Consider the following 72,089-nt stretch of genomic DNA (forward strand, 5'->3'; position numbering starts at 1 on the left):
CTAGTACTGCTTCTATTTATAACTGTCTTATACATCACAGGAACAGAAGAAAAATAAGTGGTGTAATGGTTGGAACAGGTGAACCAAGTCCATTATTATTTGCAGATGATATGGTCTTATATATAGAAAATCTAAAAGAATCCAAAGACAGAAAATTAGACATAACAAGAGAGTTTAACAAAGTGACCAGACATAAGATTGATATTAAAAATCAATTGCTTTTCTCTACTGTAACAAATGTTAGAGCTGCATGCTCAGTATAGTAGCCCCTAGCCAATATGCTATTAGACACTTAAATTGTGACTAATCCAAATTAAGATGAGCTGTAAGTGTAAAATATATATCAGATTGCAAAGACAGTATTTTAAAAAATGTAATGTATTTTATTAATAATATTTATAGAACCAAGTCAACATACAAAACTCAGTTGCATTTCTATACACTAGCAATAAACTAGCTAAAAATAATCAAATAAAACACTCCCATTTACAATAGCATCAAAAACAATAAAATATTGGGAATTCCCTGGTGGTCCAGTGGTTAGTACTCTGTGCTTTCACTGCCGAGGGTGCGAGTTCAATCCCTGGTTTGGGAGCTAAGATCCCACAAGCCACGAGGCCCAGCCAAAATAAATAAATAAATAAGTACTTAGAAATAAGTTTAACCAAGGAGGTGAAAGATCTCTACACTGAAAACTATAAGACAGTGATGAAAGAAATTGAAGAGAACACAAATAAATGTAAGAATATCCCATGCTCATGGATCAGAAGAATTAATATTGTTAAAATGTCCATACTACCTAAAGCCATATAGATTTGATGCAATTTCTATCAAAATTTCAATAGCATTTTTCACAGAAATAGATAAAAACAATCCTAAAATTCATAGGGAACCACAAAAGACCCCAAATAGCGAAAGAAATCCTGAGAAAGAAGAACAAAGCTGGAGACATCACACTTCCTGATATCAAACTATACTAATAAAGCTATAGTAATTATGACAGTATGGTACTGGCATAAAAACAGACACAGAGACTCATGGGAACAGAAACAAGAGCCCAGAAATAAACCCACATGTATATGATCAACTAATATTTGACAAGAGAGCCAAGAACACTCATGGGGCAAGGATAGTCTCATCAATATAGGGTGTTGTGAAAACTGGATATTCACATGTAAAAGAATAAAATCGGACCCCCCTCTTACACTTCTCACAAAAGTTAACACAGAATGAAATAAGACTTAAGTGTAAGATCTGAAATCATAGGACTTCTAAACGAAATTATAGGAAAAAGCTTCCTGGCATGGCTTGGCAATGAGTTTTTGTATTGGACACCAAAGCACCAAGCAACAGAAGCAAAAATAAACCCATAAGACTATATCAAGCTAAAAAGCTTCTTCACCAGACACACAAAAATTAACAAAATAAAAAGACAACCTACTGAATGGTAGAAAATGTTTGAAGCCATATATCTGATGAGGGGTTAATGTCCAAAATGCATAAGAAGTCATACAATGCAACAGCAAAAAAAACAAAAACAAATAATCGACTTTAAAAATGGGAAAAGGGCCTGAAAAGATATTTTTTTCCAAAGAAGATATACATGGTCAACAGGTACACGAAAAGGTACTCAACATCACTAATCATGGAAGTGCAAATCAAAACTACAATGAGATATCACCTTACACTTGTTAGAATGATTGTTATCAAAAAAAGAGAGAGTGAGAGAGATAAGTGTTGGCAAGGATATAGAGAAAAGGGAATCCTTGTGCCCTGTTGGTGGGAATGTAAGTTGGTGCAGCCACTATGGAAAACACTATGGATGTTCCTCAAAAAATTAAAAACAGAATTACCAAATAATGCAGAAATCCAACTTCTCTGTATACATCTGGAGAAAATGAATTCACTGTCTCAAAGAGATATCTGCACCTCCATGTTCATTGCAGCATTATTCAAAATAGCCAAGACATAGAAGCAACCTAAGTGTCCTTCAAAATTTAAATGAATAAGGAAAATTTGATATAAGTACAGTGGAATATTATTCGGCTGTAATAAAGGAGAAAATCCTGCCATTTGCAACATGGATGAATCTTGAGGGCATTAACTAAGTAAAATAAGTCAGACAGAGAAAAACAAACACTATATGATCTCACTTATATGGACTGTACAAAAGCCAAATTCACAGAAAAGAAAAGGTAGCTTGGTGGTTGCCAGGGGCTGGGAAGTAGGGGAAATGGGGAGATGTTTGTCAAATGGTACAAGCTTCTAGTTATAAGGTACATAAGTTCTATGGACCTAATGTACAGCATGGTGACTGTAGTTAACAATACCATATTCTATACATGAAAGTTGCAAAGAGAGGAGATCTTAGATGTTCTCACTGCACAAAAAATAATGGTAACTATATGAGGTGATGAATGTGTTAACTAACCTTATTGTGGCAATCATTTCACAATATATACTTGTAGCAATCATCACATTGTACAACGTAAACTTACATGATGTTATAGGTCAAGAGTGGTGAGAGTGGGCAACCTTGTCTTGTTCCTGATCTTAGTGGAAATGGTTTCAGTTTTTCACCATTGAGGACGATGCTGGCTGTGGGTTTGTCATATATGGCCTTTATTATGTTGAGGAAAGTTCCCTCTATGCCTACTTTCTGCAGGGTTTTTATCATAAATGGGTGTTGAATTTTGTCGAAAGCTTTCTCTGCATCTATTGAGATGATCATATGGTTTTTCTCCTTCAATTTGTTAATATGGTGTATCACGTTGATTGATTTGCATATATTGAAGAATCCTTGCATTCCTGGAATAAACCCCAATTGATCATGGTGTATGATCCTTTTAATGTGCTGTTGGATTCTGTTTGCTAGTATTTTGTTGAGGATTTTTGCATCTATGTTCATCAGTGATATTGGCCTGTACTTTTCTTTCTTTTTGACATCCTTGCCTGGTTTTGGTATCAAGGTGATGGTGGCCTCGTAGAATGAGTTTGGGAGTGTTCCTCCCTCTGCTATATTTTGGAAGAGTTTCAGAAGGATAGGTGTTAGCTCTTCTCTAAATGCTTGATAGAATTCGCCTGTGAAGCCATCTGGTCCTGGGCTTTTGTTTGTTGGAAGACATTTTATCACAGTTTCAATTTCAGTGCTTGTGATTGGTCTGTTCATATTTTCTATTTCTTCCTGATTCAGTCTTGGCAGGTTGTGCATTTCTAAGAATTTGTCCATTTCTTCCAGGTTGTCCATTTTATTGGCATAGAGTTGCTTATAGTAATCTCTCATGATCTTTTGTATTTCTGCAGTGTCAGTTGTTACTTCTCCTTTTTCATTTCTAATTCTATTGATTTGAGTCTTCTCCCTTTTTTTCTTGATGAGTCTGGCTAATGGTTTATCAATTTTGTTTATCTTCTCAAAGAACCAGCTTTTAGTTTTATTGATCTTTGCTATCGTTTCCTTCATTTCTTTTTCATTTATTTCTTATCTGATTTTTATGATTTCTTTCCTTCTGCTAACTTTGGGATGTTTTTGTTCTTCTTTCTCTAATTGCTTTAGGTGCAAGGTTAGGTTGTTTATTCGAGATGTTTCCTGTTTCTTAAGGTGGGATTGTATTGCTATAAACTTCCCTCTTAGAACTGCTTTTGCTGCATCCCATAGGTTTTGGGTCATCGTGTCTCCATTGTCATTTGTTTCTAGGTATTTTTTAATTTCCTCTTTGATTTCTTCAGTGATCACTTCGTTATTAAGTAGTGTATTGTTTAGCCTCCATGTGTTTGTATTTTTTACAGCTCTTTTCCTGTAATTGATATCTAGTCTCATAGCATTGTGGTCGGAAAAGATACTTGATACAATTTCAATTTTCTTCAATTTACCAAGGCTTGATTTGTGACCCAAGATATGATCTATCCTGGAGAATGTTCCATGAGCACTTGAGAAAAATGTGTATTCTGTTGTTTTTGGATGGAATGTCCTATAAATATCCATTAAGTCCATCTTGTTTAATGTATCATTTAAAGCTTGTGTTTCCTTATTTATTTTCATTTTGGACGATCTGTCCATTGGTGAAAGTGGGGTGTTAAAGTCCCCTACTATGATTGTGTTACTGTCGATTTCTCCTTTTATGGCTGTTAGTATTTGCCTTATGTATTGAGGTGCTCCTATGTTGGGTGCTTAAATATTTACAATTGTTATATCTTCTTCTTGGATGGATCCCTTAATCATTATGTAGTGTCCTTCTTGGTCTCTTCTAGTAGTCTTTATTTTAAAGTCTATTTTGTCTGATATGAGAATTGCTACTCCAGCTTTCTTTTGGTTTCCATTTGCATGGAATATCTTTTTCCATCCCCTTACTTTCAGTCTGTATGTGTCTCTAGGTCTGAAGCGGGTCTCTTGTAGACAGCATATATATGGGTCTTGTTTTTGTATCCATTCAGCCAATCTGTATCTTTTGGTGGGAGCATTTAGTCCATTTACATTTAAGGTAATTATCGATATGTATGTTCCTGTTCCCATTTTCTTAATTGTTTTGGGTTCGTTATTGTAGGTCTTTTACTTCTGTTGTGTTTCTTGCCTAGAGAAGTTCCTTTAGCATTTGTTGTAAAGCTGGTTTGGTGGTGCTAAACTCTCTCAGCTTTTGCTTGTCTGTAAACATTTTAATTTCTCCATCAAATCTGAATGAGATCCTTGCTGGGTAGAGTAATCTTGGTTGCAGGTTTTTCTCCTTCTTCACTTGAATTATGTCCTGCCACTCCCTTCTGGCATGTAGAGTTTCTGCTGAGAGATCAGCTGTTATCCTGATGGGGATTCCCTTGTGTGTTATTTGTTGTTTTTGCCTTGCTGCTTTTAATATGATTTCTTTGTGTTTAATTTTTGACAGTTAATCAATGAATTTGGTAAAGTTGCAGGATACAAAATTAATGCACAGAAATCTCTGGCATTCCTATATACTAATGATGAATAATCTGAAAGTAAAGTCAAGGAAACACTCCCATTTACCATTGCAACAAAAAGAATAAAATATCTAGGAATAAGCCTACCTAAGGAGACAAAAGACCTGTATGCAGAAAATTATAAGACACTGATGAAAGAAATTAAAGATGATACAAATAGATGGAGAGATATACCATGTTCTTGGATTGGAAGAATCAACATTGTGAAAATGACTCTACTACCCAAAGCAATCTACAGATTCAATGCAATGCCTATCAAACTACCACTGGCATTTTTCACAGAACTAGAACAAAAAAATTCACAATTTGTATGGAAACACCAAAGACCCCGAATAGCCAAAGCAATCTTGAGAACGAAAAATGGAGCTGGAGGAATCAGGCTCCCTGACTTCAGACTATACTACAAACCTACAGTAATCAAGACAGTGTGGTACTGGCACAAAAACAGAAAGATAGATCAATGGAACAAGATAGAATGCCCAGAGTTAAACCCACGGACATATGGACACCTTATCTTTGATAAAGGAGGCAGGAATGTACAGTGGAGAAAGGACAGTCTCTTCAATAAGTGGTGCTGGGAAAACTGGATAGGGACATGTAAAAGTATGAGATTAGATCACTCCCAAACACCATACACAAAAATAAGCTCAAAATGGATTAAAGACCTAAATATAAGGGCAGACACTATCAAACTCTTAGAGGAAAACATAGGCAGAACACTCTATGACATAAATCACAGCAAGATCCTTTTTGACCCACCTCCTAGAGAAATGGAAATAAAGACAAAAATAAACACATGGGACCTAATGAAACTTAAAAGCTTTTGCACAGCAAAGGAAACCATAAACAAGACCAAAAGACAACCCTCAGAATGGGAGAAAATATTTGCAAATGAAGCAACTGACAAAGGATTAATCTCCAAAATTTATAAGCAGCTCATGCAGCTCAATAACAAAAAAACAAACAACCCCATCCAAAAATGGGCAGAAGACCTAAATAGACATTTCTCCACAGAAGATATACAGACTGCCAACAAACACATGAAAGGATGCTCAACATCTTTACTCATTAGAGAAATGCAAATCAAAACTACAATGAGATATCATCTCACACCAGTCAGAATGGCCATCATCAAAAAATCTAGAAACAATAAATGCTGGAGAGGGTGTGGAAAAAAGGGAACACTCTTGCACTGCTGGTGGGAATGTGAATTGGTACAGCCGCTATGGAGAACGGTATGGAGGTTCCTTAAAAAACTAAAAATAGAACTACCATATGACCGAGCAATCCCACTACTGGGCATATACCCTGAGAAGACCATAATTCAAAAAGAGACATGTACCAAAATGTTCATAGCAGCCCTATTTACAATAGCCCGGAGATGGAAACAACCTAAGTGTCCATCATCGGATGAATGGATAAAGAAGATGTGGCACATATATACAATGGAATATTACTCAGCCATATAAAGAAATGAAATTGAGCTATTTGTAATGAGGTGGATAGACCTAGAGTCTGTCATACAGAGTGAAGTAAGTCAGAAAGAGAAAGACAAATACTGTATGCTAACACATATATATGGAATTTAAGAAAAAATAATGTCATGAAGAACTTAGGGGTAAGACAGGAATAAAGACACAGACCTACTAGAGAATGGACTTGAGGATATGGGGAGGGGGAAGGGTAAGCTGTGACAAAGTGAAAGCGCGGCATGGACATATATACACTACCAAACGTAAGGTAGATAGCTAGTGGGAAGCAGCCGCATAGCACAGGGAGATCAGCTCGGTGCTTTGTGACTGCCTGGATGGGTGGGATAGGGAGGGTGGGAGGGAGACGCAAAAGGGAGGGGATATGGAAACATATGTATATGTATAACATTAAATTTGTTATTAAAAAAAAACTGATGAATTACTAGAAACAACCATTTCAGAACTCTGGAAATTAAGTAAAGGTATACAAGTTGAGAAACATTTATTCAAGAAAAACTACTGAGCCTCGGTAAGAACAATAGGTTCTGTGACATTTTAACTTGGAACTTGTTCCATCCTCACTTTCCCCGACTCAGCAACATGGTATTATAGGCCTTGCTGGTGCCAGAAGGGATTGATATGATTTGGAGTTCCAAGGAAAATCTCCATGTCCACAGCTCTGTTCAAAACAATAGTGCTTGGTAGCAAACAGTCAAAGGCCAACATGGAAGCTGCCTAAGGCTGTAATAACAATTGAGGCAAGCAAGAGACCAGCCAAACGTTTAAAATGGAGGGAATAAGACAGTTGAAATAAGGATATGAAAACTCTGACTTTTTCCTGCTGATTTGGAACGCTGTGCACATTGGTAGGCCCTACATTTACACACAGGAAACACCAGAGAGGACCCCAGTCTACTGTTCATATCTGAGTGACATTTAGACCCTGTGCAAGCAAGAAGTGAAAGCCCAGGCAGACTTGTTAACTCCCTGAATTTTGAATGCATTTCCTAACCCATACATAGATCACCTTTGCACTGAATGGAAGCCTAACCAACTCAAAGTGATAGAGTAGGGTAATTAAATGGTTAATTTGAATATCCCACTGGAGGATTGAAGACAGAGAGAGAATTTTAAGGGAGTCTGCAAGACTGTTGTAAGCTAATGACCATGCAAGAAAAGAATCCAGTAACCTAGCAACAATCTACACTCCTTGAAGGAAGACCAGGCACATTCAAGAACCAGGCACATTCAAGCCACAAGTCCTGATAATTAAAATGCAAGACAGTAGATATGGGTTCTGAGTCTTGTTACATGAATTCAGGGAGTTAATGGTTCTTGAAGAGTAGCATTTCTGCATGTGGCCAAGGCAGGAATATAGGTGAAAGGGGAAAAAAAACTAGGTGAAAGGGGACATTATACTGAAACCTGATATGAAGTACCATATTTTAGTATATGTCACCACCCCTCTGCTAATATACATATGTTTAACTAGTACCATGACAGTCCCATTTAGACCATATAGGGCCAAAGGAGGAACTAATGATGTAAGCCTTGATAGCTACCACAAAATGAGGAAGAAGGTGGTCTTCTCCCCTCCCCACTTTTTCTTTGATTATAAAAACATAGCCTGCTTTGTTCTTGGGGCTGCTGTGCTCCCTTGCCTGCCCATTTGTCAAGCATCCTATGCTAATAAGCTCACTCTTTGCCAAACATTTTGCCTCACACTGAATTCTTTCTGCATTGAGAAAAAAGAACCTGAGCTTCAATAAGTCCTGACACCAGGTGAGCAGTTTCAATTAAAAGACAGTGGGTTTGAGTCCTCTCCTCATGGGTTCAAGTCCCTATCTGAGTTTTGCTTGAGTTCAAGTCACATTCAAGAAGGAGTGTGGTTTCAGCAGCATTCAATCTGACTGACTTCTAAGCTATGCTGACCCAAGGTAATCCCTAGGAAGCCAGAAATGACAACAACCCCAGGAGGTGGTATCAGAACAATATATTATCTAAAATGTCCAGTTTTCAACAACAAAAATAAGACGTGCAGATAAACTGGAAAGTGTGGCTATACACAGGATAAAAAGGCAGTCAATAGAAACTGTCCCTAAGGAAGCCCAGATATTGGGTACAATTCATAGAGACGTCAAATAAGTATTAGAAATATGTTTAAGTGAAACCATATTTAAAGAGTTAAATGAAAGCTTGACAAAAAATTCACACACACACACACGACCAAATAGAAATTCTGGAGTTGAGAAGTAAAATAACTGAAATGAAAATTTTACTAGAGGGGCTCAACAGCACAATTGAGGCTGCAGAAGAAAGGATCAGCTGAATTTGGTGTAGATCAATGTAGATTATTCAGTCTAAAGAACAGAAAGTTAAGGGATGAAAAAAAATAATGAATGGAGTCTCAGAGACTTGTAGGATACCATTCAGCATATCAACCAACGTGTAATGAAAGTCCCAGAGGAGAAGCAAGAGAAAAAAGGGCAGAAAAAATATTTGAAGAAATAATGGTTGAAATTTCTCAATCTGATGAAAAACATTAATCTACACACCCAAGAGTCAATGAAATTCAAATAGGATATAATCAATGTTACAACACTTTGACACATCACTGTCAGACTGCCAAAGGACAAAGAGAGAATCTTGAAAGTGTGTGGAGTATCTTTTGATGTGCTTCTCAGTCATTTGTATATCTTCCTTGGAAAAAATGTCTATTCAGATCCTTCACCCATTTTTTAATTGGGTTATTTGCCTTTTTATTATTCAGTTGTAAGAGTTCTTTACATATTCTATATACAATGCCCTTATCAGATATATGATCTACCAATATCTTCTTCCATTCTGAGATTGCCTTTTCACTTTCTTGATAGTGTCCTTTGAAGCACAAATGCTTTTAGGTTTGATGAAGCCCAATTTATTTTCTTTTATTGCTTATTCTTTTGATATCATGTCTAAGGATATATTGCCAAATCTGAGATCCTGAAGATATACCCCCATGTTTTCTTTTAAGAGTGTTATAGATTTAGCTCTTAGCATTTAGGTCTTTGATACATTTTGTGTTAATTTTTGTATAAGTTATGAGGTAAAGGTCCAATTTTATTCTTTTACATGTGGTAATCTAGTTGTTCCAACATCACTTATTGAAAAAATTACTCTTTCTCTATTGAATGGCCTTGATGCCCTTGTCAAAAATCAGTTGAGTATGGACCTATGAGTTTCTGAATGCTCTATTCTACTGTTTTAGATATCTACCTGTATGCCTTTACCCTTCCCCCATCTTCATTACCATTGCTTTGTAGTAAGTTTTATATGGAGAAATATGGATCCTCCAACTTTTTTTTCAGGCTTGTTTTGGCTATTCAAGGTCCCTTGCAATTCTACATGAATTATAGGATCAGCCTGTCAGTTTCTACAAAGAAGCCAGCTGGGATTTTGATGCGGATTCCATTGCTTCATTAGATTAATTTGGGGAGTACTGTCATCTTAACAATACTGTTCATCTTCTGATGAACATGGGATATTTTTCCATTTATTTAGACCCTCTAATTTCTTTCAATGATATTTTGTTATTTTCAGTATACAAGTCTTCCACAAAAACTGTGCAATTTGCACCTAAGAATTTGATTCCTTTCAATGTTATCATAAATTGAATTGTTTTCTTATTTTCATTGTTAGATTATTCATTTAACGTGCATAGAAATACAATTGATTTTTATTTATTGATCTTGTATCCTATGACCTTGCTGGACTCATTTATTAGTTTTAATAATGCTTTATTGGATTCCTTGAGATTTTCTGTACATAATTTCATGTCATCTGTGAATGGATATAGTTCTACTTCTTCTTATTCAATACAGATGCCTTTTATAACTTTTCCCTGTCTAAATTGCCCTGACTAGAACATTCAGTACAATGTTGAAGGAAAATGATGTGCACAGACATCCTTGTCTTGTTCCTGACATTAGGTAGAAATCATCCAGTCATTTACCATTCAGGATCATGTTAACCATGAATTTTCATAGGTGCTCTTTATCAGGCTGAGGATGTTTCCCTGTATTCATAGTTTCCTTCTATTTATTTATTTATTTATTTATTTATTTATTTATTTATTTATGGCTGCATTTGTTCTTCATTGCTGCTCATGGGCTTTCTCTAGTTGTGGCGAGTAGGGGCTACACTTCGCTGTGGTGTGCAGGCTTCTCATTGCGGTGTCTTCTCTTGTTGTGGAGCATGGGCTCTAGGCACATGACCTTCAGTAGTTGTGGCTCACGGGCTCTAGTACGCAGGCTCAATAGTTATGGTGCATGAGCTTAGTTGCTCCACAGCATGTGGGATCTTCCTGGACCAGGACTGGAACCCATATCTCCTGCATTGGCAGGCAGATTTTTAACCACTGCACCACAATGGAAGCTGTATTCATAGATTCTTGAGTGCTTTTATCACTTTGAATTTTGTCAAATGCCTGTGTCTACTGAAATGATTAAGTGGTTTTTATCCTTTATTCTATTGATATGATGCATACCCTTTTCTCCTCAAATAATTTTAAAAACAACTGCATAAAACAATAATTATAGTGCTCACTTCAGCAGCACGTATCCTGAAACGATTATAAAACATTGTTGGGCTCATAATGTTAAAGATATACTTTACATGAAAATAGCACAAAGGGGGGAGTAGGAAGAGAAACATATTTGAACAGTTTCTGTGTAATATTGGAATTAAGTTAACATTAATCTGAAATTGTTTTTTAACTTAAAATGCATATTTTATTCCTCACTTGAAAATATCTGTTTAACACAAAAGAAGAAAGTAAAAGAGGACAGAGGCACAAAAAAAGATATGAGATATATCCAAAACAAATAACAGGAACACCCCACCCCCACCTCAGTCAAAGCCTCCGCCAGGCAGCACAGGTCCTGGTGACCTGCGTGCTGCCCCCGACAAAGCCTCCTTTGGCCATGCAGGCCCCAGTGGGCTGTGAGCCATCCCCCTCCAAAGCCTCCTTTGGCCATGCAGGTCCCAGTGGGTTGTGCCGCCCCTGTGGCCATGCCCATGGGAGCCTGCACCCCAGATGGCTTACACTAGCACACATGCTCCAGGCCAGCTTCAGGAGCAGAAGCTGGTGAGAGGAACACACGCAGAGGTGGGTCCGACAAAGCAGGTCCAGAGACCTACCTAGAGGTCTTTCAGGGCCTCCTGGGGAGTCAGGGGTTGACTGTAGCTCTCTGTGGGGTCAAAGACAATAATAGCGGAGGCACCAGGGAAATTTTTACATTTTAATTTTTTTTATCTTTTAATTTTATTTTTTAATTTTATTTTTAAAATATATTTATTTCTAATTTTTTGAACATAATCATATAACGCTTTTAATAAAGGCAAATAATATAAGACAACAGGAGCAAGATAATTCAAAGAAACAACTAGGAACAAGCTTCCCAATGTCCTTATTTGCCTGAAGACATGATTCATCATCTCTGAATGAAACTGCTGTTATTTGTGCTGATGTACATGTGCTTGTAGAAACTTGGTTTCAGGAGAGGTCAGGCAGAAGTTTCCTACAGAGTCTAGTCACCTAGTGAAGATAGGATATCTAACTGATTACCTCAAGTGAAAATTATCAATAAACAAATTAGGCATACGTTCCAATCAGGAATTCTTTTTTTTTTTTACAAATTTATTACAACTTTATTGGAGTATAATTGCTTCACAATGGTGCATTAGATTCTGCTTTATAACAAAGTGAATCAGTTATACATATACATATGTTCCCATATCCCTTCCCTCTTGCATCTCCCTCCCTCCCAACCTCCCTATCCCACCCCTCCAGGTGGTCACAAGGCACGGAGCTGATCTCCCTGTGCTATGTGGCTGCTTCCCACTAGCTATCTACCTTACGTTTGGTAGTGTATATATGTCCATGCCACTCTCTTGCTTTGTCCCAGCTTACCCTTCCCCCTCCCCATATCCTCAAGTCAGTTCTCAAGTAGGTCTGTGTCTTTATTCCTGTCTTACCCCTAGGTTCTTCATGACATTTTTTTCTTAAATTCCATATATATGTGTTAGCATACGGTATTTGTCTTTCTCTTTATGACTTACTTCACTCTGTATGACAGACTCTAGGTCTATCCACCTCATTACAAATAGCTCAATTTCATTTCTTTTTATGGCTGAGTAATATCCCATTGTATATATGTACCACATCTTCTTTATCCATTCATTGGATGATGGACCCTTAGGTTGTTTCCATCTCTGGGCTACTGTAAATAGAGCTGCAATGAACATTTTGGTGCATGACTCTTTTTGAATTATGGTTTTCTCAGGGTATATGCCCAGTAGTGGGATTGCTGGGTCATATGGTAGTTCTACTTGTAGTTTTTTAAGGAACCTCCTTACTGTTCTCCATAGTGGCTTTACCAATTCACATTCCCACCAGCAGTGCAAGAGTGTTCCCTCTTCTCCACACCCTCTCCAGCATTTATTGTTTCTAGATGTTTTGATGATGGCCATTCTGACTGGTGTGAGATGATATCTCATTGTACTTTTGACTTGCATTTCTCTAATGATTAATGATGTAGAGCATTCTTTCATCTGTTTGTTGGCAGTCTGTATATCTTCTTTGGATAAATGTCTATTTAGGTCTTCTGCCCATTTTTGGATGTGGTTGTTTGTTTTTTTGTTATTGAGCTGCATGAGCTGCTTATAAATTTTGGAGATTAATCCTTTGTCAGTTGCTTCATTTGCAAATATTTTCTCCCATTCTGAGGGTTGTCTTTTGGTCTTGTTTACGGTTTCCTTTGCTCTGCAAAAGCTTTGAAGTTCCATTAGGTCCCATTTGTTTATTTTTGTTTTTATTTCCATTTCTCTAGGAGGTGGTTCAAAAAGGATCTTGCTGTGATTTATGTCTTAGAGTGTTCTGCCTATGTTTTCCTCTATGAGTTTGATAGTTTCTGGCCTTACATTTAGAACTTTAATCCATTTTGAGCTTACTTTTGTGTATGGTGTTAGAGAGTTAAGTGTCAAGACACTTTTTAAGAGGGACCTCATAAAAATGGAAAAGGATTTCTCATTTGATGTAGGTATTTTTTATGAAATTGCCATGACTATCTTTTGAAATGGATTTTATTACTTGAAAAACTTTATTTTTTTTACCTAGAGTTTGATGAAGAGATGCTAAGTAATACTGAAGAATTTATAGATAGTATTATGCACTTCAACAAATCAAATTGGAAGGTCAATTCTCAGTTATCAATTTTATGCCAACACATGTTCAGTATAGTGGGTCATAATGCTGATTATGAGAGTCTTTTTTCACTAAAGAATAGTAGTGGACAAAAGAATGAAATAAGGGACTTCCCTGGCCGTCCAGTGGTTAAGACTTCCCCTTGCTATTCAGGGGTTGCAAGTTCAATCCTTGGACGGGGAGCTATGATCCCACATGCCTTGCAGCCAAAAAAAAAAACAAAAACAGAAGCAGTATTGTATCAAATTCAATAAAGACTTTAAAAATAGTCCACATTAAAAAAACTTTAAAAAAATGAAAGTTTATGTACAATTTAAATGGAACACAGATTATAACTGCATTAAATGTCTAAGCAAATTCTACAAAACCAGGAACTGTTGAGATCCAAACCATCAGGGAAACATAATTAAAGAGATGTAATTTAGATATGTAGAGTTTGTTTCAGATAAACAATAAATTATTTTGTAGTAGAAGTATGTCCCATGTAATGTTTCTTTTATTTTAATATATGTATTTGATTCTCGTTATTTGCAGGAATTAGGTTTTATAATGTTGCTGAAAACACTGAATTGGTGACTAGTTACTCATCACTCCTAGGAGAAATAAGGTTGGGTTTCTGTGAGCCTCTGGTTCACAATACTTTCATCAGCCAATCAGCCCATAATTTTTGAAATGTGGTTTTCTGTTTACAAATACCTCATCTAGGGCTTCCCTGGTGGCGTAGTGGTTGAGAGTCCGCCTGCCGATGCTGGGGACACGGGTTCATGCCCCGGTCCAGGAGGATCCCACATGCTGTGGAGCGGCTGGGCCCGTGAGCCGTGGCCGCTGTGTCTGCGCGTCCGGAGCCTGTGCTCTGCAACGGGAGCGGCCACAACAGTGAGAGGCCGGCGTACCGCAAACACAAACAAACAAACAAACAAACCTTATCTAATAAACCTTGTTGATTCATTAACATTCACCTCATGACCAAAAGCACTATTACTCATGTCTGAATGAAGCTTATCTAACATTCATATTTTCTCCATAAGGTGCATGATAACTTTCTTGCTTTTAGAAACACTACATAGCACTTCAGCACCACACTTAGGGGCCATTTTAAACAGGGAAGTCACCAATAAAAAGCACAAAAATGTACTATTAAATAGACTGTGAAAAAGGCACTTCTTTTCAGTATGAGAACTGGAAAAGAAGGCAGAGCATTGCCTTGCTTGACTTCAGCTGGGAATGTACACATTGAGAAATTTTTTGCTGCTCTGCTCATGCCCATGAATAAGCATGAAGGCACTATGAGTATTGATTTGGGGGGTTACAAATAAATTTTAATGAGTAGCTGAATCCATCAATAATGAGGATTGGTTATATATAAGTATTAATTGGTATGACCTATTTCCACAATACATTTAGAAGAAAAGTTACAACATGAAACTTAACTAAAACTTTAGAAGCATTCCCTTTACAAACAGGAATAAGGCAAGGATGTCCCTTATTGTTGCTTCTAAGAGAGAGAAGGTGGTGAAACAGAATAAAGAACATAGCCCTTTGGGTCCAGGAAAAAACCCTCACTGGTTGTGAACTGGGATGAGGTTCAGATGGAGGTGAAACATCAGCTTATGCAATAGCTGGAGGCACTTGAATAGTATGGGGACAATTGCAGTTGTAAGAGTTATTGAGTTGTCTGCCTTTGGTCAGTTGTTTTAAAAGCTCTGAAAACGGAAACTGAGAAGATCAGGTCAGCCAGCTGTCAACTTAAGGCACACTATTGACTCAGCTGTCTCCTGTAGCCACAGGGAAGACTGTGTTGAAAATTAGACCCAGGGCAACAAAGCTACAAAGTAAACTGAGTGCATAGCCTAAATGGTCTCCTAGGCTAAAGTTCAGAACTCTGAGAAGCACGTCTCTAGTGTATTTAATATATTGTCTTTCCAATCCACTCTCTAACATTTATTTAAATATATACGTATCCTCGAAAACATGTGGTGTAGTTGCAGTTTTTAAATATCTGCCTAAATGATATTGTTTTATAAATCACATTTTCTTCTTCATTCAGCATTAACTTTTTAGGTCTATTTATATTGCTATATGTCAATTTAGCATAAATTTAGCAAAATTGTTCATTGCTTTTAACTAATGTGTAGTATATATCCATTTTACTTATATCCATTCCCCTAGTTGAGTCCTAAGGAGATGAAAGCCAGTAAGAAATTATCTGTGATAAGAAATGATTGGGACCTTCAGAATTGTGAATTCTGATACAAAATTTCAGTTCTTTTTGTTTCTGTGCTGTACCCACCCTCTGGTATTCTCAAAATTTTAAGCCTATTCCTCATAAAAGGTACCTAGTCTTTGGAGAATCAAGGAGAAGACTGTGTCAATACTTGGTACAAAATGTTATGAAGCAAGGACAGCAACTGCAGATGAGATGGTATAAGGGAACTGAGGGGTAGAGCCAGGAATGGGAATTTAGAGTGAGAGGTGACAGGAAGCCACCAGAGAAGTTAACACCTCTATAGAAATCATCAGAATACTCTGAAGGATACTGTACTTCCTACAATTACATGAAATAGGAGCTTGATATTTATACATTAAAATAAAAGGTAACCCCAGAAGATTTGGAGACAAATATATATTACATGTTTTCATATGCTTATGTAGGATTCTACAATATTCATAGGAAATTTAGAACTTAGGAATTTACTTAGGCAAATATATTTTCCCTTCAGTGGTTTCACTGGATGGCTGGTAGTTGAGACTATTGGTAGCAGGTGTTGAGAAACTAATTTATTAACCTAGTTCCAAAGCCCTTTCATTAGAGGTAGGGAAAATTGACAAGGAGATTGGAAAGATCAGCTTATCCTATTCCCAAAAGAACCTCTGAATTAAATCACTCCTGGCACCCCTCCATTCCCCACCTTTGATACACTGCAAAGTGCACTGTGTATCAGGGAATGTTTCTGGCACTGTTTGATGATTAGATCCTGCTTCATGGTGTGCTGTGTGACTCTCCTCACAACCAGTCTCAGGAAATATTGGAGAAACCTGGGATGTTATCCATCTTAGGCAGCATGGGATGCATGGGAGACCCTTTGTGACTTGCTGTTGAACAGTGAATAAGGCACCCTGGGACCTTTGATGACCTTGGTGTGCTGGAGATAAACTGAGTCATTGTTTCATCATGAGGAGCCCTTGATGATATATCACCTTGAAAAGTGCTTTTTTTAAGACGAACTCCTTTGATCTTGCTGAAAGATGAACTCAGCCTGGTTTCCCTAATGACTAAGTAAAGTAAGTTGCTTTGTACTTTGCTGTATGAGTTGAAGCAGCCAGTAGAACGGGTTAACCACAAGAGCTTTGGAGCAAGTAAGTCCTGAGATTGAATCTCGGTTCTGGTACTTGATAACTTGACTGCAAGCAAGTAACCAATGATCACTTTACAGTGTTGTTTAGATTATTAAATGAGATCATGTATACAAAGTAGTTAGCACATCATGAGTATTTAATTGATAGCTAAAAACACAAAAAATCTAATTAAATACAGATTGGTAATTATCAGTAATAGCAACTTAGAAATTATAAACCCATAAAGGTTTATACCTTTGTAAAGATTTCTCCATATAGCTGACAGTCTTTTGTTAAACGTAATTTACACAACAATTTAGACTTTTACTCTGGAACTCTGCTTTCAGAGGTGACTGTTTCCTATATCTGAAGTTAAACTTGTAGAATGTCTGTGCTAGAATATATGATAAGAATATTCCTCTGGTTGCTCTTCAAAGCTAAGATTTTCTTTATATATGGTTTAACTTAAGGATTTCTTAGACATACTTGTTCTTGTGTTAAGACAAAGTTACCAGATTAGACAGTTTTTAGGGTGTTAGTAGTAGATTCTGAGAAATTAGACAGACTTTTTATTAAATCCTCTGATACAAGGTATTCATTTTCCAGGTAACTGACTTAATAGAAAGGGTTAAGGTGCCAGGTAAGATTATTAAGCCAACTGGCCCAGGGATTCTGGGAGTAAATTTCAACCTTTGATTTAATCCAACTTAACCCAACTGAGCAAAACAACCAAAAGCAGCTTCCATAAACAACCTACAAATATGTACTGGGTTGTACCACTGAGATACCAAAGAGAGTATAAATCAGGTCCTTGTCTCCAGTCAAAGCACATAAGCCACAGAGAGTAAATAGGAGCACCATACATGTCGACCTCCTCCTGATCATGACACACTTTCAAATATTAGACCTTAATATTTAAGTGGCAGACACACTTGAATATTCAAAATGACACTAAAATAAGATAGCAGCAACTACAAAGCAGACTCCACTACTGGGTAACGTTGTTTTGTGATGTCTATAAATCCCTCTGTAGGGGGCCTTTCCACTTGGCTGTCTTTTAACTTTATATTGTTGTTTGAGCAAAACTGTGCACTGTCCTGACCACATTCTCTTTTAGCCTCACAAGACAAAGATCCTTCATGTGCCAGGAAAAAAGGGGAACTTTTCTTTGCTGCCAGCTTAATTTATGCCTCTATATGCCTCAAGCTGAGTCCCACTTTACCTCGCAAGATGGCCCAGTCTACTCAGATAAACATTCCAACTGATAGATGTCCCTGAAATAGTAGGTGTAATCAATTGTAGAACCAATACATTTCACACTATGGGCAAAATTGGTCATCATATTTTGGTGGTTCCAGGCACACCAGTGTGCCTTGGCCAACTGATTAAGGACCTCATCTCTAACCAGAGTAGTCAAGAGCAGGGAGATGGGTGGGAACTCATGTAGTCAGAGATAGCATCTTAGAGACAGACCTCAAAGGATGGGTAAGATTTACAATTGTAGATGCATAAATGGTGGCTATTCCAGGTGAGGAGAATAACGTCTGTTTCATTTACAGCATAAAGGATTTTCACTTCCAATTTTCCAATTATCTTTTCAACTTCACTTCTTCACTTCTTAACATGGGGTACAATCTCCATAACAATTCAATTTATCCAAAGTAGGTGGCACAAGTTTTCTACAATATTAGATCATGAAATGACAGGGCCCTCCTTTCACCTAACAAGGTACAAGGTACAAACCCACATGCTATTGGATTTATGCCTGCAAGAGTCCAACCGTGCCCTCCCAAATCTGATTTCTGACTTTCTCTTTTATCCATTGAATGTTTGTCAGAACACAAAATCCCCTTGACACTTTTCAGGACCAACCCTACCTGACTCCTTCCCAGCATTTGTCACTGTCAGCCTTTCCCTCATTTAAACCCTTCTCTCGCTTACTCTGACACCAAACTCTTGGTTCTCCTCTCCTTCTGATCATTCCTTCTCAGGCTCTTTTCCTCTGTCCCTTAAGTGCTCCCCAGGGCTCAGATTTTGGCCCTCTTCTCTCTTCTCACTCTACACGCTCACAAAGGGAAACTGTCTGGGGATCCTTAGAACTGTGAAATACCTTATTTGAGGTAAGCAAGCCCCTTAACGGGGCTCACTAGCTCTCAGACATTACTCTGCATTGGTTAAATAAAACTGACTCACAGGAATAAATAATGGGGAAAAGTTTGTTAGGGAAACTTCCAGCTACCGAATCTGCCCAGGAGGCAGGGACCACAACAGGAAAAATTTTGTAAGGAGTCTCAACTGAAACTTATTTTTTTGTTTTTATCAGGAACACAGGCCTTAAAAAGATAAGCACCTCTGAGCTTGTTTCCTAAGACATCTTATTTATCAGAATCCATTTTTAGACAGGACGTTCCAAGCGGGCTGGACTACACAATCGCGTTCACTGAGCTAACCCCAGCACCAGCCTGGGCCTAGCACCGAGCCGGTTAGGGGTTTGTCTATTGCACGGTGGCTCTGCCTGACAGTTCAGCCGTGCTGCGGCCCACTGGGGCGGGAGAGCAGGGAACGGAGCTAAGGTTGGCTCTGCTGAGAGGTGCTGCATTCAGAATAACTCCTCGAGTAGCAGCAGACACCTGCCACAGGCTTAAGTCGTCTCCTCCTGACTTCACCCAGGTTCTCCCGCAACGAAAACAATCTAAGGAGTCGCCTCAGCCACAGCACATCTCGGGGCTGGGACTGCTCTGCCCACGCAGCAGCGCGGTGGAGGGCCGGGTGCAGCCCTGACGTCAAGCTTGACCCCGCCCTTTAGGGGAGGGGCGTGAGCGCGGGAGCTCTGTTACATAGGCGCCTTCGTCCTATATAAGTGGCGCTAGAGGCCGACGGTGGGGTTTTGGGGAGATGGTTTTGCCGCCATTTTGTAGGGTGTTTGTTGCAGCGACAGGGAGAGAAGACGGCGGTTTGGTGACAGTTTACCAAAGGGCCTTTTGCTTTTGAGGAGGTAAGGTTTCGGATAGGGTGTTCTGGGCTGGGCGGTTTCCCAGTCTTTTAGGTCTCGAAAGCTAGGTGTCAGAAAAACGACGGGATTCGGGGCCTCGGCGACCGGGGTTTCTTCGGGGCACAGCTCTGCTCGTGGCATTTGAAACCTAAAGTTGCCCCGGTGTCATGGTAGATTTAAAATCCAAGGGCGGAAAGGCCTCGGCTCTGCCGTTGACTCGTCTCAGAGAGGCCAGGCCACTCATATCACGGCTCCTTAGGCCCGTGACCCGTCCCGCCGATCAGAGTGAGACCCTGCAAGAGCCTCCTGGGGCAAGTGTTGTCCTAGATCAAGCCTTACTCTGGGTCCCTGGCCTCGGCCGTTTGTAGCATTCTGGGATTTTCCGAGGTCATACTTCTGCCTCTGAATGTGCCAAAGGCCCTGGCCAGGTGCCCTGGTGGAGAGGCAGGGGGTGGGGACTGGGCGTCTGAGGAACTGCTAGTTTGCGAGTCCAGGTGGTGGAATTTAGCTCGTGCTTGTGAGAGGTCAATACGGAGAGGCTCATCCTTTGTGCAAACTGTTTTTTTCCTAAAGTGGAGCATAGTATTGTTGCATCAGATGTGCATTTCTGATACTTTTGGATCACCCTGTCCTTGATTACTTAAGTAACCATGAAATGCTTATACTATTCTTAGGAAACAGCGCTCCAAACTGACCACGTCAACCACCTGGTCTTATTTTATAGGTATCTTTGTATGATTGTGCTCCATACATACACCCACAGGCTTCTTGTTATCCATTACATACAGTACTCTTGGAGCCATCTAATCATAACTTTAACCTATATAGATATTTTTATATAGATAACGTCAAATTGTTGGGTAATATAGGGTGTTAAAGGGCAGTAGAGAATCAGGTTTCTAAGATGGATATAAACATCTGATGTTTATTGTATCTGATGTTTTTATTGAAGGACGTCCAATGATTCTAACATGTAGGATTCTTTGTTACTAAGAAATAGTGTGATAATTCTAGATAGTTTTTCTTTTTTTTGTATGCGAAGGAACCTAATCTGTATAACCTGGATCTGGGATTCTTCTCTTGGCCCCCTGAGAAAATATCTCTGAACAGTAGTGGTGGTGGTGGGGGGACAGCTTCCTAACAGCTGAATTAAATTTAAAGTAATGAACTTGGCTAGAGAAATAAAAACCTTTGGCTCTCCCAAGATGCTTATTTTAATACTTGCATATTGATAACTGTGGTTATTTAAGAATTCTGCCTTGGTGAGCTAGTTATGGCCTACTGATAGTAGAAGGAAAAAAACAAAACTGAAGCAGACACACGTGTTTTGCAAGAAATGCATTATAATAATCATAGTAATAAACCTCAGTCATCAGATGTTGTAATTTTGCTTGCTATGATTTAAGAATGCTTAACTAAACATTTTTAAAGAGTTCCTATGTGGTTAAAATATAATTTGGGTAATTGAAGGGTTAGAAGAATTCCACTAGAAATATAATTTTTTGATGGCTTTTCTGATGGTCTTTTGGCTCAGGTTAATTTGTAATGTCATTTATTTCAGTTTCCCATATTCAAATGACTATGTAAATTAGAATGCTCACTTATCAATTTCCAGTGAGAACCCTGACTAGAGTTTTAGGATTTTTGTTGGACCTAAGAATCAACAAGAGAAGTGAGTTAAAAGATCTAAATATTTGGTGGCTTCGGTCCCTGATGGCATGATACCTACATTTTCTTAGGGAATACCTCCCAGGAGATGCCTCATTTTAAAGTCTTTTAATTCATTTGAAATCTTTTAAATTTTTTACTTGAATTTGTTTGCTTGTTACTGAGTCATTTGGGCTAACTGAAGGAGGTTAACTAAGTTGGTTTTGCTCCATTTTACCTGTTTTCAGCTCCTTGCTGAGTTGTGAACCTCACCCTCTTCAACAGTTTGGACATCACTGTTAAAAACTTGACTGCTTTGTGAAAGAATTAAGATTTGAAGAGGCAGAATGGGATGACATTGTTAGAACACAGATCCTGATCCTGAATGGAACCTGTGAGGATGTAGTTGGAGCCAAGGAATTGTCACAATTATCTGATTTCAGTGTGACCATATTCATCCTTATAGGTTCATTTCTTCAGTCACCCCAGATCTACAGCAAATATGTTTAATTTTAAGAATGGTTGCAGGATGATCTGAAAATAAACAGTCATCTCCTATATTATATCCCTAAGTGTTTCTCTGACTTCAGTTATTTGTATCACAGTATTTCAACAAAGCTGCATGACACTTGTGATATTTGTTTTAAATTAGTTCACATTTAAAGTTAACATCAATAACTTAATAATTTGACTATATCAATAACTTAAGAGATTAGTAATAATTTACCATAGAAAGAAGGTAATGATAAAAATAAAACCAAAAAAGTTATTAATTTCTAGCTAGATATTATTGTCTACTGAATGCTGTAAGCCTGAATCCTGACTCTTTTTTTAAAAATGGCAGTTAGCAAGTGTTAGTTGAAGATATGCACCAAGCTGAGAATTTATCCAGAAGAATGAAAAGAAAATGCATTAAGGTCTCACAGTGTTATCATTTAGTACTAGGTGTGTATGCCACTTAGAATCATCTGACATACCAGTGGGATAGTGCCTCCATGCCTTGGGAACCATTACCTATGAAGATTTTAGAACCTGTATGACCCCATGTGCTGGTTTTTTTCTATTTAATTAATATTAATGTGAAATATTTTATTTACTAAATATAACCGTCTGTAAATTCCACAACTCACTTTTCACTTCCATTAACAGATGAGGCATTCCAGAAGAACTCACTGCCCTGACTGGGATAACAGAGAAAGCTGGGGACATGAAAGCTACAGTGGAAGTCACAAACGGAAAAGGAGATCCCACAGTAGTACACAAGAGAACAGACATTGTAAACCACATCACCAGCTTAAAGAATCTTATTGGTAAATTACGCTTGAACTAGTACCATTTTAACACTAATAGTTGTAATGACTTGTCATTAGCTTATATAGCTTTCCTCTGTCAGATTGTTTTATAAATCAGTCAACAAATACTCATTCAGAAAATATTTACTGAGTGCCTCTTATATGCTAGACACTGCTGTGAATAGAACAGAGTTCCTACTCTCACATATCTGTGTACATTTGGGAGCTGTAGGAAACAGTTGCTGGAGTCCCAGCTGCCAGTAATATAGTTGTGGGAAATGAGACACACGAAAGTTAAGTAAGTGATTAAAGGACCAGTGAGTGCCTTTAACTTGTATGTAGTAGGGAGAGCTGTACATTGGGGCACTTATTTAGGGTTCCACAAATGAGAGCTAATGAAGGGTTGGGAGGAGTTCATCCAGATGGAAAAATAGCATGTGGTGTGTGAGAATGTTAAAGTGTGTTGGGGATTAGTTGCTTATACTGTATTCTACAGGTTATATTTGTAGATAAGGCCAGTGGATATGTTTGGGATTTTTAGAAGCTTGGCTGTTGTAAGAAGGACCTCATTAAAAATTTCCAATGGCATGTGTCCTGTTCTGTTGTATTCTTACCAGTGTAAAATTTGGAGGTACTACGTTTATATAGAATTGAAGGAATTTTTCAAGTTCCTAAATGATTAAACAAAGCCTAGGTGAATAGAGTTTCTTTCATTCTGTCCTCCGTTAATTTCCCTTTCTCATTTGTTTTTGGTGGTTCTATGTTTTCTCCTTGTTTTGTGCAGATGTTCCACTGGGACTGTTTCCCAGATTGCTTTCTAAATTAGCCAACTGGCGTTATTTAAAAAACAGTATGCAATTTTTTTCCTTCTCCATGCCAAAACAGACTTGTTCTGTAGAACAGTGAGCTTGTTGTTAATCAGTGAAGACTAATCATTCTTCACACACTATCATATGGAGGGAAGAGGGAGAATCTATGCCAGGATTTCAATGACCTGAGCTAATTAATGTATTATACAAGAATATCTGTACCCTATATTATGATAACTACAAAATACTCTGTAAGGCTTAACATATAGTACTAACCATTCATGGCTTTATTATGCATTGTATGTGTCGCAAGGAAGTGATATGAATGATGAACAGTTATTCATATTCACAATTAACCACATAAAGATGATACTGAGTCAGTGCAATAACCACTAGGCCAATAGTTTCTTCTTTGATATTGGCACCAGAGATGTCTGGTGGTAATTGCTCTCCGTAATCTGGAGTAATCTAATAGTCTTTTTCAAGATTCAAATCTTCATAAGAGTTTTTCTTTTGTAAAATTATTGGAAAAAAAATGAAAAATACAGAAGCATATAAAGAAGGTACTCTTGGTAGGATGCTAGCCCCTCATTTGGATGTAAAGTTATTTCTTCTGAAAAATATCTTTGTATACAAATCTTTGCCTCTGAATATTTCCTGAAAATAGGTTCTAAGAAGGGACAGTTTCAAGTGAAAGGGTGTGACCTCTTATAAGGCTCTTGCTACATATTCACATATTTTTCCACATATTTTTCTAGAAAGTTTGTACCAAGTTACACTCCCTACGACATGCTGTCACTAGTCTTGTGTATTTTGAAATGCCAAGAATAGTGTTTTCTTTTCATTTGAATGTTTAAATTTCTGCTGAATTTGTCCTCTGTCATGTGCTTATTGAACACTTGAATATTTTTTTAATTGAAGTCTAGTTGATTGTGAACATTATTTTTGTATTCTTAGCCTATTTTTTCTATTAAAGCATATTTTTCTTATGATTTATCAGCGCTTTTATTGTATATCAATTATCTTACCGTTTTTCCTATATATTTCAGAGTGTCTTTTCTTTCTGATTTGTAAGTAGCCTGTGAATTGCTCCCTTCCTACAAGCTTAATCAATTAATTCTACACAGGAAGACTGATGTGGCTGTGAACACTGTGAACACATTTTATATCCTTAAATGTCTTGTTGTAACATAGAGTATCAAGCCTTAAACCAGTGATTCTCAAACTTTAGTGTGAATAGAATCACTTTGGAGGTATGTTTAAAATGCATATTACCAGATTATTCAGTGAGTCTGACCTGGGGTCCAGGGATCTTCATTTTTAAAAATTCAGTATTTTGATATTGTTAATAAACAGACCACCCTTTGAGAAACACTGTTTTAAGCCCTTTAGCCTGGCATGCAAGATTTTGGATGATCTGTTCCCAGCTTATTTATTTGCCTATGTTCCCCTATGTGAAAATTGCTCTTGCTGAAATTGTCTACTTACTATTTCCTAAGTAACATGTAGACAAACTCATCTCTAAACCATTCTGGCTAAAAGTACTCTATAAATGTAAGATGGTCATATGCCATTTTTCTTTCCTGGCACTTCTTCTACTTCCTACTTTATTCAAATCCTGATGTCCCTATAAGATGCAACTCTTCCCTTCTTTTTCACGAAATCTCCCCTGACCATTTTAAGCATTATGAGTTTTTTCTCCTAAGCACTCATATCCAGGCTTTCGGCATTTCCTGCATGGTTGAGTTTTGTTTTATTTTTGTGTGAGTAATCTCAAATTGAACAGTTATTTGTTGGCAGGGATTTTGCCTCATATATTTTTTATCTTCCACAGGACCTGTGTGGAAATAGAAACGAATGCCCATAGCCTCATTAGTCTTGGCTGTTTTAAAGAACTACAGTGAAATATTCACTGGACATTCAGTGACTATTTTTAGAAATTCAATCAGTCTGTTCATCCTATTCACTCTGTCCATATAGCCTTTATAATTCTGTAGATTTTGTTTATATAATCTCTAAGGCTCGGTTGTTGTAGGCTGAAGAGGTCCTCATCTTTTTAGTTTATCCTCATAGTATTACTTCACTCCATGTTTGTTATTCTATAGATTATTTATGGATTATCAGCAGCTCTAATTTCATGCACTAGTCCCGCTAAGGATTATTAGTGTTAGAGTTTTCCGATACATTTTAGACTTTTATGGGAAGGATGTCTTACAGAATTAAACAGATGCCCTTTAGAGTATGGTAATTTCTAGTTTGACGTATTGTAGATCTCTCCCTTAACGGTTCCAAGCAACTGATCAGATCCCTGACTTAGACCCAGATTTAGACCCTAATATCCTGAGTTGGTTCTCCAATGGCTAGAACTTAAGGCTGACACTGGGGAAAGGGGGTTTCTGCATCTCCCCAGCCTGGATTTGATGCCAGCCCTGTTGAGTAGCAGTTTTAGAGATGCTTCTCCTTTATTTTTGCATAAACCAGCCTCCTGAGAAAAAAGAATGACAACATATTCTGGGAAAAAGAACGAGGTTAGTGAGGGCAGTCTAGTTAACATCTGTCACTCCATTACTTGTCAGGATTATTTTAGCTGGTGTGTCTGACTGGGCAGGTGTCCCCTCTCTCCCTCAGTGCTCCACGTGCATCCCTGTTGAAGCTTCACACTGTTGGAAAGGATACTCATCCCAGGTAGAGAGGGGTACAGGAAACTGGGTCAGTTGACTCTGTCTTTTTCTTTCCATCAAATCAAGGCTGCTTAACTGGAATCCATTGACTTCCTGAGGTCCATGATCTCTGAAATTCCTTGCCAAGTTTTGTTTACGCATTTGTGTGTTTCTTAGGGAAGAGGGTCCATACCTCTCAATTAGATTTTCAAAGGGATCTGTAGATTCAGCAGTTAAGCACTATGGGGCTTACCTGGTGGTGCAGTGGTTGACAGTCCGCCTGCTGATGCAGGGGACACAGGTTCGTGTCCCGGTCCGGGAGGATCCCACATGCCACGGAGCGGCTAGGCCCATGAGCCATGGATGCTGGGCCTGCGCATCCGGAGCCTGTGCTCCACAACGGGAGAGGCCACAACTGTGAGAGGCCTGCGTACCGCAAAAAAAATAATAAAAATAAAAAAAGAAGGTAAGCACTATGGCACCAGATGATGCTGTTTTCCCTGAATTCTTGTTTATTTCACAAGCAGGAGTGACAGGAAATTCAAAATGCAAAGGGAAGTAGGGGGTTGGGAAATCCTAAGCAAGCAGTGACAAGAACGTTTTCTCATTTGAGGGGCATATATTTTGGATATTTTTGGCACATGAAGCAGCCTTCAAAAACTGTGTTGCCTATTTCTCAGAAAGATACAGGAAGCTCGAAATAGAGGAGAGGAGATGGAATAGGTGGTGTGTATAATAATACTGGCACATACAATAGGATTTAGAATGTGCTCTACAACCATGGCAAATCGTTTTCCTTCTAGGGATCTCAGTGTAGTCATCTGTAAAATGAAAGGCCTGAAATATATTTAAGATTCCTTTTAGCTCTAATACACCTTTTGTGAAAGAACTCTGTGTGCCAGAGATACCTAACTTACATTAAGAAGGAAAGGAATCCTGTTTTGCCTGCCTCATGTTGTGTGTGGCTCTGCAAAAAGGAAGAGAGCTTAGTTACAGAGGCATATATCATAAGATTGATGAATTTCAGAAGAGCAGTTTTGTGAATTTTTGGTCTTAACTTTCACCAGAAGGTAAAGGGACACTTAATCAAGTAAACACTGAATATGTTGAATGATTTGACCCAAGGTTTGTTCCTTCATAGCAGTATATATTAATAGAGATATATGTACCCATTTGCTTGTTGGTTAAAGTAAAATTATTTAAGTTTTGTGAGTTAAGTATAAATTCTAATTCATCAATTTGTATTTTTTTCTTTTATTGAGTTAGCTGTTGAAACCAGGAATTCTTGAGAGAATGTTTTATTTTAACCACGTTAAAATGTGGTTAAACGTTAAAGCATTCTAGAATGAAAAGAGTAATTTTAAATCCTTTAATGTGTTTGCAGTCATTATTTAGAAGCAAGGTTCTTGATTGAGAGATATCATCGGGACCGGAGATACACTGATGAATACAGAAATGACTACTGCAAAAGATATGTTCTTAACATTGATGAATACAGAAGTGACTGCTGCAAAGGATACGTTCCTAACATTGATGAATACAGAAGTGACTGCTGCAAAGGATACGTTCCTAACATTGATGAATACAGAAGTGACTGCTGCAAAGGATACGTTCCTAACATTGATGAATACAGAAGTGACTGCTGCAAAGGATACGTTCCTAACATTGATGAATACAGAAGTGACTGCTGCAAAGGATACGTTCCTAACATTGATGAATACAGAAGTGACTGCTGCAAAGGATACGTTCCTAACATTGATGAATACAGAAGTGACTGCTGCAAAGGATACGTTCCTAACATTGATGAATACAGAAGTGACTGCTGCAAAGGATACGTTCCTAACATTGATGAATACAGAAGTGACTGCTGCAAAGGATACGTTCCTAACATTGATGAATACAGAAGTGACTGCTGCAAAGGATACGTTCCTAACATTGATGAATACAGAAGTGACTGCTGCAAAGGATACGTTCCTAACATTGATGAATACAGAAGTGACTGCTGCAAAGGATACGTTCCTAACATTGATGAATACAGAAGTGACTGCTGCAAAGGATACGTTCCTAACATTGATGAATACAGAAGTGACTGCTGCAAAGGATACTTTCCTAACATTGATGAATACAGAAGTGACTGCTGCAAAGGATACGTTCCTAACATTGATGAATACAGAAGTGACTGCTGCAAAGGATACGTTCCTAACCTTGATGAATACAGAAATGACTGCTGCAAAGGATACGTTCCTAACCTTGATGAATACAGAAGTGACTGCTGCAAAGGATACGTTCCTAACATTGATGAATACAGAAGTGACTGCTGCAAAGGATACGTTCCTAACATTGATGAATACAGAAGTGACTGCTGCAAAGGATACGTTCCTAACATTGATGAATACAGAAGTGACTGCTGCCAAGGATACGTTCCTAACATTGATGAATACAGAAGTGACTGCTGCCAAGGATACGTTCCTAACATTGATGAATACAGAAGTGACTGCTGCAAAGGATACGTTCCTAACATTGATGAATACAGAAGTGACTGCTGCAAAGGATACGTTCCTAACATTGATGAATACAGAAGTGACTGCTGCAAAGGATACGTTCCTAACATTGATGAATACAGAAGTGACTGCTGCAAAGGATACGTTCCTAACATTGATGAATACAGAAATGACTACTGCAAAGGATATGTTCCTAGACGTTATCACACAGATGTTGAAAGCAGTTATCGAATTCACTTCAGTAAATCTTCAGTCCGAAGGTGGAGAAGCAGTCCTAAAAGGAAGTGTAATAGACACTGTTCAAGTAATCAGTCACTTTCGGTATGATTGATTTTGTTTTTATTTTGGGTGGATACTTATTTGTGTGTAAAAGCTCTTACTGAGCCAATAAGTTTGAAAAAGTTTATAATACTATATGAATATAATTGTGTTTATATTACTTGAATCCTTAAAGGAAACTTCCAAATTCTTACAACTTATCTGCATTTATTAGTAAGTCCTCATTTGCCCACATTTACTCATTTTCTGCAGACCAGATCATGAGGTTCTTGATTTTAATGTTAAAAATATTTTTATCTTTTATAACATAATCATATGAAAAGATGAAGCACCCATCTTTTCTTTCATCTTAAACATTTTTTACTTTAAAAGGAACCCCTTTTCCAGTACTTGGAGACAAATGTAGAAAGTTGCACTGGTGGATACTTACCCTGTGTATAGCACAATCTGCAATTAGTTCCATTGGAGTTCTGAAAGTGGGTGCTGAAGGGGAAATTATTGTCCAGAAAGCCTGCCCTTTTTTTTTACACTCATGAATCTTCACTTGTTTGCAGTAAACTATGAATTATTATTTTCCTCCCCAAGTTTTCTTCACTAGAACGATCATTGATTAGATCAAACATTGACATTAGCCTTTATTTTCCCCTTTTATTTTAATAAGTATGTTTAAAAATATTGCTCAGTATCAATTTGTACTAATCTTGACATTTTAAAACATTTTCCTGCCAAACTAGACATTTCAACTCACAGCATAGGCTATTTTATAACGAGATTAATAGATCATGACATTGCATTCTTTAAATTTCAGACTTCAATTAAGTCAGTATTTTAGAGACAATTGTGTTGTTTTTTCTATTGCCACTTTAAGTAACTTATCTGAAAATCTTGCCATGTTTTTCTTCTGTAACATAAACTGTGTCCTGTGAATTTCTGGGGACTGAATTTGAAATTGCTCCTGCCAACTGTTCGTGGCCTGGTTCTTATCTGAATGCCTGAATATCTGCCCGCTGAATGAATTGCGTATTCTGCCCTGAATTCACTCTGCTATATTGATTGGCAGGACGATCTTGGTGCTGCCCACTTGCCGTTCCAGAAGAGCCACCAAAGGAAAAGATCCAGGAGTATAGAAGATGATGAAGAGGGTTACCTTATCTGTCAAAGTGGAGACGTTCTAAAAGCAAGATGTATAGAATATTTTTCAACACTTTTTAAACTTTGCAGACAGAATAATCTTTTAAGAATAGTTTGTCAGCGGGGGGCTAAAGAACTCTTCATTGTTTTTTTGTTTTTTTTTGTGGGTTTGTTTGTTGTTCTTTAGTATTTCTTCTTTTCTATAGAGTTTAAATATTTCTACTCTAAAGTTCCAAAATAATCAGTGGAATTTGAGATTAGAGCAAGAAAGATAGCTCTATCTAAATTATTTTTGTAGCAGCTGAAAATAAAATAATTTGAGTGCTGGAACCTTAATTATGCTTTAATAGAGAGCATTTGAAAAAATTCCACACTTAAGCATTCATTATTTGAATAACTGATAATTTGTACTCATGTACTTACACTTCTTTCTCCCCCCTCACTTTAGATGAAATCGTGAACACTTTGGGAGAAGGGACCTTTGGCAGAGTTGTAGAGTGCATTGATCATGGCATGTAAGTTTGTTGTTTTTCTTTTTTGAACATTCTGATATTTTTGGTGGAGAAGGATCCATAATTTAGATGAAATGGAATTTAAGTGGTAGCTATGTGTTTTCCTGGGAGGTATAAGTATTCAAAAGTTCTTGGACTGTGTATGATTTATTTACCATAAGTATGGATTTTGACCAAGAATGTTGAAAATTTTTATCAGATGGAGTTCATTGAAATTAATGTCTGTGTTCAAGTGAAGACTTTCCCAGAACTTAGGTCCTTAGCTTTCTATAAGAGATTTGGAGTGCTTTACCCTACTTTTGAATTGCAGAGACAATAAATTAGCATGTCTAATCTTCTTGGTTCAAAAACTTTTATTTCCAAAGGATAATATTTGCACGTTAGGGTTAGCTTCTCAAACTATAAATAAATTATATTACTTGAAGCCTACAGAATAAAGTCCAGATTCTTTAACGAGTTATACTAAACTTTTTGTTATTTGACCCTCTCTGCTTCATTTTCACGTTTTCCTCTAGGATCTCTATTCTGCAGTTGCAAATTTTTTTGTAAGTGAACGTCTTACAACAGTTTAGTGGAAACTGCACATTTCTAAATTGACATCTCAACTTTTCATCATAAAATAGTTGAGGATGTAATTTCCAGCTTATTGTAAATGGAGATTTTTTTTAAAAAAAACATATCTCTCTTTCTAAATATGTTTGGGGGACTCTAAATACAGTAGCTTGATACCTCCTGTCATCCATGAACAAACTTTTCTTGAATACTTAGAAATGCTTTATCTTGAACTTAAATTTTACTTCTCTTTTCATAAAGAATATTATCCTAAGTGTCTTTTATTATCACCCTTTCCTCTCTATGACAAAAATGTGACCATAATGTAAAATTTTAAGATATTTTGAAATACTTTGACTTAGGAAAGTTGCTAAGAATTCCCATCTATTCTTCACCCAGATTCCACAAATGTTAACATTTTACAGTGTTTAATCATTCTCTATATTTACATGTTATATGCATTTTCAAGTTTTGCCAGCTTATCTACAACCTGGTTCACATTTCACTAGTTGTCCCATTTAGGTCTTTTAAAAATTTCTTGAAGTTCCAAGACTTGAGTATTTGAGATATTCCAATGAATAGTATTCAATTGATCAATTAAAAATCTGTTACAAATTTTGATACTTATTAGACCTAAAATATACAATGTAATTGAAAATATAACTTTTATTGAGATGGTTGGGGCCTTTGAAAAATGAGTTCCTGTGTCCATAGATAAATCTTACTGTTTTAACATTAAGTTTCCATTTTTCTTTTTTTAATTGACAAGTAATATGAAAGCTTATAAGTTTAAGGTGTATAATGTTGGTTTGAACATTTATATACTGCAATATGATTACTATAGTAGCATTAGCTAACACCATTATCCATTTTTCATTTTTATAGCTATTAGCACTGTTCATTTTTATAGCTTATTAGCAGTTAGAAAACTTGTCCATATGATGAAATAGATGAGACTAGAAGAAGTTTTGTCACAGCAGTTTTATAGTAATTCTTTTAAGTCTTGACATATATGCTATACATCATAGGGAGATAAATCATTAAAAATTTATTTTGATGATTATATATCAGCCCACAACTTCATTGGGACCTTGTCAAAAGAAATGAGTTTGGAATAGGTTTGCTATCCAGCCACTAGAAAAATATTTGCCTCAAAGAATTTTTTCTTTCTTTTTTATAAACAGCCTGGGGCACAAACCTTGCCATATTAATTTCACGTGCATGGGGTTCTCTTTTGTAATGTGGGAAGGCCATAGTGAAAAATGCAGGGTTGACTGCTGGCTTGTATTCAAGAAGATCAGGTTTAGAAAAGAGGACCGAAGGAAGCTGAAGATTTGGAAATCCTTTTCCTCAAAATCATTTACAGCTTTTTTTTTTTGGCCGCGCCACATGGCTTGCGGGATCTCAGCTCCTCGACCAGGGATTGAACCTGGGCCCACGGCAGTGAAAGCTCATGTCTTAAGCCACTGGACCACCAGGGAATTCCCTCTGTACTTTTTAGGAAGTACTACAGATGCCCCGGTCTAAAACACGCTACCCTACATTGTTGCTATTTATACCTATTCGCATCCGTGAATGCACTAAACATTTTTTTGGCTTGATGACTTATTGCTGGTGTCTCCTTTGCCAGAATTATCTAACAAACTGATAGTTGTCTTTCTTCTCTGAAGAAGTCTGAGCTCCCCTAACTCTGATTGTTAGGTTCTTTCTTCTCTCTATTCCTTATACCAGGCACTTCTAACCTAATGATAAGTTGTTCAAGTGTCTGTCTTTTCCATTAGTCTGTGAGGTACATGGAACAAGCTCTTTCTAACAGTGATTCCAATGCAACATCTGGCACATTCGGTCAAGCCTGGCGAATGAGTGAATGTTTTCAGCAGTAGTATGTTCAAGGTTTATATTTTTATCCTTTTTTTTAAAAAAACTACTTATAAAATCTAGGTAAATTTAAACTTTTGGAAACAAACATTAATGTTCATAAGTATTAAGAGAAATCATCACTCTGTATAATGTATATTTTGTCAAAATGTTTTGAAAAAAATGTTTATAGATCTGCTATAATATACCCTGAAAGATTATTTTAGGAAAATAGCATAGAGTGATTGGTACTTAACAAGATGATGCTTTAGAGCAGGGGTCCCCAACCCCTGGGCCGTGGACTGGTAGGAACTGGGCCTAACAGCAGGAGGTGAGCAGTGGGCGAGCGAGTGAAACTTCATCTGCTGCTCCCCATAGCTTGCATTACCACCTGAACCATCACACCCTCCCCCCAACCATGGAAAAATTGTCTTCCTTGAAAACGGTCCCTGGTGCCAAAAAGGTTGGTGACAGCTGCTTTAGAGGATATATGTCTTCAACGCCCTTCTGTACATTTACCATTTTCATTTTGTTTTAAAGGGGTGGCATACATGTCGCAATGAAAATCATAAAAAATATGGGACAATATCATGAAGCAGCTCATTCAGAAATCGAAGTATTAGAGCATTTAAATAGTACTGATCCCAATAATGTCTTGTAAGTAATAAACTTGGAACTGTGATCCATTACGTTACATGAAATAATCAGAATTCTGTGAACTGAATTATTTGTATTCTGATCTGTTTCAGCCGATGTGTCCGGATGCTAGAATGGTTTGATCATCATGGTCATATTTGTATTGTGTTCGAACTCCTGGGACTTAGTACCTATGATTTCATTAAAGAAAATAGCTTTCTGCCATTTCAAATTGACCATATCAGGCAAATGGCATATCAGATCTGTCAGTCAATAAATTGTAAGTATACTTGTTAAATTTTTAAATACCAGTAAATTAAAGGTTTTATTGGACAAGCAACATATCAAACCATTGTCACTAAAAATGCACGTTGCAAGTAAAGATGAAACCACTTTTGATCCCTACCTCTACTACTAATTCTCCTTTCCCCCGGTACAGATTAAATTTGTAAGTGAAACTAATAATGTCTTTTTGTTCTTTTGTAGTTTTGCATCATAATAAATTAACCCATACAGATCTGAAGCCTGAAAATATTTTATTTGTGGAGTCTGACTATGTAGTCAAGTATAATTCAAAAATGGTAAGTTACACTTGTTTTAATTTTGGTAGTTGTCTTTAAAATTAATTTAGCTTGGTGATCCTTGGATGAGGAATTTTACCTTTGAGGCTTATTATATCCTGACGTTTAACCCAAAAAGGGTAATCCTTTGCCTTTCTCATGGGGTTATTTTGAAAATCAAAAAGAGAATTCATGTGCAAGCCTTTTGGATAGTGCTATAAAATATTTCATATCTTTATTGATCTTTGTGTTTACTTAACTGTATCTCTAGAAACGTGATGAACGCACACTGCAAAACACAGATATCAAAATTATTGACTTAGGAAGTGCAACATACGATGATGAACATCATAGCACTTTGGTATCTACACGGCATTACAGAGCTCCAGAGGTCATTTTGGGTTAGTAGATACCAGACTTCCTGATATTTTAATTGAAAAAGAGATTTTTGTTCTCTATAGCTTTTATTGGGGGGCAGGTAGTTGGGAGATAGCTGTAATTTTCTTAGCAGTGTACAGAAAATGTTTTCTGTTTTCATAAAAGCTGTCTGGACATTGCTATAAATATTTTTCCTGAGTGGGAAAAATGTGATGTCATCTGTAAAGATATTCCAGGTGGTGGTTCTTTTTGAACAAGTCAGTCTTACAAGATCATAAGAGAACAAGCTGTATTGGCTAAGTCCATGACAGCAGTGTGATTTTGAAGCGATGTGGGCACCTCTTTTCGTCTCATCACAAAGCATGGTGCTGGTGAAAATGCTAAAGATTTGGCTGGCAGACGTCTAGATGTAGGGTGGATGGAGGTTAAGAGGAGAAGAAAGAGGGGCTAGTCTAAGAGGAGAGCTTCTTTGATCATCTTTGACATGGGAAAGCATGGAAAGGAAAATTAGTTAAGGTGCAGGGTTTTTCAATATTAATAAAAGGGAACTCAGTGAGGGAGAGCACATCTTATGCCTCAAAATTTAAAAGTTCGAGACCGAGTCATGTTGATAGAGCAAGGAAGTCAGGGATGGATTTGGGGGCTTGGAGACAGTGGGAAAAATTCAGATCAGGTGATATTGGGAGATAGTTAAATGGTATAAGCATATTACTTTGCCAAAAGTAAGTTTCAACCGAGGTTGATAGTAAAACATCTTTGTGGAATCAGTCTTTTCCACTTTTTACCTTTTGTCTAAGAGGACTTGGTAGTTGAGAATATGAGTGTGAGAGCAAACTAATGATGTTTACCTAGAGTAAAGAATTAGTAAAAGGGACAGGAAATTAAGAATAGTTTGTAGTGCTGGCTAGTAGAACTTTCCATGATGATAGAAATGTTGTATATCTGCACTATCCAACATGGTAGCCATTAGTAGCCACACGTAGACTACTGTGTACTTTCAGTATAGCCAGTGTGACTGAGGAACTGAATTTTAAATTAATTAAACTTTTCGATTTAAATAACTACATGTGGCTAGTGGCTACCACATAGGATATCACAGGTTTGGAGCTCATCTTTGAGATTGATGTTACTAGGATTTCTGCTTAGTATGGTCTGAAAGAAGCTGCTATGTTGCAGTAGTTTAGAAAGTGTATTCATGGTTGAGGACTGAAGCCTGCAATGAAGGTAAAAGAAAAGAGTGTGGGAGGAGATTGTGGACAGATAGGTATTTTCAGAGCTTAAAAAGAGATAACTTGCTGTGTTTTATCAATTTTAAGAAGAAGATTTTTCTCCACATTTTAACATGTGAGGAAACATAGGACAAAACGGCATTTTTTCTTGGTTATTGGTTCATAAAACAGTGGTGTATCTTACAGTTAGTTAATGGCCTCCTCCTAGATTGTGTAAGATACAGTGATTCCTAGTAATAATACAGTCCCATGTGTGGCCAGGCTGGGGATAGTTGATATAAATCTGAAATTGGGGTTATTGGTGTTTAGGAAAAGAAATGAACAGATGGGAAGATTAGAAGGGTTCTTTGTGTGTTTGTGAAGTGTTACTCCTGAGGATTAAGGCAGAATTAGGTTGAAGAGGAAGATGTTGTCAGGTGCCACCACTGAGGAGGGCAGTTGGTCTCATGTCTTGGGTGTTGGTAGTAAACAGAAGTTGGTAAAAGTGAATGATGTGAAATTCCAAAGAGTATGAGAGCTGAGCCATAAGAGAATGAGGTAGTTTACAGTCACTTGGGAGAAAGCTGGACTGGGAGACAGGAGTGGCTGGAAAAGAAAACTTTCATCTTAGATCCAAGCTCTATCATTTGCAGATTTTGTATGTGTTACTGTAAGTAGAAACCATGCTCCATTATCCTTTTGTTCAAGTGATAAGTACCATGAGGGTTAACAAAAATGGCTAAATCATAGTCAAGTTCCTTGAATATATTGTTTCTTCCTTTGTCTTTAAATTCAGTAATGTTACTGAAAGTAAGTGAAATGTCTTTTAAAGTAGGTTTTATTTGTACATTATTTTTTTATTAAAAACTTAATCTATAAAAGGTTAAAACATCTGTATGGTTTAGGTTTACTCTTTTCCTTTCTAAATAGATAGAGACTTAAGGCTAGGTGTTTTTTTTCTTTTCTGAATAATGTTACTATTGAGAATTCTGAAGGAGAAAATATATGATCATGTATAGACAACCTGAAAGTACATATATAGATACCTCTCTATGTGAACTTTAAATATCTGTATAATTCTGCTTATGGGTGACACTGCTTATAATATCCATTATAATTCTTACATAATTTATGTGACACTACTATTTCTTTTAATGGAAGAAATAAACTCAGATATCAAGCTGATGGTAATTGATAAGGGGTTAGTAATTACACTCTGAGGATAATTATTGACCTATGTTTGCACTAATAAAATGTAAAATTTCATAGAACAACCATTAAGTGGGTATAACAGTGCTCCTCATTGCACAAGCAATTCAGAGACTATGGAATATTTGCTAACCCCTCTTACTTTCCATAAAATGCCTCCTCCCCCAGGTTAAAATACTGTAAGTTGATACAAGGATATGGAGGACTCTGAAAGCATACTGAATAATGTTTGGTATAAAATTAAAAATGTAAACCCTGAATTTACTATCATATTCTCCTAAATGGGCTATATAAAGAGAGCACCCACTTAGGAAAAGATATTGTGTATTGGCAATTAAAAATGGTTGCATAATAAAATGTTTGGTTTTGTTTTTAAATAGCTTTAGGTTGGTCTCAGCCATGTGATGTTTGGAGCATAGGTTGCATTCTTATTGAATATTACCTTGGTTTCACAGTCTTTCAGGTATGTATTTAGTAAATGTTACTTACTGATTCATAATGAGCTTTAATGTTAAAGGCATGTTAAAGTTTTTGTTTCCATATTGGAAAGTTGCCATAGTGTCATTATTCTTAAGATGTAAACTTCCATGTGCAAAATAGTCATCCTTCTCTAAAACCATAGTCGAATGAAATACTCTCAGTGAATGGTCACAATTCATTCTGCATGTGGAGCTTTTAAACACGTGGTTCATATTGACTTCATATGATCCATTTTATTGTGATGCTCCTTCATAAATTTACATTAGTGTTACTATGGTCAGTTTTAATTCAGCTCTGGTTATGTTGCACTTTTATTAAAAGAATTCAGAAACAGTAAGTTGTATTAAGCATGTATGACACCCTAGGCACATTTCTAAGCACTGTGTGTATAAAAATGAAAAGATAGCATCTCTCTCCTCAAGGAAGACATACACAGGATAGACATGGGAAAACGTACAGTACAATGTGATACTTGCTATAATGGAACAATGTAGAAGGGAACCCAGAAAAGGTGAACAGTTAAGTTTCCTTAGAGAAGGCATCACTGAGGAGTAGGGAGTTTAATCCAAGCTATAAGGAAGAGTAAGAGTTTGTCAGAAAACTAGAGTGTGTGATGGCCATATCAGGAAGAAATGGTATTCATAAATGCAAGAGGCATAAAGGAAGCTACTCTAGTTGAGGAAGGATGAATAGTGCTGCCGGAGTGTCTTGGATAAATAGGAAAATGGTGTGAGTAGGCAAGTACTGATTCATAGTGGACTTGTTTGCCATAGAAAGGTATTTGTTTTATCCTAGGAGTCAGTGGTTTCCAAATGTAGACCGGTCTAAAATGAAAATGATTTTGTAGGGTTGCCGTTCTGGCTTTCATTTAGAAATTATCTCTCCTCTTTTTTTTGGTATTAAAATGTTCTTTCTATGAAATGATAATAGTTATTGGCTTACTTGGCAGAACAAAAAGGAGAAAATGTTATTTAGGTCTCTACTTGTTTTCCTCATAATTTTGCTTATGTCGGAAAACTAAAAGTCTTGAAAGCTTCAAGTGGTGTAACCATTGGAGAACTTTAAGAGGGTTGTGATTTGATCAAGGTGTGTTGTTGGATGTTGTGAGGGTGGTTAGGAAGTTCCTGGCTAATACTGTCAAGGTTGCTTTGAGGTTATGGCAATGCAGGATGAGGAGGGAGGAAGCTGTGATGAATTATAAGTCACTTAGGTGGCTGTTGCAGAATATATGTGTTCACTGCTATGGGGCACCTCACCAAACTTCTGTCTACTCCGTAGAGATCTGTTAAAAGTACTCTGAGTTTGTAGACAAGTTTGATATCTAGAACATAGCTGTCGGACATTTCTTGGGGGTGGTGTCTGGTTTTGTGGTAGTATGCTATAGGGTCAAGGAAAAAGGTGAGCACAGTGCATGCTTTCTTCATTCTGACACATATAAAATCCTTCAGATGGTTTTATGATTGTAAATCATTCTGAGATCTTAAGCGTCGATTATTAACTTTGGTGTGAGATGTGGTTTATATTTTAATTCCACCCTCCAAAATAGTCTTCAACTAAGGAACTTTTTGAAGATAATGGAGCTTGTATTATTTATTCCTGTCATGACTTAAGAACATTTTGAAAGCAGTGTGCTAGGCACAGTAGTTAATGGATTTAAAAAGCATTGCACATAGACTCTGCTCTTCAGAGCAAGGATTGGCAAACTATATCCTATCTGATGCCTGCTTTAAAAAATGAAAAAGGGACGCGGAGATCACCTTCCTCCCCATGGATACACCAGAAATACAGCTACACGTGGAACAACTCCTACAGAACACCTACTGAACGCTGGCAGAAGACCCCAGACCTCCCAAAAGGCAAGAAACTCCCCACATACCTGGATAGGGCAAAGCGGAGAGATTCCCGCACAGAGGATCGGTGCCGAGCGGCACTCACCCGCCCGAGAGGCTTGTCTGCTCGCCCGCCAGGGCGGGCGGCGCTGGAAGCTGAGGCTCGGGCTTCGGTCAGAGCGCAGGGAAAGGACTGGGGCTGGCGGCGAGAACTCAGCCTGAAGGGGGCTAATGTGCCACAGCTAGCCGGCAGGGAGTCCGGGAAAACTCTGGAGCTGCCGGAGAGGCAAGAGACTATTTCTTCCCTCTTGGTTTCCTGGTGCGCGAGGAGCGGAGCGCTGCTTAAAGGGGCTCCACAGACGGGCGCGAGTCACGACTGAAAGCGCGGAGCCCAGTGACGGGCGTGGGACGCTGGGGCTGCTGCTGCCGCTGCCAAGAAGCCTGTGTGCGAGCGCAGGTCACTGTCCACACCGCCCTTCCGGGATCCTGTGCAGCCCGCCACTGCCGGGGTCCCGGGATCCAGGGGCGGCTTCCCTGGGAGAACGCACGGCGCGCCTCGGGCTGGTGCAACGTCACGCCGAACTCTGCCGCTGCAGGCTCGCCCCGCACTCCGTGCCCCTCCCTCCCGCCCGGCCTGAGTGAGCCAGAGTCCCCGAAGAGGCTGCTCCTTTAACCCTGTCCTGTCTGAGCGAAGAACAGACGCCCTCCGGCGACCTACACGCAGAGGCGGGGCCAAATCCAAAGCTGAGACCCAGGAGCTGTGAGAACAAAGAAGAGAAAGGGAAACCTCTCCCAGCAGCCTCAGAAGCAGCGGATTAAAGCTCCACAATCAACTTGATGTACCCTGCATCTGTGGAATACATGAATAGACAACAAATCATCCCAAATAGAGGAGCCAGGAGTCAGTGCTGTGCCTCTGAGGTGGGAGAGCCAACTTCAGGACACTGGTCCACAAGAGACCTCCCAGCTCCACATAATATCAAACGGCGAAAATCTTCCAGAGATCTCCAACTCAACACCAGCACCCAGCTTCACTCAACGACCAGCAAGCTACAGTGCTGGACACCCTATGCCAAACAACTAGCAAGACAGAAACACAACGCCACCCATTATCAGAGAGGTGGCCTAAAATCATAAAATGTCCGCAGACACCCAAAAACACACCACCAGACGTGGACCTGCCCACCAGAAAGACAAGATCCAGCCTCATTCACCAGAACACAGGCACTAGTCCCTTCCACCAGGAAGCCTACACAACCCAGTAAACCAACCTTAGCCACTGGGGACAGACACCAAAAACAAAGGGAACTACGAACCTGCAGCCTGCAAAAAGGAGACCCCAAACACAGTAACATAAGCCAAATGAGAAGACAGAAAAACACACAGCAGGAGAAGGAACAAGATAAAAACCCACCAGACCTAACAAATGAAGAGGTAATAGGCAGTCTACCTGAAAAAGAATTCAGAATAATGATGGTAAAGATGATCCAAGATTCTATTTCCCAGATCCAAAATCTTGGAAATAGAATAGACAAAATGCAAGAAACAGTTAACAAGGACCTAGAAGAACTAAAGATGAATCAAGCATCGATTAAAAACACAATACATGAAATAAAAAATACTCTGGATGGGGTCAATAGCAGAATAACTGAGGCAGAAGAACGGATAAGTGAGGTGGAAGATAAAATAGTGGAAATAACTGCTGCAGAGCAGAATAAAGAAAAAAGAATGAAAAGAACAGAGGACAGCCTCAGAGACCTCTGGGACAACATTAAACGCACCAACATTCGAATTATAGGGGTTCCAGAAGAAGAAGAGAAAAAGAAAGGGACTGAGAAAATATTTGAAGAGATTATAGTTGAAAACTTCCCTAATATGGGAAAGGAAATAGTTAATCAAGTCCAGGAGTCACAGAGAGTCCCATACAGAATAAATCCAAGGAGAAATACGCCAAGACACATATTAATCAAACTGTCAAAAATTAAACACAAAGAAATCATATTAAAAGCAGCAAGGCAAAAACAACAAATAACACACAAGGGAATCCCCATCAGGATAACAGCTGATCTCTCAGCAGAAACTCTACAAGCCAGAAGGGAGTGGCAGGACATAATTAAAGTGATGAAGGAGAAAAACCTGCAACCAAGATTACACTACCCAGCAAGGATCTCATTCAGATTTGATGGAGAAATTAAAAGGTTTACAGACAAGCAAAAGCTGAGAGAGTTCAGCACCACCAAACCAGCTTTACAACAAATGCTAAAGGAACTTCTCTAGGCAAGAAACACAACAGAAGGAAAAGACCTACAATAACAAACCCAAAACAATTAAGAAAATGGGAATAGGAACATACATATCGATAATTACCTTAAATGTAAATGGACTAAATGCTCCCACCAAAAGACACAGATTGGCTGAATGGATACAAAAACAAGACCCATATATATGCTGTCTACAAGAGACCCACTTCAGACCTAGAGACACATACAGACTGAAAGTAAGGGGATGGAAAAAGATATTCCATGCAAATGGAAACCAAAAGAAAGCTGGAGTAGCAATTCTCATATCAGACAAAATAGACTTTAAAATAAAGACTACTAGAAGAGACAAAGAAGGACACTATATAATGATCAAGGGATCGATCCAAGGAGAAGATATAACAATTGTAAATATTTATGCACCCAACATAGGAGCACCTCAATACATAAGGCAAATACTAACAGCCATAAAAGGAGAAATTGACAGTAACACAATCATAGTAGGGGACTTTAACACCCCACTTTCACCAATGGACAGATCTTCCAAAATGAAAATAAATAAGGAAACACAAGCTTTAATTGATACATTAAACAAGATGGACTTAATGGATATTTATAGGACATTCCATCCAAAAACAACAGAATACACATTTTTCTCAAGTGCTCATGGAACATTCTCCAGGATAGATCATATCTTGGGTCACAAATCAAGCCTTGGTAAATTTAAGAAAATTGAAATTGTATCAAGTGTCTTTTCTGACCACAATGCTATGAGACTAGATATCAATTACAGGAAAAGAGCTGTAAAAAATACAAACACATGGAGGCTAAACAATACACTACTTAATAACGAAGTGATCACTGAAGAAATCAAAGAGGAAATTAAAAAATACCTAGAAACAAATGACAATGGAGACACGACGACCCAAAACCTATGGGATGCAGCAAAAGCAGTTCTAAGAGGGAAGTTTATAGCAATACAATCCCACCTTAAGAAACAGGAAACATCTCGAATAAACAACCTAACCTTGCACCTAAAGCAATTAGAGAAAGAAGAACAAAAACACCGCAAAGTTAGCAGAAGGAAAGAAATCATAAAAATCAGATCAGAAATAAATGAAAAAGAAATGAAGGAAACGATAGCAAAGATCAATAAAACTAAAAGCTGGTTCTTTGAGAAGATAAACAAAATTGATAAACCATTAGCCAGACTCATCAAGAAAAGAAGGGAGAAGACTCAAATCAATAGAATTAGAAATGAAAAGGGAGAAGTAACAACTGACACTGCAGATATACAAAAGATCATGAGAGATTACTACAAGCAACTCTATGCCCATAAAATGGACAACCTGGAAGTGATGGACAAATTCTTAGAAATGCACAACCTGCCAAGACTGACTCAGGAAGAAATAGAAAATATGAATAGACCAATCACAAGCACTGAAATTGAAACTGTGATTAAAAATCTTCCATCAAACAAAAGCCCAGGACCAGATGGCTTCACAGGCGAATTCTATCAAACATTTATAGAAGAGCTAACACCCATCCTTCTCAAACTCTTCCAAACAATATCAGAGGAAGGAACACTCCCAAACTCATTCTACGAGGCCACCATCACGTTGATACCAAAACCAGGCAAGGATGTCACAAAGAAAGAAAACTACATGCCAATATCACTGATGAACATAGATGTAAAAATCCTCAACAAAATACTAGCAAACAGAATCCAACAGCACATTAAAAGGATCATACACCATGATCAAGTGGGGTTTATTCCAGGAATGCAAGGATTCTTCAATATACGCAAATCAATCAATGTGATACACCATATTAACAAGTTGAAGGAGAAAAACCATATGATCATCTCAATAGATGCAGAGAAAGCTTTCGACAAAATTCAACACCCATTTATGATAAAAACCCTGCAGAAAGTAGGCATAGAGGGAACTTTCCTCAACATCATAAAGGCCATATATGACAAACCCACAGCCAACATTGTCCTCAATGGTGAAAAACTGAAACCATTTCCACTAAGATCAGGAACAAGACAAGGCTGCCCACTCTCACCACTCTTATTCAACATAGTTTTGGAAGTTTTAGCCACAGCAATCAGAGAAGAAAAGGAAATAAAAGGAATCCAAATTGGAAAAGAAGAAGTAAAGCTGTCACTGTTTGCAGATGACATGATACTATACATAGAGAATCCTAAAGATGCTACCGAAAAACTACTAGAACTAATCAATGAATTTGGTAAAGTAGCAGGATACAAAATTAATGTACAGAAATCTCTGGCATTCCTGTACACTAATGATGAAAAATCTGAAAATGAAATCAAGAAAACACTCCCATTTACCATTGCAACAAAAAGAATAAAATATCTAGGAATAAACCTACCTAAGGAGACAAAAGACCTGTATGCAGAAAATTATAAGACACTGATGAAAGAAATAAAAGATGATACAAATAGATGGAGAGATATACCATGCTCCTGGATTGGAAGAATCAATATTGTGAAAATGACTCTACTACCCAAAGCAATCTACAGATTCAATGCAATCCCTATCAAACTACCACTGGCATTTTTCACAGAACTAGAACAAAAAATTTCAAAATTTGTTTGGAAAAACAAAAGACCCAGAATAGACAAAGCAATCTTGAGAACGAAAAACGGAGCTGGAGGAATCAGGCTCCCTGACTTCAGACTATACTACAAAGCTACAGTAATCAAGACAGTGTGGTACTGGCATAAAAACAGAAAGATAGATCAGTGGATCAGGATAGAAAGCCCAGAGATAAACCCACGCACATATGGCCAACTTATCTTTGATAAAGGAGGCAGGAATGTACAGTGGAGAAAGGACAGTCTCTTCAATAAGTGGTGCTGGGAAAACTGGACAGGGACATGTAAAAGTTTGAGATTAGATCATTCCCTAACACCATACACAAAAATAAGCTCAAAATGGATTAAAGACTTAAATGTAAGGCCAGAAACTATCAAACTCTTAGAGGAAAACATAGGTAGAACACTCTATGACATAAATCACAGCAAGATCCTTTTGGACCCACCTCCTAGAGAAATGGAAATAAAAACAAAGATAAACAAATGGGACCTAATGAAACTTCAAAGCTTTTGCACAGCAAAGGAAACCATAAACAAGACCAAAAGACAACCCTCAGAATGGGAGAAAATATTTGCAAATGCAGCAACTGACAAAGGATTAATCTCCAAAATTTATAAACAGCTCATGCAGCTCAATAGCAAAAAAACAAACAACCCAATCCAAAAATGGGCAGAAGACTTAAATAGGCATTTCTCCAAAGAAGATATACAGACTGCCAACAAACACATGAAAGAATGCTCAACATCATTAATCATTAGAGAAATGCAAATCAAAACTACAATGAGATATCATCTTACATCAGTCAGAATGGCCATCATCAAGAAATCTAGAAACAATAAATGCTGGAGAGGGTGTGGAAAAAAGGGAACACTCTTGCACTGCTGGTGGGAATGTGAATTGGTACAGCCACTATGGAGAACAGTATGGAGGTTCCTTAAAAAACTAAAAATAGAACTACCATATGACCCAGCAATCCCACTACTAGGGATATACCCTGAGAAAACCATAATTCCAAAAGAGACATGTACCAAAATGGTCATTGCAGCTCTATTCACAATAGCCCGGAGGTGGAAACAACCTAAGTGTCCATCATCGGATGAATGGATAAAGAAGATATGGCACATATATACAATGGAATATTACTCAGCCATAAAAAGAAACGAAGCTGAGCTATTTGTAATGAGGTGGATAGACCTAGAGTCTGTCATACAGAGTGAAGTAAGTCAGAAAGAGAAAGACAAATACCATATGCTAACACATATATACGGAATTAAAAAAAAAAAAAAGTCATGAAGGACCTAGGCGCAAAACGGGAATAAAGACACAGACCTACTTGAGAATGGACTTGAGGATATGGGGAGGGGGAAGGGTAAGCTGTGACAAAGTGAAAGAGAGGCATGGACATATATACACTACCAAACGTAAGGTAGATAGATAGTGGGAAGCAGCCACAGAGCACAGGGAGATCAGCTCGGTGCTTTGTGACCACCTGGAGGGGTGGGATGGGGAGGGTGGGAGGGAGGGAGATGCATGAGGGAAGGGATGTGGGAACAGATGTATATGTATGACTGACTCACTTTGTTATACAGCAGAAACTAATTAAAAAAATTAAAAACAAAAATAAAAAAAAATAAAAAAAATAAAAAAAAAATGAAAAAGAATATGTGGTGGAGACCATCTGTGACCATCCAAGCCTAAAATATTTACTATCTGGTCTTTTATAGAAGAAGCTTTCCAGCCTCCGCTTAGGAGTCTACCATTTAGTTTAACAATTTATTCTACTTTAGCCAAAGCTCTGTTACTGTGTAATTTAAGAATATGAGTTTTGAGTTGGGTTCACAGCTCAGGTTTCCTCATTGATGAGCTATATGAGCTTGAGCTAGTATCTTAACCTCTTTGAAAGTTATGTTCCCACATTCCTAGCTCAAGGTTGTTGTAAGAATTATCGGGACTGTATTTTTATTGTCTAGGATTAGTGTTACAAAGTTGCTATCCATTGGGTAATGGAGGTTAGTTAAGCAACCGATAAAATGAGTAGCCATGTTTTTGGTAATCTTCCCAGTCATCCCTCAGTTAAACAGTGCAAGTAATACAAATAAGGAAAAACTGTTCTGTTTTACATTAAACAACTTATTCGAACATTGTAAATCAACTGTACTTCAGTAAAATATACTTAAAAAGTTGTTCCTCAATCAGCTATACAAACCTTACGAATTCATTTCAGAAATCAGACAATCAGTGTAGCTCATTCAGTTTTATTCCATCTTTGAAGTAGAGTGTAATATAAATTGTATAGATGTCTAATCTAGTCCTTTTATGGAAACACTATTTTCTTTTTTTTTTCTTAACATTTATTTATTTACTTTTTTGGGGGGTTTACATTGGGTCTTCATTCCAGCACGTGGGCTTCTCTCTTGTTGCGGTACGTGGGTTTTCTCTCTCCACTTGTGGTGTGTGGGTTCCAGAGTGTGTGGGCTCTGTAGTTTGTGGCTCGTGGGCTCTCTTGTGGTGGGCAGGCTTAGTTGCCCCGCAGCGTGTGGGATCTTAGTTCCCCGACCAGGGAGCGAACCCACGTCCCCCGCATTGGAAGGTGTATTCTCTACCACTGGACCACCAGGGAAGTCCCGGACACACTGTTTTCTTGTGTTATCCTTTTATGTGCATGTAGGGAAATGGAAAGTGCTAAGTTTCTTTTTCCTATTTTTTTAGACTAATGATGATAAAGAACACCTGGCAATGATGGAACGTATATTAGGACCCATACCAACACACATGATTCAGAAAACAAGGTATGCTTTTTAAGATTAAAGTCCTTATTGGGTACATGCAGTGGCCTATATTCAAACTATAGAAAACCCATCTTTGTTGTTATTGCTTATTCCAAAGACTGTAGATTTTGAATTATTTTTCATGAAGTCAAGTTTTTGAAAAGTAATGCAATATTTACTTTGTGATCCAGTAAATAAAGTGGTGTTTTTATACTCAGGTTAACCTTTGCATAAATGTTTTCCTAGGTTGATTTAAAAATAATACATAGAGTAGTAAAACGAGCTTGATTTTGGAGTCCTATCTAAATTTGAATTCCAGACTGTTGCAAACCACATGTACGTCTTTGGACAAGAATACTAGAAGTGGTTTCAAAACATAGCTTCACCGCAGAAGTCATCCAGGGAATTGTTAACGATTTCTAGCCCCATTCCAGATCTAGTGAAATCAGAATTTACAGGAATGGATCTAGGAACCTCTGTTTTTGAAGCTGGCATTGTTTCACATATGGTACAACTTAGGTGGGATACTAAAACTTCAGAGGGTACAAGATTAGGAAAAATACCATATAAGGTATCCAATATAATTATTGCTGAGATTTTTAGAAATTGTATGTTTATGTATATATAGAGAGATGTCTATGGTTCCATATTTTCCCCCAATCCCCTGTTTGGGGCAGGGTAAGAATGTGGGTTTGGGGTTTCTTTTTTTCTTAAAATTTAATCCAGACTTCTCTTTCCTATAGGAAACAGAAGTATTTTCATCATAAACAGCTAGATTGGGAGGAACATAGTTCTGCTGGTAGATATGTTACGAGACACTGCAAACCATTAAAGGTAAAACAAAAAAACCCCAAAAAAACCTGTTTTAACTATTTTTTATTGTCTTTCTTAAACAAAGTCATTTCTCCCCTCAGGAATTTATGCTCTGTCATGATGAAGAACATGAGAAACTGTTTGACCTGATTCAAAGAATGTTAGAATATGATCCAGTGAAAAGAATTACCTTGGATGAAGCATTGCAGCATCCTTTCTTTGACTTATTAAAAAAGAAATAAAATGGAAATCAGTGGTTTTACTATACTTCTCTAGAAGAGATTATTTAAGACTGTCAGTCAACTCTAAACATTCTAATATTTTTATAAACCTTAAATTATTTTGTACAGTTAAGTGTAAATGCTGTATGTTTTGTATCAATTGCATAATTATCTTGTTAAGCAAATATGGTCTTGATAATGAATGAAATATGAAAGCTAAAATTAATTTTCCTTTTTTGAGATTAATTACCATTTTTAAAGACCTTTGGAATATCCTTTGCGTCTAGTGATTGATCTTGCTTTTTTGTACATGGAGGTTGACTCTTGGAAGTGATTTTTGTGTTTTGTTTTTTGTTTTTTTTGAGTAAAAGGAAATCTTGACTACTTCATTCTTAAATGAATATTCTTTATTTACCTCAAACTTTCCTTAACTTTAAAAGATTTTTCTGTAATTGTTGAACAGGTAATAAGTATTATTAACTTTAGGTAGGCAGGTATTAGAAACCAAAACCCATAGGAACTGTTTGCTGTTGGAATTTCATTAAATTGTAAGTATTGTGTTCTGTTTCATTGGTTGATGTCAGTGGTGGTAAGTAGCATTCATGGAAAGACATCCAACTTGTGCATCGTAATAGATTAATAAAACCACATACACACTTCGTTTAAGATTAAAGTCTAACTGGAAAGTTAGCTTGGAAAGTCCTGTTTTCCAATGGTTATTTATGTAGTTAGTCACAAACGTAGAAATAGGAATTCTGATGACTGAGGTTTTTGTTTTTAATGCCAAATCTTCAGGAGTCTAGAAATTGTCCAATGTCTGTCTCCTTACCATATGAAGTATAAATACTTAAACCTCAGCCTATGAGACTTTATGGTTATTATTAAACAATTTGTATTTATGTTACTGTTTACTGGAAAACAAAAAAAAAAGATGATTTGATCAGAGAACACTTGGGAAGAAAACTGCAGAAGTTTCCAGACCCTGATTGGTTAACATAATGAACTTTTTGTTTGTCTGTAGGTATTTTTTTCTGCTTACCTATTTACACATGAAAAACTAAGTGGTAGGGGCTTCCCTAGTGGCACAGTGGTTGAGAGTCCGCCTGCCGATGCAGGGGACACGGGTTCGTGCGCCGGTCCAGGAAGATCCCATATGCCGCGGAGCGGCTAGGCCTGTGAGCCATGACCTCTGAGTCTGCGCGTCTGAAGCCTGTGCTCCGCAACGGGAGAGGCCACAACAGTGAGAGGCCCGTGTACCACAAAAAACAAAAAACAAACAAACAAACAAAACTACATGGTAAATGTTAATTTAGTAAAAAAAAAAACCCAAAACTATTGATCAGTCTGCCAGGTAAAAATATTTTTTGTTGTAGAATTCATGATTGCTTATCCAGATAAAGTTTTTTGTTAAAAGTATTCCCATTTCTGAAGTGCATTACCAAAAATTTGAGTTTCATCTGCATTCTGAACATAAGATGCATGTAATTTTTTGGTATGACAAATGGTGATACCAAGTGGGTTTCTCTACATGATCCGCTGGTAGCATTTGCACATATAGTAAAGCTATGTTCCTGACGTTGACTAGGAATTTAAGAAAGCTGAAATAAGTTTTGCCATAGAATCACTGCCTAAATTATTCTTAGGCCTCTGATGCAGTCCACATATAGTTCAACTATGTTATATGTTATAAGGTTTTTTTTTAAAGGAGCATTTGATGTAAAGAAAAGGTTTTTCCTTAACACAGCAATCTCGTTATAGAGATTAAGAAGTCAGCCATCCTTTATTTTCCTCTCCATTTCCATACTGCTAGTGCCACTGTACTACCGAAGCCTCCTGACCTTTCCCTACAAGTGCTCCAGGTTCCCAAATTAATGTTTACTTTCTCCCCCATCAGAAACTCATTCCTTTGGAGTAGCTGATCTCAGGATATAGGAGGAAAGAAAACTATCCACACTCTTTCTTACTAAGAAGTTAATGATTGCTAACCCCTTTCCCTGCTGAAAAGTATTTACATTCTTCACTAAGGGCATTTGCTAGTTCCCAGGCCCAATTCATGGAAGTTTAGGAATTAAAGTGAAACTTCAGTGAATTAGGTAGGATAGAAGAAAAGTTTAGTGGTGAGGATGGTACCTCTGGTATCATATGAGTGTCTCCTGCTAACCTTCCTTCCCATCTTCTGTGAACTCTCAGGTTCCTACTCTTATTTGCCTTTTTCCTTGTACTTCTGGACTCAATTTCTGAAAGCACCAGGTTTTTATTTGACAGTGTTGGGAGCTACAGCACTAACAGGAAAGGTTTAGAATGGCCAGTGTATAAATATGGATCATTTGTAACTGGGTATTTTCCCTCATGATTTGATGTCTCATAGTTTACTATTTCTAGAAATTCCATTGACGTCAAACCTAGTTTTAAAAGTGCAGCTAAATAGGTTATTTCCAGTGTTTTCTGCTACTGCTTATTTGCTCAGGTGTTCTCATCCATGCATTCATCAAAATTTTTGTTTTGTTTTGTTTTTTTTTTTCTTTTTGCGGTATGCGGGCCTCTCACTGTCGTGGCCTCTCCCGTTGCGGAGCACAGGCTCCGGACGCGCAGGCCCAGTGGCCATGGCTCACTGGCCCAGCCGCTCCGCGGCATATGGGATCCTCCCAGACCGGGGCACGAACCCGTATCCCCTGCATCCGCAGGCGGACTCTCAACCACTGCGCCACCAGGGAGGCCCAGCATCAAAATTTTTGGAGTAGACGAATAAAATTCACTTATGCAGTTGACAGTAGAAAAATACGCAGTGGAGTTTTGTAGTTCGTACAGCTGAAAACTATTCCTCTGAATAATCTTGAAGGGCTTGATGCTAGAGAAATTAGAAATGACTCAGCCACGACTCCTAATAATTGCGGCTGAATTGTGACTTAAACTCAGGTATCCTAGATTCTAGCATTGTGCTTTCTTGTGATAATACACCTTACTGAGTTAAAAACTTCAGTTTGATTCTTGTTCATGGTTCTGTGAAATGGGATGAAATGAATGTAATGGCTAATAGTTTAATTACTTGGATTCCATTTTTCTCACGTTTTTCTTTAGTAGTTGATACATAGCTTCAACCATCAAAATGGTTAAAATGGTATGATAATTTGAAAATATACTCTATTTTAAGTAGATAGGCAGATAACCTATATTTAAACTTACCTTGACATCCTGGAATGAAGAAACACTTTGTCAGTTAGTGGCCTGGCTTTTTAACTCATTTCCAGTTTGAAATTTCTGATTCCCACAAAATTTGGTGCAAGTAAGGTATTTTAAATTTAAACATCCAGGGACTTCCAGGGTGGTGCAGTGGTTAAGAATCCACCTGCCAATGCAGATGACGCAGGTTTGAGCCCCAGTCCGCGAAGATCCCACATGGCGGAAGCACCTAAGTTAGTGTGCCACAACTGCTGAGCCTGAGCTCTAGAGCCCGAGAGCCACAACTACTGAGCCTATGTGCTGCAAGTACTGAAGACCGCATGCCCATGTGCTGCAAGTCCTGAAGACCGCATGCCTAGAGCCTGTGCTCCTCAAGAGAAGCCACCGCAATGAGAATCCTGCGCACTGCAACGAAGAGTAGCCCCCACTCACCGCAACTAGAGAAAGCCCACACGCAGCAATGAAGACCCAACACAGCCAAAAATAAATAAGTTTTAAAAAATTTGTAAATGTGAACATCTAGTACTTTGTTTAACAAGCTGCATTTTCAGGGAATTCCCTAGTGGTCCAGTGATTATGACTCTGCTTCCACTGCAGGGGGCACTTGTTCAATCACTGGTCAGGGAACTAAGATCCCACATGCCAAGCAGCCAACAACAAAAAAAGGCAACCTTTCCAAATAGAACAGAAGAATTCATGAGTCATTAACAGTATTAATAGCATCAGTAATTGTTGGCTTAGTAGATTGCACGTTTGCAAATAAATAGGTAGAAACAATTTTAATTTTTAAAAGAGTTGATCTAATTAGTTGGTTAATTGGTTTTATTTTTTCCATATTTTCATAGAGGGAAGGTAAAGTTTTAAGTCGGGTTGGCTTTACAACTCCTTGGCCAGTCTAGCCTTTGTGGCCAGTTTTATGTTAGTGATTTTTAAAAATAAAATGCAAAAGTTGAATAATGAACCTCTAAATATATATAGCCCAGCTTAAAAAATGAAAAGCATTTTGCAAATTTTGTTTCATCAGTTCCCCAACTTATTTTCCTGTTGCATTTAAGTACAAATGTCATTTACCATTTCATCCATATTTCTGTACTGTATATCTTTTACCATGAGTTTCTAATGCGAGTATCACACCTAACAAAATAATTCCTTATCTGGTAGGGTCTATAAAGTTTCATGATTGTCTAAAGAGTTATTTTAAGTTAGTTTGAATCAGTACCGAGTCAGGGTCCACACATAGCTAATTTGTCTCAGATCTCTTAATCACTATGTGCCTTTTTCTCCTCTTTTTATTTCTTTGCTAATTGAAACTTGGTCATTTGTCTTTAGAGAATTTCCCATATTCAATATTTCATTGGAGTGGTGTCCTTTCCTCTAGTCCCCACTTATCCTGTAAACTGATAGTGAAGTTTTTTTATAGTATTCCTTCTGATAAATACAGAAGGGATGTTAGAAATACACTGTGTTGCTACTCTTTATGAAATACTATATTTGGGCACCAATCATCAGTGGATGCTAAAACCATGAGGGGAAAACTGATGGAGAACTTTAAAATGAAGGGATCAGGCTGAACCTCAGGTTGGCAACCAGATAGATGTGTTGATATGCGTCTGAGGTGATGCAATAGGAAATACACAGCACCTGTGGGGTATCACTGCCTTTAAAACAAAAAAAAATGAACTTGGATCTAGTCAAGCCTGTAGATTGAAATTGAAATACAAAGAAGCATCCCGATTCTTTTTGTTCATTTCTTACCTGTCTGTAAATTCTTTGCGGTAGCAGGTCAATGAATTAAAAGAGCTCAGACTTCTTACTAGCATGGTTTCAACTTTAGTCCTAGGTCTTCTCTGTGTTTGGAGGAGTAAGTTACTTTAAAGTAACTGTACTTCCTTACTTGGAATTACTGAGGGATAATATCTGTTATCTAATAGCCAATGCAGGGGACACAGTTTCAATCCCTGGTCTGGGAAAATCCCACATGCCACGGAGCAACTAAGCCCGTACGCCACAACTACTGAGCCCACGCACTGCAACTACTGAAGCCCATGCACCTAGAGGCCGTGCTCTGCAACAAGAGAAGCCACAACAGTGAGAAGCTCGTGCACCACAACTAGAGAAAGCATGCACTCAGCAACAAAGACCCAACACAGCCAAAAATTTAAATTTTTTTTAATCTAGCAGATTACCTGGCTTTTAGTTGACCCACTAGTAAATAGCAGTTATGTACTTTGTTTTCTATAAATGCTTTAACCCCTAGTAAATAGCAGTTACTTTGCTTTCTATAAATGCTTTAACCCAGGTGACTTCATGTTTTTTTAATTTTCCCAGTAATGTTGGTTGTTCCTCTTTAGGGCACCAGGAATTACAAAACTATCAAGAATTCTACTTTTTTTTTCTCTTTTTTTTTTTGTGGTACGCGGGCCTCTCACTGTTGTGGCCTCTCCCGTTGCAGAGCACAGGCTCCGGACACACAGGCTCAGTGGCCATGGCTCACGGGCCTAGCCGCTCCACGGCATGTGGGATCTTCCTGGACTGGGGCACAAACCCACGTCCCCTGCATCGACAGGTGGACTCTCAACCACTGCACCGCCAGGGAAGCCCAAGAATTCTACTTTTGACTCTCTATCATAGCAGATTTTATTGTGACATTTCACTGAAACTGGAAGGGGGAATAGAATTTTCAAAGAATTTTCAAAGAATTTTTCTTTTTTTAACCAATCAAGAATGGTCAACTATTCAGATATATTTTCTTATATTCACTCCTTTCCTGGTTTTAGTTTGTTTTTAAATGTTGCAAGTCTGGGGAGAAGTTATATATAATTAAAAGACTTTAGCATAGATTTAATTGTAAAGGGACACTTTGTTGTCCCTTTGGGATATTTAATCCTAAATCCTAAATATCCCAAAGGAGCAGACACCTCATAGGTCCAGTTCTTTAGATACTATCAACAGCAGTTACATGTAATGAGATTAAAGATTAATTGTAGATTTGGAGGAGTTCCCATGCACCCCTTCCTCCCAGTGGCTTAAAATGTTTCCCATTACAAATATAAATGAAAATTAAGGTTTTTTAACTTAAAAAAAACAGTGCTCCTTTTTTTATCATGAGGTTTGAATTTTATTTTTATTGAAGTATTAGTTTCAAGTATACAGCAAAGTGATTCAGTAATATATATACATATATATGTGTATATATATATATATATATATATATATATATATATATATATATTCCTTTTCAGATTCTTTTCCATTATAGGTTACTACAAGATATTGAATATAGTTCGCAGTGCTATACAGTAGGTCTTTGTCATTTATTTTGTTTATAGTAGTGTGTATCTGTGAATCCCAAACTCCTAATTTATCCCTACCCCACTTACCCTTTGGTAACCATTTATTTTCTATGTCTGTAAGTCTATTTCTGTTTTGTACATAAGTTCATTTGTATCATCTTTTTAGATTCCACATATAAGTGATATCAAGATATTTTTCTTTGACTTATTCACTGAGTATGATAACCTCTAGGTCCATCCATGTTGCTGCAAATGCCATTTTTCATTCCTTTTTCATGGCTGAGTAATATTCTAGTGTGTGTGTGTGTGTGTGTGTGTGTGTGTGTGTGTGTCTGTGTGTATCCACTCATCTGTCGATGGACACTTTGGTTGCTTCCATGTCTTGGCTATTGTAAATAGTGATGCTATGAACATTGGGGTGCATGTATCCTTTCAAATTAGAATTCATTTTCATCTTTTCTGGGTATATGCCCAGGAGTGGGATTGCTGGATCATATGGTAGTTCTAGTTTAGTTTTTTGAGAAACCTCCATGCTGATTTCCATAGTGGTTGCACCAAATTATGTTCCCACCAACAGTGTAGGAGGGTTCCCTTTTCTCCACACCCTCTCCAGCATTTATTTTTTGTAAACTTTTTGATGATGGCAATTCTGACTGGTGGAGGTGATACCTCAGTAGTTTTGATTTGCGTTTCTCTAATAATTAGCAATGCTGAGCATCTTTGTGTGTGTCTGTTGGCCATCTGGATGTCTTCTTTGGAGAAATGTCTATGTAGGTCCATTTTTTGATTGGGTAGTTGGGTTTTTTGTTATTGAGTTGTACGAGCTGTTTGTATATTTTGAAAATTAAGCCCTTGTTGGTCACATCATTTGCAAATATTTTCTCCTAGTCCATAGGTTGTAGTTTTGTTTTGTTTATGGTTTCCTTTGCTGTGCAAAAGCTTATAAGTTTGATTAGGTCCCATTTGTTTATTTTTGCTTTTATTTCTTTTGCCTTGGGAGGCTGTCCTAAGAAAACATTGCTATGATTTATGTCAGAGAATGTTTTGCCTATGTTCTCTTGTAGGAGTTTTATGGTGTCATGTCTTATATTTAAGTCTTTAAGCTATTTTGAGTTTATTTTTTTGTATAGTGTGAGGGAGTGTTCTAACTTCATTGATTTACATGCAGCTGACTGTCCAGCTTTCCCAACACCACTTGATGAAGAGACTGCCTTTTCTCCATTGTATATTCTTGCCTCCTTTGTCGAAGATTAATTGACCATAAGAGGGTGCGTTTATTTCTGGGCTCTGTATTCTGTTCCATCGATCCATGTCGTTTTTTGTGCCCATACCACACTGTTTGGATTACTGTAGCTTTTGTAGTATTGTCTGAATTCTGGGAGGGTTATGCCTCCAGCTTTGTTCTTTTCCTTCAGGATTGCTTTGGCAAATCTGGGTCTTTTGTGGTTCTGTATAAATTGTAGGATTATTTATTCTAATTCTGTGAAAACTGTCATGGGTAATTTGATAGGGCTCACATTAAATCTGTAGATTGGTTTGGGTAGTATGGACATTTGAACAATGTTAATTCTTCCACTTTGAGAACATGGGATATCTTTCCATTTCTTTGAGTCATCTTCAGTTTCTTTTATCAATGTTTCACAGTTCTCAGCAAATACGTTTTTCACCTCCTTGGTCAGGTTTATTCCTAGGTTTTTTGTTTTTTTGTTTTTGATGTGATTATAAAATGAATTGTTTTTTTACTTACTCTTTCTGATATGTCATTATTACTGTAAAGAAGTGCAACAGGTTTCTGTATGTTAATCTTATATCCTGCTACCTTGCTGAATTCATTTATCAGTTCTAATAGCATTTGTGTGGAGTCTTTATGGTTTTCTATATAGAGTATCATTGTCATCTGCATATAATGACAGTTTTCCCTCTTCCCTTCCAATTTAGATACCTTATAAAAAAAAACCCAGTGCTTTTCAACACTGCTGGATTTACTCTTAACTAAAGGCAACATGAGTAGGTACAGTTTTGAGAATGATTGATAATAACAGGCCTAAATGATTAGAGTATGTCATTAATAGAGGAGTTTAATTTTTAAAGATCTTGCTATTAATTTTTAATATTTTTTCAAATTATTTTTAGGAACATTTAAGTTATGTTGTGTGTCCTCACAATAATTGCACACGTGAGAACAATATGACTTGTGTGACAATGCTTGCCTGCAGAGTCAGATTGAATTTAGACCCTGGGATTCCCTGTATAGGTAGACAAATTAGGTATTCTCTGTAGTCTCATCTATGAGTTGAAATACTAATACCTAACTTCCCAAGAGTGGTTGTGAGGATTAAATAAGGTAATTTATATAAAGTAGCTGTTATTTTCACCATTTCTTGATTTATACCCTATATTCTTGATTTATACAGTATTCTATAGTCTATAAATGATTTTCTTATCCTTTTGGTTTTAGTCCTATTGGAGCTATATGAAATGACCACAAATAGATACTATTTCCATTTTTATGTTACCATGGTACATCTTTTTTCCATCCATTTATTTATTTATTTATCTATGAAGTGTTTTATGTAGGAAGTATATATTTGCGTCTTGCATTTTTATCTAATCTGACAATCTTTTTTTAAAAAAACATCTTTATTGGAGTATAATTGCTTTACAATGGTGTGTTAGTTTCTGCTGTATAACAAAGTGAATCAGTTATACATATACATACATCCCCATACCTCTTCCCTCTTGCGTCTCCCTCCTTCCCAACCTCCCTTTCCCACCCCTCTAGGTGGTCACAAAGCACTGATCTGATCTCCCTGTGCTATGTGGCTGTTTCCCACTAGCTATCTATTTTACATTTGGTAGTGTATATATGTCCATGCCACTCTCTCACTCTGTCCCAGCTTACCCTTCCCCCTCCCCATATCCTCAAGTCCATTCTCAAGTAGGTCTGCATCTTTATTCCCATCTTGCCAATAGGTTCTTCATGATCATTTTTTATGTTTTTTTAGATTCCATATATATGTGTTAGCATATGGTATTTGTTTTATCCTTCTGACTTACTTCACTCTGTATGACAGACTCTAGGTCCATCCACCTCACTACAAATAACTCAATTTCGTTTCTTTTTATGGCTAAGTAATATTCCATTGTATATATGTGCCACAATCTTTGCCTGTTAGTTGTGTTTAGACCATTTATATTTAATGGGATTTTTGATATTTTGGGGTTTAGATTACCATCTTCCTATTTTTTTATTTTTCCCATTTCTTCCCATTTTCCTTTTTCTGCTTTATTTTGAACTGAGTATTTTTCATAATTCTACTTTATTAGCTGGTTTATTAGCTAAACCGTGTGTATGTGTTTGTGTGTGTGCGTGTGTGTGTGTGTTTAGCATGTGCTTTAGAGTTTGTAGTATACATCCTTATCACAGTATGCTTGTAATTGACATCATACTATGTCACATACAGTAAAAGAATCTTGTAACAGTAAACTACCATTTTCCCCTCCTGGGCTTTATACCATTTTGCCATACATTTTACTTAGCCATATGTTAAAACCCTGCATTACATTGTTATTTTTGCCTTAAGCCATCTAATATCTTTTTTTTTTTTTTTTTTTTTTTTTGCTGTACGCGGGCCTCTCACTGCTGTGGCCTCTCCCGTTGCGGAGCACAGGCTCCGGACACACAGGCTCCGCGGCATGGCCCGCGGGCCCAGCCGCTGCGCGGCATGTGGGATCTTCCGGGATAGGGGCACGAACCCGCGTCCCCTGCATCGGCAGGCGGACTCCCAACCACTGCGCCACCAGGGAAGCCCTATCTAATATCTTTTAAAGAGATAATACATGTTCTTTTTTTTCTTTTTTTTCAAGCATTTTCCTTCTGTTTCATTTTAGATAGTTTCTACTGCTATATTTTCCTTTTTTAAAAAATATATTTATTTATTTATTTGGCTTTGTTGGATCTCCATTGCTGTGCATGGGCTTTCTCTATTTGCCATGAGCGGGAGTTACTCTTCGTTGCAGTGTGCGGGCTTCTCATTGCGGTGGCTTCTCTTGTTGCAGAGCATGGGCTCTAGGTGCACGGGCTTCAGTAGTTGTGGCTCATGGGCTCTAGAGCGCAGGCTCAGGAGTTGTGATGCACGGGTTTAGTTGCTCCATGGCATGTGGGATCTTCCCGGACTAGGGCTTGAACCTGTGTCCCCTGCATTGGCAGGTGGATTCTTAGTCACTGAGCCACCAGGGAAGTCCCATCTACTGCAACTTTGTTAACCTCCTGCCATGTCTAACCTACCTTTAATCCCATAGAGTTTAATTTTCATCTCAACCTTGTCATTTTAGCCTCTAGATTAGACTTTTAACAAAAATCTTGTGTCTCTACTTAACATGTTCAGTCTCTCCTCTTAGTTCCTTGAACATATAGAATACAGGTATAACCTTTAATATCCTTATCTGCTAATGCTATCATCTCTTTCATTTCTGAGGTGGTTTTGATTGATTGCTGTCTCTCCTATCATGGGTCATATTTTCTTGCTGTTTTGTGTGCCTTGTAATTTTGGCTTTTTGTTTTACCTTGTTGGTTATTGGGTATTTTTATATTCACTTGAGCTTTATTATGGAACATGATTAAATTACTTGAATCATTTTGATCTTTTCAGGTTTGGGGTTTAAGCTTTATTAGGCAGGACGAGAGCAGCATTTAGTCTAGGGCTAGTTTATGCCCACTATTGATGCAAAATCTTTTGAGTACTCTACCCAATGCCCTCTGAATTATAAGGTTTTCCATGCTGGCTGGTGGGAAGAAGAGATCTCCCTGGCCTGTGGGCTGTGGGGATTGCTTCCTCTCTAATTAGAGTCTCATCCTTTTGAGTGGTTCTGTCCTGGCCCCAGTAGTTTCCTCACAAATGTGATGATCTCCGGCGGAGAGTTCTCTTTATGTGTGCAGCTCTGCTCTCCAGTCCTCTACCCTGCAAATTCTAACTGCCTCAGCTTCTTTGGACTTGCAGCTCCTTCACCTTAGGGTGGCTCTGCCTGGGTCCCCCTCCCTGCACTGTGGCCTGAAAACATCTCTCCATAGAGTAAGGTGGGACAATCCTTGGGCTCACTTCATTTTTCCCCCATCTCCCAAGGGTCACTGTCCCTCATTGCCTGATGTCCAGTATCTTGAAAACTGCCGTTTCATATAGTTTGTTTAGTTTTCTAGTTTCAGATTGAGTAAGTCTAGTCCCTGTTGGTATATCCATTTTGCAAACTAGAAAACTGGGGGTCTGAAATAGTAAGTAGCTGTGAGCTATTAGTGGAACCAGAACTGGAATCTAGGCATTATACATCAATACCTGATGCTTTTTCCACAATATCATACTGCCTTTTCTAAGTAACAATTTCCTCATGTAATTGAAACTTATCCTTTTAAGACTTAAATCTTAATTTCAACCATTTTGTTGGAAATTTAAAAAAAAAATGTTTAAGTACCCCTGCTTTCTTAAACAGAGCATTTTGAATATATCTGAACCTCTTCATTATCAACATTATTTATAATCTTATACAGTGGTTATCAACACTATCTGACCCAAGTAATCCCTTTTGAATAAAATATTTTATAATGCCCTTTTATTCTGAAGAGTCTGAGCCCTTGACAATCATCAGGCTGGGTTGCTGCACTTGCTATTTACAGTTAGGAAGGGCAAAGGAGTGCCAGAAGGTGCCTGGCATATTCCTCCCTGTCCCCACTGTGTAAAACTTGGCCCCTCTCCCTACTGTTGGGGGTCAGTTACTCCTGCCAAAATGGTGACTCTTAGACTTCAGGTCCCTGGACACAGAGTTCAAAGTGCCCTGGGGGGCAGCCATAGCTTGTAGTTGAAAGGATCCTTGTTGTGTGCCCATGCAAGTGTAACACTCTTGAGAAGTAGGACCTCCAATCCTGCAGGGCCCAACTTTGTGAGGACAGCAAGCACAAAATCCCCCAGTGAGTCACGGGACGTGATGGTGAGTGAAGCTACTCTTGCTTCTACCCGTTGGTTCCTGGACCCATGCATTATTGGAAAAAAAGTGTCATGTAGAGGTCCCTCTTTTTTTTTTTGTGGTTCGCGGGCCTCTCACTGCTTTGGCCTCTCCCACTGTGGAGCACAGGCTCCGGACGCGCAGGCTCAGTGGCCATGGCTCAGGGGCCCAGCCGCTCTGCAGCATGTGGGATCTTTCCAGAGCGGGGCACGAACCTGTGTCCCCTGGATCGGCAGGCAGTCTCTCAACCACTGCACCACGAGGGAAGCCCGAGGTCCCTCATTTAATGTGTATTCCACATCCTGAAAGATGGCACTGCAGTCTTTTAGCATATTGTCTCTGAATACTCTGAGTTGGTGCTTCACTTGTGCCTTCAAAAGGCAGTTCCAGTGTTCTGTGAGGCTGGCTGCTTCTGGCTGGTGCAGGATGTAATACAACCAGTGGATTCCATGGTCATGGGCTCACTGCCCCTCTTCCTCTGCTGTAAAGTGGGTTCCCTGGTCAGATGCTCTGTTATATAGGACTCCACACCTGTGGAATGGGGAATCTGTATGGATAGTGGTGCTGCCTGAGGCTCTGCAAACAGGGAAGACAATCTCATACCTAGTATAGCTATCCACCCCTGTGAGGGACAAATTGCTGGCCCTTCTGGGATGAAGGGAGTCCAAAGTAGTTGATTTGCCACCAAGTAGCCAGTTGGTCTCCCTGAGGACTAGTGCCTATCGCTCACAGGTTGGTTAGCCATTTCAGAGGCAGCAGTAGCTAGATTGACCTTGGTAATCTATATGCATCTTAGGGAAGGCAGTGGACTCCTGCCCACCCCCCAGATCTGCTCTCCACCACTCTGACTCAGCTCTCTGCCCTTAGGAGGCTGACCTCTTTGCATTGCATCATCTGGGCTCCCTTGCCCTGTAGGTTTGGTCAGTGGGAGCCCCAGCAGATCAGAGAGTAAGAGGAGAGAGAGATTATCCCCCAGCTCCTTACCTTCCAAGCCATGGTTTTGCAGAGGTGGTATCCCTTGACCAAAGGCCACAGCTCCTGTTGAGCTGACCTTTGTTGAGCTCCGAGCATTCACAGGGTTCCCACACACTTCCTTCTTCTTCCCCCTGTAGCTAGAGATGGTAATGGCCTCCCACTGTTTATACTCCAGAGTGCTTCTTCAACATCCCCTGTTGGCTTCCCTTTATCTGCCCCACCATGTAGACAGTCTCTACAATCAGACTGTCTTCAGTCTGAGGATGCCATCTGTTCCTTCCAGGACCCCAGGTTACAAAATAGAGTATTTTCTGCCTGTCTTTTAAATTAAGCTGTAGACAGTAAACATATTTTCGCCTTTCCTTAATTCACTTGACAAATATTTGCCAGATCCTGTACTGCTCTTTGAGAAAACAGGGGTGAACAAGACAAATGGATAACTTTGTCTTGTTAATAAAAAGGTAACTTCAAACAGTCTTAAATGATCTTCCTGAGTAATCCTTCTGAGGACTGCGAGTGAAGCCTCCTTAGATTGGACAGTCTGGGTAGGTCTTTTGGAGATAGTGAGGTTTAAGGACCTGAGGACCTTGACCTAAAGGAGGAACTTGCTCAAAGATCGAGAGCAGGATATTCCAGATAGTGAGGCTGTAGGCAAGGGCAGAGGTCAAAGGGACCAGTGAGCTTGGCTTGTTTAATACACAGAAGCTTCTGGAATATGGTGAACAATACATGCAGGTGATGGGCAATTTGCCTATGTGTTTGTAGCAAGAATGATGTGCCCACTTGTAACATGGTGTTGGCCTCTTTTCAAAGAAGACAATCCAGTTTGCTGAGCAAGTACTTTTCAGACAATTTATTGGGCATACGCTAGATCTTAGCAAGATCTATCTCTGTATAACTACTTAACTGTGACCCCAAGTTACCTAAGGTCACAGCTACAAAGTTGCAGAGGTGAGATGCCAGCCATTTGTTTTATTCCAATCTTGGAGGTAACTTTCCCCTCCAAATTCAGGAGTTAACTAGGAATATGTCAGCTGAATGTCCTCAACAGCGTTAAGTGATAAGTAATCTATCCAAAGACGCTAATAAATCCAAAGATACCCAGAGAGTGGGAAGATATAACAGGTCTTGTTTTCAAAAACGGCTGTGGATTTGCCCAAATTACAAAGGTCCAAGCAAGTCTGTTGTTTTTATTTGATTATTACTGGAGTTAGTGGGAGAGTTATGTGGGACCCATTTTAGGATACAATATGCCTGGTAGGAATCTGAGCCAGCAGAGAATGTGCTTGACTTCCAGCCTTGCCCCCCTTTCTTGAAAAAGACAGTTCCGGCCATTTGATTCTCATTCAGGCTTTCCTACTTTACCCCTGGAGTGTGCATTTGCATCAGAATCGCAGTATAGGTTAAATGTGGTGCATACTAGATGATTATTTTTGGCCAAGTGGTGTTTCCACTACAGAATTAAGCCATCAGCTCATCAAAAGTTGGAGTTCTTTTCCCCTATCTTTTGCATTTGTTAAAGCCTAAATTTTCTCAAATGAAAGACTTCTCTAGGTCAGGAACAAGGTCTTACAATTTGTTTCCAGCACCGCATGTCTGGCACATAAAAAATGGTGAGAGTATTAAATATTCTAAGAGGCATCCTTCCACTGGGCTCAATCCCGACCCTGACTGTGTCTGTAAATATGAATGCACAAGAGGTCGCTTTACACCACCAAGCGGCGCTAGGGCACCATCTAGAAAGGATTCACTAAGTTTTCCACAGGGTTTGAAGTATCGTACTTCAAAACTTCTGACACTTCAAAGTGTCAGGTTAATTCACAAGTCGAGGGGAATTTTCCCAACAAATGAATGATGTCGCAGCCAGGGGTAGGCTGCAGAAGGCGCTCTGAGTCTCTGGGTGCACCACAGACCTTTGGGATCACAGCTGGAACTCGGGCTGTGGAGTCGCAGAGGTGCATGCGCGGGAGTGGGTGCAGCCCGACGTCCAGGTGAGGGCGGAGGTGCGTGCTGCGCGCGGGGTCAGCCAGGTACGCGCTGTGGGTCTCCGAGGAGCCAGCTCCGTTTCCAACCCCGCCCCCTCGCCGCACAGTGCCGGCCTGGCCGCTCCTCCCCTGGGTGGGTCCCGGCTCCTCTTCTGGCAGGGTCTATTTGCATAGAGGAAACTGCCCAAAGAGGCCGCTGTGGAGGAGCTGGCGGCAGGGAAGGGGGCGTGCGCCGAAGTCCGCTGCTACCCAGAGGCCAAGCCCCGTGCCGGGCCGACCTCATGCCTCAGGCTCTCCAGCACGCTCAGACAGCGTCCCCGGCTCTGTGCACCGTCCTCTCTGAGAGTCCACCCGCGATGAGCACACCGTGAGTCCAGGCCAGGGCGCTGGCGGCAACGCGCAGAAGGGCTGCCAGATGGGCAGCGGCGGTGCGCGGCTCCCCGCGACAGCAGCCGGGACCTGGGCGGTGAGCGCGCTTTGCCTGCTGCTCTCCACCGGCTCGGCGGTCGCCTGCCTGCTGCTGGGTGTCCAGGCTGCCGCGCCGCAGGGCCGGGTGGCGGCACTCGAGGAAGAGCGGGAGCTGCTGTGGCGCGCGGGGTCGCCGGACACCCAGGTCGCCTGGGCCGAGCCACAACTGGAGCACCTGCTGCGCAAGGTAAGTCGACGAGCCCGGGGCTGGGAGTGTCCGTGGGCTGGGAGCTGTCGCAGTGAGGAGCGGTCGTCCGCCAGCCGTGAGCGCCCAAGTCCGTCCGAACAGCCTGCGCGGGGTTGGGGGTGGGGTGGGGTGGGGAGGGAGGCTGGGATGCTAGCGGCCGAGGGGTCCTGCTGTTCCCGCTCCAGCCTCAGGGTCGGCCTGCGTGAAAAACGACCTAGAAGGGCTGTTTCGTGGACGAGCAGAGGGAGGAAGAGGAAAGACTGCGGGCTTTGAAATAACTGATTTGGGGGCGAGTCTCCACGGGTGTGTGAGCTCGGACCGGTGGCTTCCCGCCTGCATTAAGGGCCTGCCTTCCTACCTGTGCCGGGATAATGAAGAAGCTCTTGTGGGAAGTGTGTGGTGACTTCTGTCACTGGTAGCAGCTACTGTTCCCAACGCTTATATACCTGCAGAGGTGTGGGGCCCCCAGCAGACCGGAGGTTTCCTGGTGGCAGGAAACCTCAGTCAGAACCTGGACGGGGCCCTTGGAGGGACATGGTCAATCCAACCTGCCCTGTCCACCCTACGGCCCCTCAGGAAAGTGTTTCAGAACAGCTCCATCTTGGAGATGCCGTGCTGTGCCTGGGGTTGCTTGGGCTCAGTGCTCACCCAGGGCAACCCAGACCTGAGGGGGTGCCAACATCAGCTTGGCAGGGTGAGGGGAATAAAAAACAGTCCGGGCCAAAAAATACAGACTCTGGATTCGGTCGAAGCCACCTAGGCGATGCCACCTGGGCATTGTGGACCCAGCAGATGCTGAGTTTCCTTGCTGGAAGCATCATATGAGACTCTCTGACACTTCTGTTAAGGTTGCTGCTATGTGTCTTCAAAGCAGGAGCCACATTTGGGACTTCAAATCTCTCACCCATCATGCTGATCAAAACCTCCAGCAGGGCACCTCCCCATAGAACAGTGGTGGTAGACTGGCCAGAGTGCCCCTGTTTGTGCTGGCCTCCCTTGCCTGAGCCATCCTCTTCTTCCTAGGAAAGGCAGCTACCCCAAGGTCGCAAGCATACTCCCCAAACGTGTATCCTCAACTGTAGTATGAATAGCACCACAGTGTTTCAAGGTAGAGGAGACGATGGGCAGGGCTGTTACTACCATTTCCCCTGAACTGTGCCCAGCTGTGATCTTTATTACTGTAGCTGTGTATCCATTTTTGAGTTAATTTGGATTCTTTAAGGTGAATGGGAGAAGACTGTACCATGCCTTTGTGTTCACCATACCTATTTCTTAGTCACTTTAATTTAAGCCAGTATTACATCTCTTCTAACTTGGTTTTGGGCAAAATTGCTGCTTCATGAAATGATTTCCTATGTTCCTCTTGAAAGTGCCTGCAGACTTTAGAAATCTCTCTGCAGCCCTGCTGGCAACTCCTGGTGATGTTTTCATAATTGCAGCCCATTACCTTTTTGCAGATCCTTAGAGACAAGGATGTTGAATTGATTTATGGAGGGCCAGTAAATTTTCTCCCTGTTAGTGCTATAACTGTGGCTGTTCTTTCGAATGGGGGTCCCCCTTTTACTTAATAAAAAATAAACTGCAAGCTTTGATTGAGTAAATCAGAAATCGCAGTAAAACCTTTTAGAAGGAACTTGCAAATTGTGTCCATTCTAATAGGGAGGGCAGTCCTGGGAAAGCAGCCACTGATGAGATTTTCAAGTCCTGAACTGTGCAGATCATAGGAGGCTTCATCCTGCTTTCAAGGAGTTACTGGGCAGAGTATTCCCCCTCTCTCTCCCTCTCTGTTTCTCTCTCACCCTCTCTGTTTCTCTCTCTCTCTCTCTCTCGCTCCATACCACCCTCCCCCCGCCCCCCCCCACTTTCCTCTTCATTAGTGAGGGGAAGGGAGAATTTGAAATACTGGGATTTCCACTTGAAATTCGCTATAGCATTCTGCAGGCTATACCATTAGCATAGGACACATAATAACACTTCGTGCTACTAGCTAACCAAATTTGGTGTTGAGGAGTCTCTACTTGGAGCATCTGAGATGCCACACTATGAATGCAGTTGGGGTTCAGCTTCTGGCTGTTTCAGTGTCCCTCTGAAAAGGCATCTCTTTCCCAGGGCACCAGTCTGTTCCTGCTCCTAGCCATTCTTCTTACAAATGTCACTGGATGCGAAATGTACATGGCCTGGCCAGGGACCCTGAGAGTCCCTGGCTGAGATGAGGGGACACATGGCAGGTGCATAGTGGGAGTCGGTAATTGGGTTTAAATAGATGTGAAGATAATTTAGAAAAACTCCTCGATATGAAGGACAAATAAATAATGAACTGAAAATCTCTTAAAGAAAGAACCTTTGTACTTGAACATGTTTTTCAGTTCTAATTTGTTCTCAGTGAAGCATCCTTTCAGCCTGTGCTGAAGTAGTTGTGTATGTGAGGATGCCTGCAGCTTGTCCTTTACCAACAAGCTTGTTTTCAGAGAATAGAAATCCTTACCAACCATACACAACTTTAATGTTAGAAAAAAATAAGGAAACAATAAGCCAACAGAAGCCACTGTTAATATGGGACCCACTGTCTTTGTTCCCTTGGGAATAGAACTGTGAAATAACTTCTTTGGGACTGGCTGATGTGCCTGATAATGTAGATATAGAAGCTACAAAAAAGGGATATTCATGATAACTCATCATTATTAAAGACCCTTCCCATGGTACAAAATAAAGAAATGGTTTTCAGAAAATAAAGCAAGATTATTGAGCAAGAGTCATTAACAATAGTATCTTCAGTATGACCCCAAAATATAAATGCAAAACAAGCATATGATATTATGCTTTTAATGTGCTTTAAAGAGCTTGCCTCGGTAATCAACCCCCCCATTAGTTATACCTATAGTTACAGTATTATAAAGCTTAAATTTTAGAGTATATAAAATAGCTGCTATACTACAGCAAAAATTTTAATGCAAGAATTAAAGAAATATTTTGTTGTATTCAGAGTAAACTATTTTCAGCTTACGAGTGATTTATTGTTGGCTGTTGGTCTTCCATTCTCCAGACCAATCAGTTTGAAAACAAGAAAAACCCAGAGACTCAGGGTAAAATTCAAGCCCTTTCCTTCCCTACCATCAACTATATATATTGGTTAAGTTACCATAAAACCCAGAATCAAATGTAGCTTTTTTTGGCCTCTGTGGCAGCTTTTCACTTATCAGGACTGCTCTAAGGTGTATGCTTTAAGAAAAATGCCAATTTTTGAATCCCATGGCACAATTGGAGATGGAGTATAAATCATAGCTACATTTGTTTCCTTGACATTTCCTAGCTGCCAAACCAAAGAAGTTTATAGTTACTTCCTGGCATGCTCACTTTATCTCTCCACTCTTTTTTTTTCTTGTTTTTTTTGCAGAAGTTTAGGAGAACTTTATAATAATAGCAGCACATTTAGAATGAGCCAACTGTTGGGACATTCCTTTCACAGATATATTTTGGAATTGTTGAATTGGACTTTTACACATTAACTTTGAAGATTTGCAACATCGCTCCTGAAGTTCGGGGATCTGAAAGCTGAATGAATTTACACCAGCAGGCAGAGAGGGGTAGATGATAAATGGGGTTTCAGTCCCACTATTTACTAGTCCTGGCATCTAACCTCTTCAACTTCCTGAGCTCCTGCTTCCTCTTCCCTAATACGATGGTCGCAACTACCTGTGTACTGATGAGCAAATAAGATAATGTAGAGGAAAGTGGTGGTCAGTAAGTCTTTGATAGTCAGTACCAAAATCCCCAAGTGTGATTCCTTAAACAGTACAGTCATTGAATTATCTTGCATAACCTGAGAATCCTGGAAGTCAGCCTGCAGATCCTGGGTTAGTTCAATGACTTGGCCATGACTGGGTGCCAGGTCATTCTCTGCCATTCTCTCTCTCTTTTTTTTTTTTTTGGTTTGGTTTTGTTTACCCTGTCACTTTATTTTTATTTCTTTTTGGTTTTTTTTCCTCTCAACTTTACATATAATTTCTTTTTTCTTAACATCTTTATTGGAGTATAATTGCTTTACAATGGTGTGCTAGTTTCTGCTTTATAACAAAGTGAATCAGTTATACATATACATATGTTCCCATATCTCCTCCCTCTTGCATTTCCCTCCCAATCCCACCCATCCAGGTGGTCACAAAGCACCGAGCTGATCTCTCTGTGCCATGCGGCTGCTTCCCAGTAGCTATCTATTTTACATTTGGTAGTGCATATATGTCCATGCCACTCTCTCATTTTGTTACAGCTTACCCTTCCCCCTCCCCATATCCTCAAGTCCATTCTCTAGTAGGTCTGTGTCTTTATTCCCGTCTTACCCCTAGGTATTTCATGACATGTTTTTTTCTTATATTCCATTATATATGTGTTAGCATATGGTATTTATCTTTCTCTTTCTGACTTACTTCACTCTGCATGACAGACTCTAGGTCCATCCACCTCACAACAAATAACTCAATTTCACTTCTTTTTATGGCTGAGTAATATTCCATTGTAAATATGTGCCACATCTTCTTTATCCATTCCTCCGATGATGAACACTTAGGTTGTTTCCATCTCTGGGCTATTGTAAATAGAAATTCAGTGAACATTTTGGTACATGACTCTCTTTGAATTATGGTTTTCTCAGGTTATATGCCCAGTAGTGGGATTGCTGGGTCATATGGTAGTTCTATTTGTAGTTTTTAAAGGAACCTCCATACTGTTCTCCATAGTGGCTGTACCAAATTACATTCCCACCAGCTGTGCAAGAGTGTTCCCTTTTCTGCACACCCTCTCCAGCATTTATTGTTTCTAGATGTTTTGATGATGGCCATTCTGAGTGGTGTGAGATGATATCTCATGGTAGTTTTGCTTTGCATTTCTCTAATGATTAATGATGTTGAGCATTCTTTCATGTGTTTGTTGGCAGTCTGTGTATCTTCCTTGGAGAAATGTCTATTTAGGTCTTTTGCCCATTTTTGGATTGTGTTGCATGAGCTGCTGGTAAATTTTGGAGATTAGTCCCTTGTCAGTTGCTTCATTTGCAAATATTTTCTCCCATTCTGAGGGTTGTCTTTTGGTCTTGTTTATGGTTTCCTTTGCTGTGCAAAAGCTTTGAAGTTTCATTAGGTCACATTTGTTTATTTTTGTTTTTTTATCCATTTCTCTATGAGGTGGGTCCAAAAGGATCTTGCTGTGATTTATGTCATAGAGTGTTCTACCTATGTTTTCCTCTAAGAGTTTGATAGTTTCTGGCCTTACATTTAGGTCTTTAATCCATTTTGAGCTTATTTTACTGTATGGTGTTAGGGAGTGATCTAATCTCATACTTATACATGTACCTGTCCAGTTTTCCCAGCAACAATTATTGAAGAGGCTGTCCTTTCTCCACTGTACATTCCTGCCTCCTTTACCAAAGATAAGGTGACCATATGTGCGTGTGTTTATCTCTGGGCTTTCTATCCTTTTCCATTGATCTATCTTTCTGTTTTTGTGCCAGTACCATACTGTCTTGATTACTGTAGCTTTGTCGTATAGTCTGAAGTCAGGGAGCCTGGTTCCTCCAGTTCCTTTTTCTTTCTCAAGATTGCTTTGGCTATTCGGGGTCTTTTGTGTTTCCATACAAATTGTGAAATTTTTTGTTCTAGTTCTGTGAAAAATGCCAGTGGTAGTTTGAAAGGGATTGCATTGAATCTGTAGATTGCTTTGGGTAGAAGAGTCATTTTCACAATGTTGATTCTCCCAATCCAAGAACATGGTATATCTCTCCATCTATTTGTATCATCTTTAATTTCTTTCATCAGTCTTATAATTTTCTGCTTACAGGTCTTTTGTCTCCTTAGGTAGGTTTATTCCTAGCTATTTTATTCTTTCTCTTGCAGTGGTAGTTGGGAGTGTTTTCTTGATTTCACTTTCAGCTTTTTCATCATTAGTGTACAGGAATGCCAGATATTTCTGTGCATTACTTTTGTATCCTGCTACTTTAACAAATTCATTGATTAGCTCTAGTAGTTTTCTGGTAGCATTTTTAGGATTCTCTATGCATAGTATCATGTCATCTGCAAACAGTGACAGCTTTACTTCTTCTTTTCCAATTTGGAGTCCTTTTATTTCCTTTTCTTCTCTGATTGCTGTGGCTAAAACTTCCAAAACTATGTTGAATAAGAGCGGTGAGTGTGGGCAACCTAGTTTTGTTCCTGATCTTAGTGGAAATGCTTTCAGTTTTTCACCATTGAGGATGATGTTGGCTGTGGATTTGTCATATATGCCCTTTATTATATTGAGGAAAGTTCCCTCTATGCCTACTTTCTGCAGGGTTATTATCATAAATATGTGTTGAGTTTTGTCGAAAGCTTTCTCTGCATCTATTGAGATGATCATATGGTTTTTCTCCTTCAATTGGTAAATATGGTTTATCATGTTGATTGTTTTGCATATATTGAAGAATCCTTGCATTCCTGGAATGAACCCCACTTGATCATGGTGTATGATCCTTTTAATGTGCTGTTGGATTCTGTTTGCTAGTATTTTGTTGAGGATTTTGGCATCTATATTCATCGGTGATATTGGCCTGTAACTCTTTCTTTGTGACATCCTTGTCTGGTCTTGGTATCAGGGTGATTGTGGCCTCGTAGAATGAGTTTGGGAGTTTTCCTCCCTCTGCTATATTTTGAAAGAGTTTGAGAAGCATCACTGTTACCTCTTCTCTAAATGTTAGATAGAATTCCCCTGTGAAGCCATCTGGTCCTGGGCTTTTGATTGTTGGAAGATTTTAATCACATTTTTAATTTCTGTGCTTGTGATTGGTCTGTTCATATTTTCTATTTCTTCCTGATTCAGTCTCGGAAGGTTGTGCATTTCTAAGAATTTGTACATTTCTTCCAGGTTGTCCATTTTATTGACGTAGAGTTGCTTGTAGTAATCTCTCATGATCTTTTGTATTTCTGCAGTGTCAGTTGTTACTTCTCCTTTTTCATTTCTAATTCTATTGATTTGAGTCTTCTCCCTTTTTTTCTTGATGAGTCTGGCTAATGGTTTTTCAATTTTGTTTATCTTCTCAAAGAACCAGCTTTTAGTTTTATTGATCTTTGCTATGGTTTCCTTCATTTCTTTTTCATTTATTTCTGATCTGATCTTTCTGATTTATTTCCTTCCGCTAACTTTGGGGGTTTTTGTTCTTCTTGCTCTAATTGCTTTAGGTGCAAGTTTCAGTTGTTTATTTGAGATGTTTCCTGTTTCTTAAGGTAGGATTGTGTTGCTATAAACTTCCCTCTTAGAACTGCTTTTGCTGCATCCCATAGGTTTTGGGTCGTCCTGTCTCCATTGTCATTTGTTTCTAGGTATTTTTTGATTTCCTCTTTGACTTCTTCAGTGATCACTTCGTTATTAAATAGTGTACTGTTTAGCCTCCATGTGTTTGTATTTTTTACAGAGCTTTTCCTGTAATTGATATCTAGTCTTATAGCATTGTGGTCAGAAAAGATACTTGATACAATTTCAATTTTCTTCAATTTACCAAGGCTTGATTTGTGACCCAAGATATGATCTATCCTGGAGAATGTTCCATGAGCACTTGAGGAAAATGTGTATTCTGTTGTTTTTGCATGGAATGTCCTATAAATATCAATTAGGTCCATCTTGTTTAATGTATCATTTCAAGCTTGTGTTTCCTTATTTATTTTCATTTTGGATTATCTGTCCATTGGTGAAAGTGTGGTGTTAAAGTCCCCTACTATGAATGTGTTACTGTTGACTTCCCCTTTTATGGCTGTTAGTATTTGCCTTATGTATTGAGG

General features: G+C 38.8%; 1 protein-coding gene and 1 long non-coding RNA gene across 2 annotated transcripts; both read left to right on the forward strand.

The window, feature by feature from the left end:
• Nucleotides 1–29,159: 29,159 nt before the first annotated feature.
• Nucleotides 29,160–33,881, forward strand: LOC308615448. Its single transcript, XR_014015509.1, has 4 exons — nt 29,160–29,220; nt 30,272–30,362; nt 30,758–30,824; nt 33,771–33,881. It is a non-coding gene; the product is annotated as an uncharacterized lncRNA (long non-coding RNA).
• Nucleotides 33,882–33,992: 111 nt separating this feature from the next.
• On the forward strand, nt 33,993–47,470 carry LOC308616435 (dual specificity protein kinase CLK4-like; the record flags this gene model as incomplete). The annotated part of the gene is made up of 5 exons (XM_081232677.1): nt 33,993–34,146; nt 34,353–34,447; nt 34,698–34,827; nt 37,602–37,684; nt 47,119–47,470. 5 exons carry the CDS (start codon nt 33,993–33,995, stop codon nt 47,209–47,211), a joined length of 555 nt encoding a protein of 184 aa, XP_081088803.1. The 3' UTR covers nt 47,212–47,470.
• Between the last annotated feature and the right edge of the window lie 24,619 nt (nt 47,471–72,089).

The sequence above is a fragment of the Mesoplodon bidens genome (genome assembly GCF_964165515.1).
Source record: "Mesoplodon bidens genome assembly, chromosome: 4".
NCBI lineage: Eukaryota > Metazoa > Chordata > Mammalia > Artiodactyla > Ziphiidae > Mesoplodon > Mesoplodon bidens.